The sequence below is a fragment of the Arachis stenosperma genome, chromosome 1, assembly GCF_014773155.1.
Source record: "Arachis stenosperma cultivar V10309 chromosome 1, arast.V10309.gnm1.PFL2, whole genome shotgun sequence".
NCBI classification, from domain to species: Eukaryota; Viridiplantae; Streptophyta; class Magnoliopsida; order Fabales; family Fabaceae; genus Arachis; species Arachis stenosperma.
The window spans coordinates 51,422,072-51,494,160 of NC_080377.1; the positions used below are offsets into that span (position 1 = coordinate 51,422,072).

General features: G+C 36.7%; 1 protein-coding gene across 1 annotated transcript; it reads left to right on the forward strand.

The window, feature by feature from the left end:
• The first annotated feature begins 35,108 nt into the window (after positions 1 to 35,108).
• Positions 35,109 to 35,528, forward strand: LOC130979628 (uncharacterized). Its single transcript, XM_057903108.1, has one exon. It carries the CDS (start codon positions 35,109 to 35,111, stop codon positions 35,526 to 35,528), a length of 420 nt encoding a protein of 139 aa, XP_057759091.1.
• Positions 35,529 to 72,089: the final 36,561 nt, after the last annotated feature.

A 72,089-nucleotide genomic window follows, 5' to 3' on the forward strand; every position in this document is an offset into this window, starting at 1 on the left:
GTGGAAGCTTTTGTCTTCCCTTTCCTCTTTCTAGAGGCTTCTCCGGTCTTAGGTGCCATAAATGGTTATGGAAAAACAAAAAAGCTATGCTTTTACCACACCAAACTTAGAATGTTGCTCGCCCTCGAGCAAAAGAAGAAAGAATAGATGAAGAAGAAGAAGAGATGGAGGAGAGGGAGAGTGGTGTAGGTTTCGGCCAAGGGGGAGAAGAGAGAGTGGTGTTATGTGAAAATGAAGAAGGATGGAGGGGTTTATGGTTCGGTCATGTAGGGTAGGTTTGGGTGGGAAAGAGATTTTGGGAAGAGTGTTATGAAAAAGTGTGAGAGAGAGGGAGAAGGTAAGTGGAGATCCTGTGAGGTCCACAGATCCTGAGGTGATCCTGTGAGGTCCACAGATCCTGAGGTGTCAAGGATTTCTCATCCCTGCACCCTTTAGGCGTGTAAAACGCCCTCTCTATGCAATCTTGGCGTTTAACGCCAAATTGATGCTTGTTTCTGGCATGAAACGCCCAGATGTAGTTTGTTTCTGGCGTTTAACGCCAGCCTGATGCTTGTTTTTGGCGTTAAACGCCAGCTTGGTGCTTGTTTCTGGCGTTCAACACCAGCTTTCCTCAGGGTGCAATTCTGGCGTTTAAACGCCAGACTGCTGCTTGTTTCTAGCGTTCAACGCCAGCTTCATACTCTGTTCTGGCGTTGAACGCCAGCCAGATGCTCCTTACTGGCCTTTAAATGCCAGTAAGCTCTTTCTCTAGGGTGTGCTTTTTCTTCTGTTGTTTTTAATTCTGTTTTTAATTTTTGCAATTGTTTTGTGACTACACATGATCATAAACCTAATAAAACATAAATTAACAATAGAAATATAGATAAATAAAAATTGGGTTGCCTCCCAATAAGCACTTCTTTAATGTCAATAGCTTGACAGTGAGCTCTCATGGAGCTTCACAGATCATCAGAGCATTGTTGGGACCTCCTAACACCAAACTTAGAGTTTGAATGTGGGGGTTCAACACCAAACTTAGAGTTTGGTTGTGGCCTCCCAACACCAAACTTAGAGTTTGATTGTGGGTGCTTTGTTTGACTCTGTATTGAGAGAAACTTATCGTGCCTCTTTTCCATGTTTACAGAAGGATAACCTTGAGCTTTAAACACAAGGTAGTCCCCATTCAATTGAAGGACTAGCTCCCTCTGTCAACATCAATTACAGCTCCTGCTGTGGCTAGAAAGGGCCTTCAAAGAATGATGGATTCATTCTCATCCTTCCCAATGTCTAAGATTATGAAATCAGCAGGGATGTAAAGGCCTTTAACCTTTACCAACATGTTCTCTACCAATCCATAAGCTTGTTTTATTGACTTGTCTGCCATCTCTAATGAGCTTCTTTCAGCTTGTACCTCAAAGATCCCCAGCTTCTCCATTACATAGAGTGGCATAAGATTTATACCTGACCCCAGGTCACACAGAGCCTTCTTAAAGGTCATGGTGCCTATGGTATAGGATAACAAGAATTTACCAGGATCTTGTTTCTTTTGAGGTAGAGTTTGCTGAACACATGTATCTAGTTCACTAATGAGCAAGGAAGGTTCACCTTCCCAAGTCTCATTACCAAACAACTTGGCATTCAGCTTCATGATGGCTCCTAGATATTGAGAAACTTGCTCTTCAGTTACATCTTCATCCTCTTCAAAGGAAGAATAGTTCTCAGAGCTTTTGAATGGTAAAAAAAAGTTCAATGGAATCTCTATGGTCTTTAGGTGAGCCTCAGATTCCTTAGGTTCCTCAGTTTGGAACTCCTTTTTGTTCAGAGGACATCCCAGGAGGTCTTCCTCACTGGGATTCATGTCTTTCTCATTCTCTTTGGATTCGACCATTGTGATTATGTCAATGGCCTTGCACTCTCTTTTTAGATTCTCTTCTGTATTGCTTGGGAGAGCACTAGGAGGAGTTTCATTGATTTTCTTACTCAGCTGACCCACTTGTGCCTCTAAATTTCTAATGGAGGATCTTGTTTCACTCAAGAAACTTAAAGTGGCCTTAGATAGATCAGAGACTATGTTTGCTAAGCTAGAGGGGCTCTGCTCAGCATTCTCTGTCTGTTGCTGAGAAGATGATGGAAAAGGCTTGCTATTGCTAAGCCTGTTTCTTCCACCATTATTAAAGCCTTGTTAGGGCCTTTGTTGATCCTTCCATGAGAAATTTGGATGATTTCTCCATGAAGAATTATAGGTATTCCCATAGGGTTCACCCATGTAATTCAACTCTGCCATTGCAGGGTTCTCAGGATCATAAGCTTTTTCTTCAGAAGATGCCTCTTTAGTATTGTTGGATTCATTTTGCCATCCATTTATACTCTGAGAAATCATGTTGACTTGCTAAGTCAACATTTTGTTCTGAGCCAATATGGTATTCAGAGCATCAATTTCAAGAACTCCCCTCTTCTGAGGCGTCCCATTACTCACAGGATTCTTCTCAGAGGTGTACATGAATTGGTTATTTGCAACCATGTCAATGAGTTCCTGAGCTTCTGCAGGCGTTTTCTTTAGGTGAATGGATCCACCTGCAGAGTGGTCCAATGACATCTTAGACAATTCAGACAGACCATCATAGAACATATCCAGGATGGTCTATTCTGAAAGCATTTCAGAAAGACACTTTTTGGTCAGTTGCTTGTATCTCTCCCAAGCTTCATAGAGGGATTCACCTTCTTTCTGTCTGAAGGTTTGAACATCTACTCTAATCTTACTCAGCTTTTGAGGAGGAAAGAACTTGGCCAAGAAGGCCATGACCAGCTTATCCCAAGAGTTCAACTTATCTTTAGGTTGAGAGTCCAACCATACTCTAGCTCTATCTCTTACAGCAAAAGGGAAAAGTATAAGCCTGTAGACCTCGGGATCAACCCCATTGGTCTTAACAGTATCACAGATATGCAAGAATTCAGTTAAGAACTGAAAAGAATCTTCAGATGGAAGTCCATGAAACTTGCAGTTCTGTTACATCAGAGAAACTAACTGAGGCTTTAGCTCAAAGTTGTTTGCTCCAATGGCAGGGATTGAGATGCTTCTTCCATGTAGGTTGGAATTTGGTGCAATAAAGTCACCAAGCATCTTCCTTGCATTGTTGTTGTTATTATTTTCGGCTGCCATATTCTTTTTCTGTTCAAAAATTTTAGTTAGGTCCTCTTTAAAGTACTGTGCTTTAGCCGCTCTTAGCTTCCTCTTAACAAGAATGTCTTTTTCCTTGTTCCTGCTCATATGAAAGAGAAGAAAACAAAGAAAGAAGAGGAATCCTCTATGTCACAGTATATGGATTCCTTTATGTGAGAAGAAAAAGAGGAGAATAGAGGAAAGAGAAGAAAAAATTCAAACATAGAAGAGAAGAGAGGGTTCGAATTTTTGAGATGAAGAGAAGTGTTAGTAGATGAATAAATAAATAGAAGAAGATGAGAGGGAAAAATTCGAATATTATTTTTGAAAAAAGGTTAGTGATTTTCGAAAATTAAAAGAAGAAATAAAATTAAAATTTGAAACAATTAGTTAATTAAAATAATTTTGAAAAAGAGTGAGGAATTTTCGAAAATTAGAGAGAGAAAAGTAGTTAGATAGTTTTGAAAAAGATAAGAAACAAACAAAAAGTCAATTAGTTAGTTGAAAAAGATTTGAAAATCAATTTTGAAAGGATAAGTTAGAAAAGATTTTTGAAATTGATTTTGAAAAAGATATGATTTAAAAAAAAAGATATTTTGAAAAGATATTGTTGAAAAAGATATTTTGGAAAATATTTGATTTTTTAAAATTAAAATTGATTACTTGACTAACAAGAAACTAAAAGATATGATTCTAGAATTCAAAGATTGAACCTTTCTTAACAAGAAAATAACAAACTTCAAATTTTTGAATCAATCACATTAATTGTTAGTAAAGTTTTCAAAAATTATGAAATTAAGAAAAAGATTTTGAAAATAAATTTAAAAATTTTGAAAATATTAAAAAATGAAAAAGATTTGATTTTTGAAAAAGTTTTGAAAAGATAAGATTTTTAAAATTGAAATCTTGACTTGACTAACAAGAAACAACTTATTTTAAAGTTTTTTTGACTAAGTCAACCCAAAGATTTCGAAATTTTGAGTAAAATAAGGAAAAAATAATTTTTTGATTTTTTGAATTTTTAATGATGAGAGAGAAAAACACAAAAATGATTCACAATATGAAAATTATGAATCAAAACACATGATGCATGCAAGAACACTATGAATGTCAAGATGAACACCAAGAACACTTTGAAGATCAAGATGAACATCAAGAACTTATTTTTGAAAAATTTTCAAGAAAAGAAAAATATGCAAGACACCAAACTTAGAAATTTTTCATGTTTAGATACTATGAATGCAAAAATCATATGAAAAACAACAAAAGACACAAAACAAGAAAATATGAAGATCAAACAAGGAGACTTGTCAAGAACAACTTGAAGATCATGAAGAACACATGCATGAATTTTCGAAAAATACAAAAGTTTGTAAAACATGCAATTGACACCAAACTTAAAAATTGACACTAGACTCAAACAAGAAACACAAAAAATATTTTTGATTTTATGATTTTATTAATTTTTTTGTATTTTTTTTTCAAAAATTATATTTAGAAAAACGAAAACAAATAAAAAAAATTTTTTGAAAAGTTTTTGAAAATGTTTTGAAAGGAAAATTACCTAATCTAAGCAACAAGATGAACCGTCAGTTGTCCAAACTCGAACAATCCCCGGCAACGGCGCCAAAAACTTGATAGACAAAATTGTGATTTACACTTTTTATAACTCGAACAATTCTTAGTAATGGCTCCAAAAACTTGGTGCACACTACTATGGTTCACTCACATTCTTCACAACTTCGCACAACTAACCAGCAAGTGCACTGGGTCGTCCAAGTAATAAACCTTACGTGAGTAAGGGTCGATCCCACGGAGATTGTTGGTTTGAAGCAAGCTATGGTCATCTTGTAAATCTCAGTTAGGCGGATTCAAATGGTAATAATGGTTTTTGAATATAAGGATAAATAAACAGAAAATAAAGATAGAGATACTTATGTAATACATTGGTGGGAATTTCAGATGAGTGCATGAAGATGCTGTGTTCCTTCTGAATCTCTGCTTTCCTACTGCTTTAACCCAATCATTCTTACTCCTTTCTATGGTAAGCTGTATGTAGGGCATCACAATTGTCAATGGCTACTTCCCATCCTCTCAGTGAAAATGGTCCAAATGCTCTGTCACAGCACGATTAATCAGCTATCGGTTCTCGATCATATCGGAATAGAATCCATTGATTCTTTTGCGTCTATCACTACGCCCAACAATCGCGAGTTTGAAGCTCGTCACAGTCATTCAATCCCTGAATCCTACTCGGAATACCACAGACAAGGTTTAGACTTTTCAGATTCTCAAGAATGGTCGCCAATAATTCTAGCTTATACCACGAAGATTCTGATTAAGGAATCCAAGAGATACGCGCTCTATCTAAGGTAAAACGGAAGTGGTTGTCAGGCACGCGTTCATAGGTGAGAATGATGATGGGTGTCATGGATCATCACATTCATCATGTTAAAGTACAGCGAATATCTTAGAATAAGAATAAGCAAGAATTGAATAGAAGAACGATAGTAATTGCATTAATTCTCGAGGTACAGCAGAGCTCCACACCTTAATCTATAGTGTGTAGAAACTCCACCGTTGAAAATACATAAGTGATCAAGGTCCAGGCATGGCCAAATGGCCAGCCCCCAAAGTCTAAGAACTAAACGTCCAAAGATAGATACCAAGATGAGAATACAATAGTAAAAAGTCCTATTTATACTTGACTAGCTACTAGGGTTTACAGAAATAATTCTAAGTGTAGAAATCCACTTCTGGGGCCCACTTTGGTGTGTGCTTGGGCTGAGCTTGAGCTTTACACGTGCAGAGGCTTCTCTTGGGGTTAAACGCCAAGTTGTAACGTGTTTTGGCGTTTAACTCTGGTTTGTGACGTGTTTCTGGCGTTTTACACAGAATGCAGCATGGAACTAACGTTGAACGCCAGTTTTCATCGTCTAAACTCAAATAAAATATGAACTATTATATATTGTTGGAAAGCTTTGGATGTCTACTTTCTAACGCCGTTGAGAGCGTGCCATTTGGAGTTCTGTAACTCTAGAAAATATATTTCGAGTGCAGGGAGGTCAGAATACAACAGCATCAGTAGTCCTTTGTCAGCCTGAATCAGAGTTTTGTTCAGGTCCCTCAATTTCAGCCAGAAAATATCTGAAATTACAGAAAAACACAAAAACTAATAGTAAAGTCCAGAAATGTGAATTTTGCATAAAAACTAATAAAAACATCCCTAAAAGTAGCTAGATCCTACTAAAAACTACCTAAAAACAATGCCAAAAAGCGTATAAATTATCCGCTCATCACCAACCTCCGAAATCGGAGCAACCATGCAAACCAATAGGAAAGTCCCTTTAGTGGAGAAAATCCATTCATAGAAGAGATTATGCGGGCTAGGGTTCCCAAAAACTTTAAAAGCTTTGACATGGACCTCTATGATGGAACGACCGACACGAGACACCATATTAATAACTTGAAAAGTTAGATGGATTTGGATAATACGTCCGATGCGACCTATTGCAAAGCTTTTCCGACAACACTAACCAAAGCGGTGATGAATTGGTTTGATACCTTACCACCTAGGTCGGTGACCTATTTCGACGACCTTGCCAGAAAATTTCTCACCCGATTTTCAATTCAGAAAGATAAAGTGATGCACGCTCCTAGTCTCTTAGGGATCAAGCAATAGGTCAGAGAGACTCTCCGAGGTTATATGGAAAAATTCAATAAAGCTTGCTTGAAAATGAAAAATCTACCTACATAAGCTATAATAATGGGGTTAGTCAACGGCCTCAAAGAAGACCCGTTTTCTCAGTCCATATCAAAGTGACACTCGACTTTTCTGTACGAAGTACCGGAGCGAGTAGAAAAGTACATCAACATAGAAGAAAATACTCGACTTAGAGAACAATTTCCAAGACAAAATCCACCTTATCAAGCACGGGATAAGGAGAAAGAAACAAAGAAAAAAGATAAGTACAGCTCGGACAAACCTTGAAGGTATCATAACTATACTCCTTTGCGAGTATCCCTTATTGATATCTAAAGGAAGATCTGCCATACCGAAAAATTTCCACTTCATCGTCCCATCAAGAACAAGAAAGGTGAAAGTCGGATGGAATACTATGAGTATCACAAGCTATATGGACATTCTACTAATGATTGTTATGACTTGAAAAATGTGATAGAAAAGTTGGTAAGAGAAGGTCGGTTAGAGAAATACCTTGTAGAAAGGTCGGACGATCCGAGAAAAAGGAAGAGAGGCGATGAAGACAGGTGGTCAATGAGAGCGGCCACCACAAACTCCTGATAGATATCTTCACATGATAGCTAGAGGATTTGCAAGAGGTGGGGTAACTAAGTCTTCTCGTAGAAGACGTTTGAAAGAAGTCTATCAAGTTGGCAAAGAATTCGAAGTTCTAGACTTGCCCACAATCTCATTCACCAAAGAGGATGCTTAATGAGTGAACCCTGGACATGGCAATCTTGTTGTGATTACAATCATACTTGCCAATGAAAACCTCTATAGAACTCTAGCAGATCAAGGAAGCTCGGCTGCTATATTGTTCAAACTTGCCTTCGACAAGCTCGGTTTAGAAGAGAAAGAGATGACAGCATATCCTGACACTGTTTTTGGGTTAGGAGACACACCCATCTAACCTCTTGGCTTTATCCCGTTACATACCACTTTCGGTAAAGTTGTGAAGTCCAGAACTTTAAGTATAGACTACATCATAGTTGACATAGCATCACCCTACAATGCATTGATAGGTCTGACAACCTTGAACCAACTCGCTGCATTCAGTTCTACTTCTCATCTTTGCATGAAATTCTGACTTCAGAGGAAATCACTACCATAAGAAGAGATCAAAGGTTAGCACTAAAATGTTATAATAAAACCTTGAACCTACATGGAGGCATTAAGGGAAAAGAGGTCAACACCATTGAGCTTGGTGGTGTTTGAGCACGAGAAAAACTAAGGCCACAACGAGGTGGAAAGACCGAAGAAGTATAAATTAGAGATTTGGCCAACTTTGATAAAGAATTAAAACCAGATCTCATAAGCTCCTACAAAAGAACTCCAATCTTTTTGCTTGAAAAGCCTCTGATATGCTCGGGATAGACCCCGATCTCATAAGTCACAAGCTTGCCGTCTTCCTGGGCTCACGACCTGTCCAACAAAAGCAATGAAAGGTCAGCCCTGAAAGGGTACAAGTTGTTGAAGAGCAAGTCCAAGCTTTATTAGAAGCTGGGTTTATAAGGGAGGTAAATTACCCTTTGTGGTTAGCTAATGTGGTCCTTGTAAAGAAACATAACAGAAAATGGAGAATGTGTATCGGCTATACCGATCTCAATAAACCTTGTCCTAAGGACCCATACCGACTTTCCAGCATTGATACCTTGGTAGATTCACCTTCAGGATATCGATACTTGTCCTTTATGGACGCATATTTGGGATACAACCGAATTCTGATATACAAGCCAGACCAAGAGAAGACATCTTTCATCATTCTAAGAGCCAACTATTGTTATGTAGTGATGCCTTTGGATTAAAAAATGTTGGAGCCACATATCAGTGACTGATGAATAAGGTGTTTTCATTTCACCTTAGAAAATTAATGGAAGTGTATGTGGACGACATGCTTGTCAAAATCAAAGAAGACAACAACCTCTTGTCTGACCTAGTAGAGGTATTCAACACAATAAGAAAGCATGGGATGAGACTAAATCCCTCAAAGTGTATATTTTCAGTAGAAGCTGGGAAGTTCTTAGGCTTCATGCTCATCCAAAGGGACATCGATGCCAACCCAGACAAATGCAAAGCAATCTTTGAGATAAAAAGTCTGACGTGCCTCAAAGTAGTCCAGCAATTAAATGGAAAGTTAGCACCCTTGTCCATATTCTTGGTCGTGTCGGCTCTGAAGTCCCTACCCGTGTTTTCAATACTTAGAAAATTGATGTCAATTCAAATGGACTCAGGAATGTGGGCAAGTATTTCAAGATTTCAAAAACTTTCTGAGTCAGCCACCAATCCTTACCAAACCTATTCAAGGGGAAGACCTTATACTTTACTTAGCAGTTGCAAGCAAGGCCACAGCCTCTGCACTTGTCCGAGAAGATAAGAACTCAGTTTTTGGTAAATAGGTTTTTCTGGCTATTTTAAAATTTATTTCTCAAAATTCTGAACCATGGATCAATAAGGAATAGTGAGGCTGGCCTGATAGTAAAAAAATCAAAAATTAAATAAAAAAGGTCATTAATAAGTTCAAAATTGACTTTATGAAGGTAATTAATCTCCCTAAGTCAAGTTTGACTTGTAAATAATAAATATTAGCTTACCATTGGTTTATTTTCCTCACTAGAGACTTTTTGAGCCGGAAATTCATTTTTAGTGACGGTTTTACGTGCGCCGAGAAAAACTCTTGTAATCGAAAACTATGAAACCAGTGGTAAAATAATTTCTTCCTTGGTAATTGTGTTCCAAGATTAATATTAGCCATCCATTCATAATTTATTTCTTTAAGAATAAATCATAGCCATTAATTATTTTACCACACGGTAAAATTTACTCCGAACCAAATTTGAGACTAGTATTTTGTAAACGACTCCTAGAGACCTCAAATCTTCTTACTTGCTATCCAAGTAACTTGTCTCACCTTCTCAACCTCTAGGATGGGACTATCTTAGCCTTTCACCCCCTATCTGCTGTATTTTTAACCTTGAGTAACTAACTACAATTAACTGTGGATAAGCTCTACATACAAGTGCTAACCAAACTTTCTCGTTTTCATGCCCCTTCTTCATTAAAGTCCATCCCATGACCACAAAAAATTCAGCCTCTTTAACCATCATAAATTCAGCAAGACTTGATTTTTTATTTAAGGAGGCATTGGCTACAAAATTCACAAAATACTTTACACATTTTTGCACTCTTTTGACTGAATTCTTGAGAGAGAAAGAGAGAAAATTCTTGCACTTGATCTCTGCATCCTAGCTCCTATTTCTACTCTTCAAGTACTCAATCCATACAAACACAATACTTGATGGATCAAACCCTATTTTAACTCTTTTGACCGAATTCTTAAGAGAGAAAGAGAGAAAATTATGAGTTTGACTTAAAGAATGAAACTTGAACAGCAATCCCAATACTTGGCTGACTTCTTAGCAGAATACACAAAACCACAAGGGAACCCTACAACCTAGAACTTATATATAGATGGATCATCCAACAAAGCTGGAAGTGGGGCAGGAATCATTCTAGAGAATGAAGAATGAACTCGGATAGAGATTTCATTAAAATTTGAGTTTTTGGCCTCCAATAATCAAGTAGAGTATGAAGCCATGCTCGCTAGCTTAAGGCTGGACAAAGAAGTGGAGGCAGTAAAATTGATAGTTTTAAGTGACTCTCAAGTAATAACTTCTCAAGTGAATGGGACTTACCAAGCAAGAGATTCCAACATGAAGAAATACTTAGAAGAAACACTTGAATAATTAACTCAATTCCCAGATGCAGAGGTCTGACACATAACTCGGGAGTCCAATATCCGAGCTGATGCCCTTTTCAAATTGGCCAGTACCAAGCCAAGGGACAATAATAGGAGCTTGATCCATGAAATTCTCCACACACCATCAGTGGCCAAGGAAGTCGATAAATTAGACACATTGGCTATCTCCAATCTAAACTTAGGTTGGATGACCCTTATTATTGAATATCCTAAATTTGATATCATCCCTAAAGAAGAAAGGGAAGTAACGAGGCTCATAAGAGAAGCACAAAACTACACATGGTTGACAACATGTTATATAGAAGAGTAGTATCTACACCTTTATTAAAGTGCATCCCGACCTTCAAGACTAATGTAGTCTTAGAGGAAGTCCACAGTAAAATAAGCCACCTAGGAGCACGGTTACTAGCTAAAAAAGAGATTTGAGCTGACTTCCTTTGGCTAACCTTACAAAGAAAAGCAGCTGACTTTGTCAAAAAAATTTCCACCTGGCCAAAAGCATACTAACTTCCATGTGGCACCTCCAGGAGCGCTCATTATGGTCACTTCACCTTGGCCATTCCCAGAATGGGGCTTATATCTCCTTGGACCATTCCCCAAGCTCCTGGACAGGTAAAATACCTCATAGTAGAATATGATTATTTCACTAAGTGGATCGAGGCAAAACCTCTTATGACTGTTACAGCTTAAAGTAAAAAAATTCTCTAGAAGAACATTGTCACCCAGTTTAGAGTTCCACATTGCATCACCAGGGACAATGGAACTCAGGTTACTGATTCAGCATTTAGAAGTTTGGTGGCAAGCCTCAAAATTAAGAATCAATTTACGTCGGTAGAGCACCCTTAAGCCAATAGACAAGCAAAAGCTACAAATAAAGTCATATTAGCCGGACTAAAGCGCCGATTATAAGATTCAAAGGGAGCATGGGTCAAAGGGCTTCCTCAAGTCTTCTGATCTGGACATATCGGACAACCCCCACTCAACGACGGGAGAATCTCTTTTTTGACTTGTTTATGGCATAGAAGCCATAATCCCTATAGAAGTCAATCAAGAATCTCCAAGGATTAGATTCTACGACGAAGTAGGAAATGCCTGAGTTCAAAAAGAAGAATTAGTGATATACACAAGCGTGGTGGAACTGTTCTTGGTACATCCCGTGGCAGACATGATACCATTAAGATAGTTGACTGTATACAAGATCGTAGAATCAATTAGGTATATGACTCTGCATTTATTTCTATTTACTTGTGCATATATTGTGTGTTCTTCAGACTAATAATATCTCTCTAAATTTTAGGTTTACATTATTGGAGGAGATGGAACTCAGAGGGCTGTAGCTGCAATTTTTGAGGTATATACGATTTCAAAAATAAGACTATTTACTTTAGTAATAAGTCTATACATTGAAAAGATAGAAATAGAACAGAAGTCAAAATAATCCATCCTAGATCAATATATCTATAATTTGACTTTCAAAGATAGTTGGTAAAAAGAAATAGTCTAGTAGATTTATTTTAATCCCTACTCTTCGTTATTGTACCAATTATATTGACAAATTTTAAGATATTAATCTTTAGAATAGTTTTATAGAGCAATATGGTATATTTAATCTATATATTGTAATATTCACGTATAGTAGTTATACATATATGTGAGTTATATTGTGTTGCATAGGCTAATGTTCAGCGGTCTACCCTTCTTGATTTAAATTCATTTGGAAGTCTGAAAACAAAGGTTGTTGTTTCAGAGGTATCGTTCCTCTGTTAAACTCCTCCAGACTCAAGTCTGTATCTTTCTCGTTTTTCATTTATTATATGTTTTTGTTTCATCGATCTGTTGAAGAGTATCCTTGATCAGTGTCTCTTTTTGGTTGAAACAATTTGAATATTTTTGCCTATTATGTTTTTGTGTCATTATTGTGTAAACTTTTTAAAACTTTCTGATGCCATTAGGGTTTTCTTTAAACTGTTTCTTTCATCCATTAGCGAGATTTAGTTTATATGGACATTGATGTTGTGTTGCATTTAATTGGTGGGGCTTAATTGATCTAATTTAACAATGCACATCATTCTGTGTGTCTGTCATGGTAGAAATCCATGGTTTGCTAAAGTAAATAATTTTGATAATATACTTTAAATATTGAAAGCTTAAATCCATTTTCCACTCCCTATTTCTGTCCTGTTGAACAGAGTCTTATAGACATTGAAGATGCCATATTAAGACAGTTTGATGTTAAAGATCTGACAGTTGTTCTAGCAGATTTATCATTTGATGGCCTAGAAAATGTAATAGGTTCTTCTAAGCTATTTGATACACTGTAGAATGTGCTAAGGAGATATAGTAGCCAGCTACTGTCAGATATTGTATGGCATATTTGACACAACTTAGTAAAATATAGAATTTAGATTTACTTTGTCTAATATACTAACTACTATAAACTTGTTGGTTGTGATTATATATGAGATAGTAATTCGTTCTATGTACACATGTAGAACACAATAGATAGATGGCGAGCATACATATTTTCATCCAGTCAGATGTTTGGCAAAATAATCTGTTTCTGAATTTATTCTTGTCAGTGATGTCTGTTAAATGGCGGAGTCATTTAGAGCTTTAAATGAGAAAATCTAAGTCTACATGCTTTGGCGATTGGTAATTGATTTTTTCTCAAAATAATGCAACCAATTTTTCTTTAGATACAAATTCTAATCTATACATATTCATAGTTAAACCCTTCTTGGATTGTATACTTAATTATCATACAAAAAGTATTACTTAATCAAAATTGAAATTGAAGAGAGATAATTTATTAAGGGGAGTAGATTCAACTTAGCCACACATTTATTGAGTTTAAGACATGTATACTAATTCTGAAAAATGTGTATCCGGGTAGTTGTCTCATGTTAAGTATATTCTATTTCACCTTCGGATAGGGATGAAATTAGCTTCCTCCGTATATTTGTGTTTTGGATTTATTTAAATAAACGCTCTTTGCTTGGGGCTTTTTTCATTGAGAACTTGTTCAGAGAGAATACATGTCATGTAAATAAATAATTGTATAACAGGAATAAATTGTGGCGTCTGTTGCGGTATTGCCTTGTTCTCTATTTTCTATAGGTTCAATTGATAACGTTTGTCTAACAAATGAAGTTGCTGTCTTTTGTCTAAATAATGCTATATCATACTTTCATGATCATACTGATTACTTGAAGAGACTTGCTGGCATGATTTTTCTATTACTCTTTGTACTACCACAGGTTGCTTTGTACCTCTTCCCTCACACAGCAAAAGTAATGGTTAATTTGTTGGTTGATTAGCTTTGCTTTGTCACTTCTTGATGATGGTTGCCTTTCATAAATTTATGTTTTGAATTTTATCAAGCATGGGATAAATCAAACATGTATAATGTAGTGTCCTGTCCATTTTTAATAACATAGAATGAAATTATCCTAAGAAGCATGATCCTACTACATGAATGTTATAAGGTAGGGTAATCTATTTTTTCTGGAAACAAAATCTGAAGATTATTTTTTTTAAGAATTCGTTTTCTGTTATTTTAGAAAAATTTTGGAAATAGCAAAAATGGAGGAAATGTAAACAAAAACCAATAGTGTACAATGATTTGTGCATTTACTTATTTGTTATTATGTTCTTTGCTGTTGCTTTTAGGTGTACAATATTCTCTGTTCTAACATGTTTATTTCTTTTGATACAAGGAGGATATGATATGAAGAAAATATTTTGCATAGCAATATGAGATGGGATGAGTCTCATATATATATATATATATATATATATATATATATATATATACTTTAGTTATCTAAATATAATATTTTGATGTGTTATGTATTTTTTGTAAACAGACTTTATCCGATATTACATGTAATGGATAAATTACAATCTATTTTGATTTGTGTTGTTTGGACTAAAAACATATCTAGCATATAATATAACTTTTATGATTTAGATGTCTTGAATTTCTCATTTTTAGATTTATTTTATGATTATCATAAATTTGGGATATGATTATGCTTTAAAAAAATAAATCTCATAAAACGAAATAGGCTATCGTGACCATAGATAAGGCTATGGTCACGGTTTTAAGGAGGGGTGACCATAAAGGCTAAACCGTGACCATAGATAAGGCCTTTGATAAATCCCAACTTAGGATTTATCTTGTGTTGAATTTAGTGAATTTTATCAACTTATCTCACATTTATTCAATGAAATAGTATGATTTTGTGAATTTCTCCTCATTTGCACTTAAGATTAAAAACATACTTTTTAGGCCTTTAATTTGCTAAATTTAATTCACTTTAATTCCACTCGATGCCTTGATGGGTTTGTTTAGTGATTTCAGGGTTAGAAGGCAAGGATTAGATTGAAGAAATGAAGAAAAAGCATGTAAAAATGGAGAATTCATGAAGAAATGAAATTTTGGAAATCAGCCATGTGGTGCGTACGCGTCACCTTGCACGTACGTGTGACCTGGAAAATCGCAATATAGAGTGTACGTGTGACCTTGCGCGTACGCGTGACACGAAGCATGAGACTTCATTAAAGAAAATGTGACTAGCAATTTATGGACTCATTCAAGTCCAGATCCAACTCATTTCTGAAGTATTTGATGCCAAATTCAAAAAAGAACAAAGGGAGGAACAATTAGATTAGGTTAAAAACATATTTTAGGTCATTTTCTAGAGAGAGAATATCCATCTTCTCTCTTGAATTTAGGATTTTTAGTTTAAATTCCTTTTAGATTTAGGTTCTAATTCTTGTTTTGATCTAGTTTCTTTTACTTTTCCTTATTCTATTACCTTAATTTTCTTAGTTTATCTTGTTAATTCTTCATTTATGCCACTTTTTAGTTTATGAACACTATTGTTAATCTCAATTTTCTTTAATGCAATTCCATGTTTTATGTTCTCATAATACTTGTTTGAGTTATTGTTATTATTTTCTTGCATTTGGTAGTAGTAGATTTCATTATTATTGCAATTTATCATGATTTTACTTTTATGCCTTCCAAGTGTTTGATAAAATGCTTGGCTTAGTTTTAAAGTATATTTTGAGCATTGTTGGCTTGAAAAGAGAAGTTTGGTAGTCTTGAGTTAGTAATACCCAAATTGGATTGGTGATCTAGAGTTGTTAGTTAATCTTGTTTCTATTGATGCTACTTATGGATTGGGATTAACTAGGCCTACTTGATCTTCTCCCGATGTTGGAGATAACGTAATAGGCTTAACTCTTGGTAATTATAGTGTTATAATTAATGACTAGGATAGAAAGACCTTGATTATCAATCCTTGCCAGTTTCCATGAATGCCTCTTTAGTATTTGTTATCTTTAGTTGTTTGCTTTACTTTATTGTCATATAAATTCGTGTCTTTTCATATTCAAACCCCCATGAATCTCATAACCAATAGCATGCATACCTCACTGCAATTTCTTTGAGAGAAAACCCGAGATCTAATACTCTCGGTCATTATTAGTTTGCATTGTGACAAACAAAATTAAACTCTAATGTGAGTCGATTGTTCATTTGGAACTATACTTGCAACGAAGCGATTTTTTATTGAGAAGAAATTCCGAACCGACGTTTGGCTTATCATCAATTTTTTGGCGCCGTTGCATGGGAGTTGCAATGTGTGCTTGTTATTGGTTATTGTTCATATGTGAATATTGTGAATAGCTTGCTCTTTGTTTGTTGCTCATTTGAATTAGTAGTTAGGATTTTGTTCTCTTTATTTCTTAATAATTTTTGTTTTGTTCTCTCTATTCACTATGAATTCTCACCATTTTGGCTTTGAGTTTGGTTCTAACTATGTTATAGGAAATGGAAGTTTCAATGAGGGTTTGTATCAAGGATTTGGAAATCAAAGGTGGAAGGAGCCTCAATTATATAGACAATCTTCTTGGCAACAACCTCCTCAGGTTTCTTATGGTTACAATCCAACTCCTAATGCATACCAATCAAATAGATCTGGTACACCTCCTTGTGGTTGTCAACCACAACCACCATATGCATATGAACTCCCTCCTCAATAAAGCCTTCAACAACCTTACTCACAAGCCCCATACTACCATTCACCTCTATATGATCCTAACCCATATCTACCATACCAATAACCATATGAACCATACTTAGAGTCACCACCATTCCAACACCAATACTCCCAAGAATCATCATTTCCATATACACCACCTCAATACTCTCACCAAGATGAACCACCTTCTAACTATGAACCCTTTCTCCCAAAGAATAAACCCTCTTTCTCACCATCATCCTTATTGAATGAAGTTCTCCATCCCTTAATGCAAGAACGAAGAGACCATCACTCTTGTTCATACCCTGGACCGAGCTTAACTGTCCGGGTTGGACGAGGATAAAATGGCTGACCTCTGGTAAGGTTGGTCGTTGCCGACCTATTCCTAAAGAGCTTGGCCAAATCATCATAGAGGCCCAAACAGGCCCAAAGCAGAGGATCGCAGCCTACCTGAAGGCGGCTGGCCGAAAGATAAGTGATCTTACCCACAAAAGATAAGATAAGATAACTAACTTATCTCAAAGAAGGTCACTCCATACTACTATAAATACACTGAGCACCCAGGTATAGCTCATACTCCAATTCTACAAAAAAAAAACCTGCTTAAAGCCCGTGCTGACTTAAGCTTCAGAGTCTCTTGCAGGTACCACCCCCCTCCGGTGATCAAGAACCAGCAACCCCTCAAGCTCCAACAAGTCGGGCAAGGAAGCTCCGGTCACACCAGAAGATCTCGTCCGAGATCGACTTAAATGTTTCAGGTAACCCTCAGAACATTGGCGCAGTTGCCCAGGAACCTGGAAGTCATCTCATCCCCATGGCAAACAACCCTACCAACGACCTGAATTCCATATTGGAATAAGGAACGCCACCCAAAAATATGGATGCCACACCAAGCTCCCCGAAGGACATACACCAACCCAAGGGAGACAAACAACCTCAAAACACAAAAATCTTAGATGCCATCCGTGAATAGCAGGATCGCCTCAAATAACTCGAACAAGAGGCCGAACGTTAGCAAGAGGCTGAGAGAGACCTCTAAAGAGAAACAAGACGGCGTCGAGAGCTGAAGGACAAGCTCCTAAAGCTGGAAGCCGACCTGAAAACTAAGACCACTCGACCCAATCGCGAGGATAGCCCTTACAAGGACCAAGATCCGTCCACAAAAGAGATCATAAAAGCTAAAGTCCCAAAAGACTTCAAAGCCCCCGACATGACCCCGTACAATAGTACGTCTGATCCGAGTCACCATTTTAGCAATTTCAGAAGTCGGATGTACTCACAGATGCCTCAGATGTAATCCGTTGCAAAGCCTTCCCGACCACCTTGAACAAGACGGCAATAAAGTGGTTCGACAGCTTGATGCCAAGCACGCTCCAACCCTGCTAGAGATTAAGCAAGGAGATTGGGAAAGCCTCTACAGTTACATGGAAAGATTGATGCACCACTATTTCGTGGTACATCTTATGCTCAATTGAGTGGATTTCATCCACTATTCTCACACTTATTCATACAATTTGCATGGTTTTATAATTCCTTCCCAATTTTGTTCTATAATTTAAAACTTGCTTCCTAAACCTTTAAATTATGTATTTTTAATTCCCCTTTATACCATTCGATGTTGTGATCTGTGCGTTAAGTGTTTTCAGGCTTTATAGGGCAGGAGTGGCTTGGAGAACGGAAAGGAAGCTTGCAAAAATGGAAGGAATGCAAGGAAACAAAGGAGCTGACCAGCGAGGAGCGATGCGGATGTGCACTTGGCGCGTACGCGCACATTAGCGCACTCACACATCGACGCGCACACGCACATGGCGCGTACGCGCAACAGGCAAAAAGGACAATCGACGCGCACGCGCACCTGGCGCGCCCGCGTGACATGCGCAACGTACAGCAGTTGCAGAAAAACACTGGGGGCGATTTTGGGCCGAGTTTAGACCCATTTTCTGGCCCAGAAACACAGATTAGAGCCAGGGGACAAGCAGAGACTCAACACATATTCTCATTACACATAGTTTTAGTTTTTAGATTGGAATTTTTGAGAGAATTCTACTACTTCCTCAAGGTTTTCCTCACATTCATAGATTTCTTGTTTTGATGCCTTTGATGCTTTTTGATTTGGATATTGAGAGAAGTTACTACCTCCGTTGAAGTTTTCATTATTCGAGTTTGTTTCCTTTTTCCCTTACTCTTTCATATCCTTAATCTTTGTTCAGAGTTACAGTTGGATTATTTTTAAAAATTATTAATGCAAAGAACTATTTTTACCTTTAATCAATTATCAGTTATTATTCAATTTATCATGTCTTCTCTTTATTCCCCTTATATGCCTGTGAATGTAGTATTCATGTCAATGGAGTAGATCCCCAACTTGACTTGGGAGTTGATTAAGAGGAGAACCTTGAGTTGGGAATACTCAAGTGTTAATTTTAATTGGAAATTGTTGGCTGACTCTCTAGTCTCTAACTCTAATCCCTTTTTAGGAGAGGATTAGGACTTAAGGATAGAGTTGATTGGTTGGTTTCTTGACTTTCCTTTGATCAGTAAAGGATAACCAAGTAGAACAACAACCTCTTACCATTACACTTGGGAACATCCAACAAGGATAGAACTTCCGATTAATCTTCTCCCGGTCAAGGCCTTCATTTTGATTATATATATTCTCTCGTTAATTTTCATTACTTTAATTTACAATTATTTACTTTTCTGTTCTTTAACTCTTAAAAATTCTTGAAAAACCTATGATCAATGAAATAGCACTCTTTTGTCAACTCGTTGGGAGACGACCTGGGATTCATACTCCCAGTATTTTATTTCTGAATTGTGACAACCTTTTCCTAAATTGATAAGCGGATTTTAGTCGGTTAAGAACTGTACTTGCAACGCTATTTTCTCTATAAACTCTTAATCGGCTAATTTTTACCACGTCAATTTTTGGCGCCGTTGCCGGGGAGTTGCAACAGTGTGCTAATTTATTGGTTGGAATTTATTTATTTGTATTTTATTTTATTTTATTTTATTACTATGAGTTGTATGTTTCTTTTGTTGAATGACGCGTTCACTACCTGATCCGAGCTTAGCCGTATTTGATCCAGAAATTGAAAGAATTCTTTCACGTATAAGGCGAGCTCGGCGTCGGTTAGCCTCTAAGGTTGGTTAAGTGGTTACTACCAATTCATTAGTCTTATCTGAGGATGAATATGAAGCGTCATTTAAGGTGGAAACAAGCTCCTCTTCTACTGATTCTGTTGATTTACGCGCAGATAACATGGCAGCACCCCGAAGGGTTACTCTCCAGGAAGCAGGAGCTCTGGACTTTATGCTGCCACCATTCCAAGCGCGTTATCCAAATCTGGGTGCAGATATTGAACTGAAGACTGCACTAATCAATCTACTACCGAAGTTTCATGGCTTCCCTGCTCAAGAGCCTTTCAAGCACCTCAGAGATTTTCAGATAGCCTGTTCTACTGTTAGGCGTCTGGGTGAAAACGAGACTTCTATTCTGCTACTCGCCTTCCCATTTTCTCTTGAGAAAAAAGTGAGGGAGTGGTACTACACTCAACCTGAAGTGGTTGTTACTAACTGGGATACGCTCAGGAGAGAGTTCTTAGAAAAATACTTTCCAGCTGAAGTGACTGATAGACTGAGGAAAGAAATCTTCTGCATTATTCAAGGCGACTTAGAGACTCTGTATGAATATTGGGAGCACTTCAGGAATCTCGTAGACGCTTGTCCTCACCACATGATTGACAAGATGGTGTTAATCAGCTACTTCACTCAAGGCATGAAGTCTCAAGACAAGACTACATTAGATGGTGCAAGCAATGGTTCTCTGAAAAAGTACAAGACCGCAGATGAAGCTTGGCAACTAATTACCGATCTATCTGAACTACTCGAAACGCCAGGCATAGGAACAACCATCCCAAGGCTATTGCAGAGGTTTCCTCTAGCAGCGATAGTACTGCTCTCACATAGAGTCTGTGTGAGATGACCAACCTACTGAAGCAGATACACCTGAATCAATAACAACCTCAGCCTCCCCCACCACAACAGAGTCAACAGTTAGTTCCTCAAAGAGTATGCGGAATATGTGCTGATTATACTTGTTACACTGATGAGTGTCCGCAGCTCCAACAAGAAGACAACACCTTGTCAGCTACTTATAATTTATATGACTGCCCGAATCAAGGATACTATCAATAAGGCGGCAACTACAACCAAGGTGGAAACTATAATCAAGGTTTGCATGACAACTCCAACCAGGGTTGGAGAGATAATTCCAACCAGGGATGGAGAGATAATTCCAACCAGGGATGGAGAGATAATTCCAACCAGGGATGGAGAGATAATTCCAACCAAGGATGGAGGGACAACCACAACAGAGGAGGCAGAGACAACAATAGAAATCAAAGGTGGAACAACAAGAACAACAGACAGCAGAACCAAAACCAGCCTTACAAAGCATCTCACCAAAGGCAGCCCCAAGTGCCTCAGAACAACCAACAGCAGGCCCCTCAAATCACTTACCCCCTCCTTCTTCTAATGATGAGATGCTTCGCACTATGACACAAGGACACCAAGACAATCAGAACACAATTAACTCCTCCATAAATGATCTTAGTTCCACAATACAAGCTCTCATCTCTCGGATGGATTCGCTAATTACCTCCAACAATCAACCTTCAAACTCCAGTGTAATTCCTTCTTAACCCTTACCCATCCCTAAAGGTGGCATCAACGCCATTACTTTGAGGTTCGAAACCACACTACAAGAGAGGAGCCATGAGGAGCCAAGCTTAAAGGAAAACATTCAAGTAGAAGATATTGTTTAGGCAGAGGATGCTGAAGAAGAAGAGGAAGTACAAGACATGGTTGAAGAAGAAGCAACTCAACCAAGGAACAACGCATCAAAGGTAGCTGAAGCTACCAGAGACGCCATCCCTATTCCATTTCCGCACCTTGCAAGGAAGTCCAGAAGGTAGATGGAGCTCGATCCCAAAATGGTAGAAATATTCAAAAAGGTTGAGGTAACTGTTCCCATTTTTTATACTATTCAGCAAGTACCTAAATATGCTAAGTTTCTAAAAGATTTGTGCATGCATAAGGACAAAATTAATAGATTAGAAACTATTCCTTTAGGCAATTCCATTTCTGCATTAATGGGTGATATCCCAGAAAAGTATAGTGACCCAGGTCCATGCATGGTTACTTGTACTATTCAGGGTGTACAGTTTTTTTACTGCATGTGTGAGTATTATGCCATTATCTATATATGATGTTTTGAGGCTACCCCCTTGAAAAGGTCAGCAGCATGTTTTGTTTTGGCAGATAAAAGCATTATTTTTGTGGTTGGAATTGCTGAGGACGTGCTGTGAGCATTAAGGGGCTCATATTCCCCATTGACTTCTACATCTTGGAGATGCCCCCTAATGACTCAGGAAAACCATCATCCATCCTGCTTAGAAGGCCATTCCTGAAGACTTCAAAGTTCAAATTAGATGCCTTCTCAGGAACTTATTCTTTTGAGATAGACGGCCGAGCAGTGAGCTTCAATCTGAATGAGGCTTTGAAGCATCCTCTGGAAGACCATTCCATCTTCCAGTGCGACATCATTGATGAGACCGTAGCTGCAGTTCACCAAGAATAAGTAGAAGAGATGCACATGGAGCAAGGTCTAAGTGTGGGGAAACCCTCTGAACACAATGAGGACACTTTGTCATCATCACTAGCTCCAGAAGATCCAATGCCCAGTCAGGAGCAGAGATTGGAGTTAAAGCCCTGATGGGCGGAATTCACTACCCTTTTCCAATAATATTGATGAATCTGCTCTTGGCAAGCGCACCAAAATTATCGTCAAGTATTAACCCACAGTGGAGTGGGATCGTGTCCACAGAGATTGGTAGATTTGAGTAATTTTAATCAATTGGTGAATTAGTCAAGCTCAATAGAATAAATTGTAAGTGCAGAATTATAAATGGCAGAAACATAAATGGCAAAGGAATAAAAGAAAGTAATAAAATGAAGAAATGGAAATAACAGGAATGTAAAGGGGAATGGGATTTTGCAGAATGTAAGTAAAGTTGTAAAAGAATGGGAGAGATAAGAATGGGAGAATTCATTGAGATCAGGAGATATTGTCTCTTTGGATTAAATCCAGCTCATATCCTCTTCAATCATGCAACTCATTGACCTCTTGGCAATCATGATTGATTGAGCCCCAATCGCTTGGTGACTCAATCTCTCAGATCTTGATCAATAGCCAATTCCTTGGTCTAATTGCTCATGAAGAGAGATATGCTTGGTCCCTGATTATACCACACATCATCATAGGTCCAAGTAGAGGGAGGATTGTATGTCACCATATCCAAACACCAAAACCCAGATTCTACTCAAGTGAGAGAAGGGATTTCTAGCATGGTTTCATGTTTCCTTTTCCAAGGTTCTCATGAAACCCATTTTTCATTCAATCTCTTTTCCAAGTTAATTGAACACTAAGCATGAAAATCGAAATTCCTTCTAGCAAATCAAAGAGAAGATGAAGAGAATAAGAAATTCACTATCATTAATCCATCAAGTATAATAGAGCTCCCTCTCTCAATGAGAGAGAATTTAGCTACTCATAGCTCAGAGAGAAAGTACCAAAGATGGAAGAGATGAAGTGTGAAAAGTAAAAAGTGAAATCCAAAACTAAACTCTGTGACTTGCTAATCCTTTCCCAATACTTCCAAGGGTATTTATAATACTCCTAGATGTAGAAAATAAAGGAAAATTACAAAAGTGAAAAGAAAATTACAATTTAGAGGGAAAAGAAACTCAACAAACGTGATCTTCCAGCTGGCGTGAGACTGGCGCTTCTCTGGCGTGTCACGCTCCTTCTATTTCTAATTTGGCGTGCCACGCCTCTCCATTCAAGTGGCACGCCATACTCTATTTAACCCATGGCGTGCCACGCCTTTGAGCCAAAGTGGCACGCCCAGGACATTTTAAATGGCTAAGTAACCTGGCGTGCCACACCTTCGACACCAGGTGGCACGCCCAAGGTCATCTTCCTCATCTCCATGCTTTTGCAAATTTGTACCGGCGTGGCACACCCAGGGTCTGGCGTGCCACGCCCTTCTTAAAGCTTCACCCTCTTGCTGGCGTGCCATGCCTCGTCATCCAAGTGCAACGCCTGAGTTCATTGGCTCCTCTTCTTCCTCTCTAGAAAATACTACCAGTGTGCCACGCCATGAGATTGGCGTGTCACGCCCTTCATTTGCTTCATCTTTTTGCTGGTGTGCCACGCTTCATCTCCCAAGTGGCATGCCTGAGTTCACTGGCCCTTTAATTCCTCCTCTGAAAAATACTACCATCATGCCACGCCATGAGACTAGCGTGTCACGCCCTTCATTTGCCATGGTCCCAGAGGTTGGCATGCCACGCCTAGATGTTCAAGTGGCACGGTAAAGTGGGATGATTGAGCTGGCGTGCCACACCTTCGATACCAAGTGGCACGCCCAGCTTTATTTGGCCTCCTTAGGTGCTGGCGTGCCACACCTCATTACTCAAGCGGCACGCTTTAGTGGGACTTCTTGAGCTGGCATGCCATGCCTTCGATACCAAGTGGCACGCCCAGCTTTTGCATTGTCTCCTTGTTCACTGGCGTGCCACGCCTTGTTGCTCAAGTGGCATGCCCATTCAATTGTGGGTCTTATAGGCTTGGCGTGCCACGCCTTGGTCCTCAAGTGGCACGCCCAAGTGACCTCTGGGGCTGGCGTGCCATGCTTTCGACACAAAGTGGCACGCCATAGTGATGGTTCTTCTTGTAACGAATTGGCGTGCCACGCCCTGCTTCTGGCGTGCTACGCCACTTTGATGGTCTTCATTTTTGCTCTTTGGAATGTTGTACCAGCGTGCCACGCCAATACAATTTTGTGGCATTTGTTCCAAGTGGCACGCCTGTTTCACACGTCCCACTTGTTTTGTTGTTTTCTTTCCCATTTTTGATGTCTTCTCCACTTAAAATCCAGCACAAACTCATTTCAAAGCAATGTACTATGATATTCATCAATTAAGGCATGAATTGCATTGATCAAATGAGATTATGCCTCTTTTATGGTCCTTTTTATGCAAGAAAAAGGGTAGATGATGTAAGTCATCACGACCCTTCAATCCCACCTCAAGTATGCTTACCTTGAGGATAATCAGAAGCTCCCAGTTATCATTGCAAAGGAACTCACATCCCAACAGGAGGAGCAGTTGCTTAGTGCGTTGAGAAGACACAAGAAACCAATTGGGTAGAGCTTGGCAAATATAGTAGGCATCAGCCCTTAAGTTTGTGAGCACAGAATATTTTTAGAAGAGGGAGCAATGCCTATCCGTCAACTCCAAAGAAGGCTGAATCCCACCATCCTAGAGGTTGTCAAGAAGGAAGTGATCAGACTGCTTGAAGCTAATATCATCTATCCAATCTCGGATAGCGAATGGGTCAGCCCAGTACAAGTGGTGCCCAAGAAGTCTGGAGTCATTATAGTAAAGAATGAGCAAGGAGAGCTCATAGCAACTAGAGTGCAGAATTCCTGGAGGGTGTGCATTGACTACAGGCGCCTTAACCAGGCCACTCGTAAAGATCACTACCCTCTGCCATTCATTGATCAAATGCTGGATCGCCTGTCAGGTAAATCGCATTACTGCTTTTTAGATGGTTACACAGGCTATTTTCAGATTCATATAGCTCCTGAAAATCAGAAAAAAACTACTTCTACAAGTTCCTTTGGACCATATGCTTACAAGAGCATGCCTTTTGGCTTTTGCAATGCACCAGCTATTTTCCAAAGGCGCATGATGAGTCTTTTCTTTGATCTTATTGAGAGTTGTATGGAAGTTTTCATGGATGATTTTAGCGTATATGGTGATTCATTTAGCCTTTGCTTGGATAGTTTATCTAGAGTATTAGATATGTATGTTAGTTCAAACCTTGTTTTGAATTTTGAAAAGTCTCATTTTATGGTCAAACAAGGTATTATTCTAGGACATGTTGTCTCTAACACTCGTATTTCTGTAGATCCAGCAAAGGTAGATGTCATTTCTAGTTTACCTTACTCCTCCTCCGTGAGGGAAGTCCGTTCGTTCCTTGGCCATGCAAGTTTCTACCGGAGATTCATCAAGGACTTTAGTAAGGTAGCATTACCTTTATCCAGACTGCTGCAGAAGGATGTTGAGTTTGAGCTGAGTGCTGACTGTACGAAAGCATTTGATAAGCTGAAGATCGCCTTGACTCAAGCTCTAAATGTGAGAGGACTAGACTGGAGCCAGCCCTTTGAGATTACGTATGATGCCTCCAACCATGCTGTAGGAGCCGCGCTGGCCCAGCGCGCAGGTAAGGATCCTTTTGTAATTGCATATGCTTCAATACCATGAGGGTGATGATATAAATCATCTTGTGGTTCTAGATCATATCTCATGTGAATTGCTTCATCATTTATCATTTTTTGGTAATACTCCCAGCCACCATAATAACTTGAATCATTTTGTGGTGGTCGAAAATATCCCATATGATTCTCTTGCTCATCTTGTGCTTCTGAAGCATATCTTCATTGATTGGAGTGCTCAGAATTTGCATTTTCTTGGTGATATTCCCAGCCACCATTAGAATAATCAATTGGTGATGGTGGGTAAAATCCCATAAAATTTGTTTGATCACAAGATGAGTTGAACTCCATTTGAATTTTGTAAAACACAATACCAATGAAAATTAAAATTCATGTCTCAGATGAGATTTGCTTAGTGAGGCAAAAACACAAACACCTTGCTATCAGCTTAAAATAGAAAACAAAAACAGAGAAAATGCTTAATCTAGACTTCTCACCCACTTAATCATTATTGATCTAAATCAATCCCCGGTAACGGCGCCAAAAACTTGATGAGGTAAAAATTAGATTTCCACACAAACTCACCGACAAGTGTACCGGGTCGCATCAAGTAGTAATAACTCACAAGAGTGAGGTCGATCCCACAGGGATTGATGGATCAAGCAACTTTAGTGGGTGATTAGTCTAGTCAAGCTAACATTGGTGAATTGGGTGAAATTGAGCAACAGAATATAAATGACAAGGAATTTAAAGTGCAGAATGTAAATTAGTAGAAGCTTAAAGGGAAAGAAAAGTAAATTGTATCAAATGTAAAAGGGAATTGGGTGCAGGGAAATTAAAGAAAGCAATAGATCAAGCAATCGAAAAGAACTTAAGAACAAGTGACTGGAAATTTAAGTTGCGGGAAGAATAAAGGAATTTGGGTGCTGGGAATTAAAACAGAACTAAAAGATGTGAAGTGCAGTAAACTAAAGAGCTCTCAGATGAGAAAATCCAGAAACAGATCAATTCAGTACCAAAATAGAAATGTAGAAGTGTAGAAGAATTAAAACAGCAAGAGAACTTAGATCACTCATGAAATTCTAAAAGAGAAATTTACAATTGTCGAAGAGAGAAAATGAAATAGAAAGCAAAACTCTGATTTGATCTCCAATTCTTCAAATTCAAAAAGGAAAATTAAAAGAGAGCTCTCTATTTTACTCCTACTCCTACTGCTCTCTATTAGAGCCAGCCTCCTTTCTAAAATGGAATATATGCCTTTTTATATGCTTTTACAAAATAAAATTGAAATTAAAAACAAATTATAATTAAATGAAATTCCTATTCTAACTTTCTCTTGTGCCTTTGAGTGATGATAATGGGCTTTGCTTGCTTTGGATTTGAAGAAGAATGGATCCAAGATGGCTTGGATCAATTATCATGGACCAAAGTGCATTTGATCAGCTCCCAGGGTAGTGCTCCACTTGGTTGTGTGAGCATAGCGCTCACTTTCTCTTGGTGAAGCATGCTCACTAGTGTAGCGCTCACTAAGTAAGCATTGTGCTCAATAATTGAGCTCTATGTCTTGTGTTGATGTGCGCTTCCCCCTTCGAGCCTTGGTGAACCCCTTTTTGCATGATGCGCTCCCTTATTTCCTAAGTTAGTTGAGAAGTTTAGGTTAATTAAGGATTCAGATTTCAGTTCACTTAACCAAATACAATCCTAACTTGACCTTGACCCCATTACAATCCTTAAAAGACCTCTTGATATGTGTATTTGTACATTAATTCTTTGTTGATTGTTAGATGAAGAGCAAGTCTTAGAAATCAAGGTTAGTAGAGAATTGAGAGAATCGAACCTTAAACACTTGAGTAATTAGAGTGTATACACTTCCAGTGAGGGTTTGAAGCTCGATTCCCTATTCCCGACTTTCACGAGCAATTTTCTTTTGCAAGTCTATTTGTACTTTATTTTTATGATTTGAATTAGTGAAATCCAGTTCATATTTGTTCTTGGAAAGTTTATCTAGTTTTAACCAATTGGGTAGAAACATTTTGCATGTAGTTGCACTCATACAGATAGGTTGCATCTCATACTGTCTACCATTCTTCTTCACTCTTATTGCCTCTCTTGAGCTTAGCATGAGGACATGCTAATATTTAAGTGTGGAGAGATTTGATGCACCACTATTTCATGGTACATCTTGTGCTTAATTGACTGGATTTTATCCACTAATCTCATACTTATTCATTGAATTCGCATGTTTTACATTTTCCTTCCTGATTTTGTGCTATGATTAAAAAAATGTTTCTTTGGTCTTAATTCTACTATGTTTAATCCTCTCTTATTACCATTCGATGCCTTGATATGTGTGTTAAGTGTTTTCAGAGATCACAGGGTAGGAATGGCTTAGAGGATGGAAAGGAAGCATGCAAAAATGGAAGGAATACAAGAAGCTGAAGGAACTGCAAAGCTGTCAGCCCTGACCTCTTTGCACTCAAAACGGTCATAATTTCAGCTACAAAAGTCCAAATGAGGCGGTTCTAGTTGTGTTGGAAAGTTAACATTTGGAGCTTCATAATGATATATAATTTGCCATAGCTGACTTGGCGTTCATGGAAGCGCACGCGCACATTGGCCAAAAGTCCATCGGCGCGCACGCGCACCTGGCGCGTAAGCGTGACATGCGCGACGTACTGTCACTGCAGAAATTGCTGGGGGCGATTTCTGGGCTATTTTTGACCTAGTTTTTGGCCCAGAAAACATAGATTAGAAGCTACAGAGTGGGGGAATCAATCCATTCAATCCTACACTTTTCATTCACACAATTTTTAGGTTTAGATGTAGGTTCTAGAGAGAGAGGCCCTCTCCTCTCTCTTAGGTTTTAGGATTAGGATTTTTCTTCTACTTTTAATTCTTCTAGTACTCTAGTTTATAGATTTTCCCTTGTTGATTATTTGATGTTGCTACTTGGTTTGTGAATTCTCATGTTTAATTTGATTTCTCTATTTAATGCAATTTGAGGTATTTCATATTTATGATTTTAATTTAGCTTTTTATACTCTTAGCTTTGGTTGAGTAATTAGAGACACTTGAGTTGTCAAACTCCTTTGTTGATTGATAATTGTTGTGTTTGCTAGTTAATTTGAATTCCAATAACTCTAGTCTTTCCATGGAAATTGCTAGGACTTGAGGAATCAAATTGATTTATCCACTTGACATACCTTCATAGTTAGAGGTTGACTAAGTGGGAGCAATGAACAATTCTCATCATAATTAATAAGGATAACTAGGATAGAATTTCCAGTTCTCATACCTTGCGAAGAGCTTTTCTAGTTGTTAGTTTATTCCTTTTGCCATTTAAAAATCTTACTTCCTATCCAAAAACCCAAAAACCCAAAACACACTTTTCCATAACCAATTATAAGCACACTTCCCTACAATTCCTTGAGAGACGACCTGAGGTTTAAATACTTCGGTTATCAATTTTACTAGGGGTTTGTTACTTGTGACAACCAAATCTTTTGTACGAAAGGATTCCTTGTCGGTCTAGAAGCTATACTTTCAACGAGAACATATTTGTGAATTCTGGACCACGCAAGAATTCCGTTCGTCAAAATGTTAGTATTCTTGCTTCTTATCTTAAAAACCCCAAAAAATACAATTCCATAACCAATAACAACCACACTTCCCTGCAATTCCTTGAGAGACGACCCGAGGTTTAAATACTTCGGTTATTAATTTTTCTTTGGTTTGCTTTAGTGACAAACAAGTTTTTGTACGAAAGGATTCTTGTTGGTTTAGAAGCTATACTTTCAACGAGACTCTATTTGTGAAATTCTAAACCGTCAAAAATCCATTCGTCAATGTCCTAGATGAAAACTTCAATTAAATAAAATCTAATGCAATTGAGCAACAATTAACCAGACTAGCTTTCCAATACTTGTATGCACATGCTAAGTTCTTCTTTAATTCCTTGTTTGTTTATGATTCATGATACCTTACTGCTTTAAAACTCACAGAATTCAAGTTGGTAGTCATGATGTCATAGCAAAATGTTACAAATCAAAATTTAAGCTATGCCTATTCATACCACACATGTATACAGGGAAGATAAAGATAATCATGCTCTTTTCAGTGCTGGAAATAAGTAAGAGGAGAAAGAAGCGTTACCACCTTGTGGTTCATCTTCCTTATTGTTGTCCTTTTCCTTATATTCCTCCTCTTCCCATACTAAACTCATGTTTGCTCATCCTCAAGCAACAATTAGAACAGTGGTGATGGGGCTAAGAAGGATCATGAGTGTCTCACACAATGAAATGTTAGTAGTACATGTGTTTAAGCAAGTAAAATAATAATCAAGGCACAGGAAACAGAGACATTATGATTACAAACATAAGAGGGTATGCATGATACATTGCTTAAAAATATAAGTGGCACACCAAACTTAGTGTGACACTTTCTCTTGGAATTAATGCAAGAATCAGTAAAGATTGGAAGCAAAGTTTGTTGCATAGCAACACCAAACTTAGAATGCAATCACATGTCCATTTTATTTGAACTAAGACTAAATGAAACTGTTATATGTTAAATATAATCACCAAGCCAAGAATCTGTCATGAATAAGGATCTCTTGGTGATGTATTAACAAAAACAGTTAATAAAAGAAACATTGAAAACAAGAAAATGACTAAAACAAAGAGAAAACTAAAATTGTCTAACTAAAAGAAAGATAACACTACAAAGGGTCTTATGATTATGCAGACAAGTGGTGTTGCTGAATGAATTGCATAGAAAAATAAGTGGCACACCAAACTTAGAATCTTAGTGTGTCACTTCCATGTAGAATTGATGCAATCATCCAAATGGATTGAAAACAAATTATTGCAGGGCAACACCAAACTTAGAATGTAACCATATACCAATTTATTGAAATTTAAACAAAGCAGGCAGAGAAAATAACAAAGCAAAGGAATGAAATGTTACCTAAGATTGGGTTGCCTCCCAACAAGCGCTCTTTTAGTGTAATTAGCTTGACATGTTATTCTTCACTTTCTTCCTCTTCTTCCAGTTTGTTAAGAGGAATGACCTCAAGGGGGAAGAAGATTCAGCTATTGTCGCCTGTCTTAGTCTTTCCTCAGCAAGCTTTCTTTTGTTAATGGCTTGATTGAGCTTGCTTGCTGGATCAGGGGTAAGATTAGTGCTCTTGTTAGTTTCCTTCACTTCTTTGGATTCAAGACTTGGTTGCTGTGTGATTATTGGAGTTTTATCTTCATCAAAAGCCTTTTGAATTGGTGGTTCAATGAGCCCTTCATCTATGTAATTCTTTGCTTCACTTGAGTATGAGTTTTCTTGATTGTCTTCCTCACTTTCTTGTTCCTTCACTTCCTCCTTTGCACTCAACATTTGACTTAATAGCTCTTTCATGGAGGAGGTCTGTTGTTCTTCCCAAGATTTCTTCATCTCCTTTTCATATCCTTCAATCACATATTCAAGTGTTGAGAGTTTTTGGTTCAGGGAAATTTGTGGAGGTTGTGAGTTTTTATGTTCCTTTGTCATCTCAAGTGGCTTCTGTATGTATGGAGGTTTAGGTTCAAAGATTTCCACCACCTCTTCCTTCTTTACTGAAAATTCACTTGACATAGTAGCCTCTTCCTCTTGCTCTTCTACTTCCTCCTTCACATCCACCCAGTGGTTCTCATCTTCCTTGCTTAGCAATTCTTTGTTTCTCCTTATTTACTCCAAATATCCATCCATCTTATTGCAGAGGGTTTCTTGTTCTTTCCAAGAGTCTATGAATGTTTGTAGGTATTGTTCAAATGCTAGCTCAAGGGATGAAGTTTGAGAGAAATTTTGTGGGTATGGATGTGTTGTGGTGATGTTTTGATGGGCATGGAATGAATTTTGTGAATTGTGGAATGCATTTTGTGGTTGGTATGGATCGTGGACTGAGTTGTATGGTTCTTGGAGAAAACTTTGTGTTGAGGCAAAATCAAGTGATGGAGGATTATCATATGAGAAACTGGGAGGTGAGGTTGGACAATTTTGCATGAATGAATTGAAGGTTTGCTCAAGTGATGATGGCTCTCGATTAATGGAGTATGACACGTTGAGTGCTTTCTGATTTTGATCCTCTCAATCACAACTTGAAGAATTGTGGAACTCATCACAGTATGGATCATCTTGTTGCATTGGGGGATAATCTTGCATGAATTTATTGAAAGTACACTCTAGTGAAGATGTATCTTGGTGAACACAGTATGGATCACTAAGATCTCTTTAATTTTGACTTTCCCAGCCACAATATGAGTAATTGTTAGACTCATCACAATTTGGATCATATTGTGTTTCTGGAAAGTGTCCCATTTCAATTGATTGTTCACACTCTTGTTGACATGTCCAGATACCATGAGGGTGTTAATATAAATCATCTTGTGGTTCTAGATCATATCTCATGTGAATTACTTCATCATTTATCATTTCTTGGTGATACTTCCAGCCACCATAATGACTTAAATCATTTTGTGGTGGTGAAAAATATCCCATATGATTCTCTTGCTCATCTTGTAGTTCTGAAGCGTATCTCCATTGATTGGAGTGCTCAGAATTTGCATTTTCTTGGTGATATTCCCAGCCACCATTAGAATAATCAATTGGGGATGGTGGGTAATATCCCATAAAACTTGTTTGATCACAAGATGAGTTGAACTCCATTTGAATTTTGTAAAACACAACACAAATGAAAATTGAAATTCATGTCTCAGATGAGATTTGCTTAGTGAGGCAAAAACACAAACACCTTGCTATCAGCTTAAAACAGAAAACAAAAACAAAAAAATGCTTAATCTAGACTTCTCACCCACTTAATCATTATTGATCTAAATCAATCCCCGGCAACGGCGCCAAAAACTTGATGAGATGAAAATTAGATTTCCACACAAACTCACCGACAAGTGTACCGAGTCGCATCAAGTAGTAATAACTCACAAGAGTGAGGTCGATCCCACAGGGATTGATGGATCAAGCAACTTTAGTGGGTGATTAGTCTAGTCAAGCTAACATTGGTGAATTGGATTAAATTGAGCAACAGAATATAAATGACAAGAAATTTAAAGTGCAGAATGTAAATTAGCATAGGCTTAAAGGACAAGAAAAGTAAATTGCATCAAATGTAAAAGGGAATTGGGTACAGGGAAATTAAAGAAAATAATAGATCAAGCAATCGAAAAGAACTTAAGAACAAGTGATTGGAAATTTAAATTGCAGGAAGAATAAAGGGATTTGGGTGCTGGGAATTAAAACAGAACTGAAAGATGTGAAGTGCAGTAAACTAAAGGGCTCTCAGATGAGGAAATCCATAAACAAATCAATTCAGTACCAAAACAGAAATGTAGAAGTGCAGAAGAATTAAAACGGCAAGAGAACTTAGATCACTCATGAAATTCTAAAAGAGAAATTGACAATTGTAGAAGAGAGAAAATGAAACAGAAAGCAAAACTCAGATTTGATCTCCATTTCTTCAAATTCAAAAAGGAAAATTAAAAGAGAGCTCTTTATTCTACTCCTACTCCTAGTGCTCTCTATTAGAGCCAGCCTCCTTTCTAAAATGAAACATATGCCTTTTTATAGGCTTTTACAAAACGAAATTAAAATTAAAAACAAATTACAATTAAATGAAATTCCTATTCTAACTATATCTTGTGCCTTTGAGTGATGATAATGGGCTTCGCTTGCTTTGGATTTGAAGAATGGATCCAAGATGGCTTGGTTCAATTATCATGGACCAAGGTGCATTTGATCAGCTCCCAGGGTAGTGCTCCGCTTGGTTGTGTGAGCATAGCGCTCACTTTCTCTTGGTGAAGCATGCTCACTAGTGTAGCGCTCACTAGGTGAGCATTGTGCTCAATAATTGAGCTCTATGTCTTGTGTTGATGTGCGCTTCCCCCTTCGAGCCTTGGTGAACCCCTTTTTGCATGATGCGCTCCCTTATTTCCTTGGTTGAGAGGCACGATAATGCTCACTTCAAGTGAGCATAGTGCTCACTTCTTTGAGCTCTATTAGAGCGCTCTTTGATTCCCTTTCCGAACATTGGCCAGCGCATGTTTGGTGCCTTGGTGAGTGCTTTTAGGCCTTAAAGATGCCTATCACTTGTGCTTCAATTTTCTGCCACATATAGATTGTTATATATCGTTGGAAAGCTCTGAATGTCAACTTTCCAATGCAACTGAAAGCGCATCAATTGAACATTTGTAGCTCAAGTTATGGGCCTTTGAAGAAGGCATGGTCATGCTGTCACAAGGCTTAAAGAAAAGCCCGAAAATGCTCACTTTAGTGAGCACAATGCTCACTTAGTGAGCGCTAGTCTTGCTTTTTGTTGAGCGCTGGCCTTGTGCTCCGTCATAGTCATGGGCCACGCTTTTAAAAGTGTGTTCTAAGGTTCCAAGGCGTGCTCAATCTTCAAAGCATGCCCAAAATTCCTCTTTTCTTTTTTTTAGCTTATTTTGTGCTTTTTTTGCTTCTTTTTCTTCTTATTTCCAACAAAGTTTATAAAATCAAAAGATCAAAGAAATATACCATTTAAGCACAAAAGAATGCAATATTTAAGCACTAATAATCAATTTCTTGTATGAAAAAGCATAGAAAAACATGACATGAAGACATGTCATCACCCAGCAGCTTATGCTATCCTGTGAAATTTTTTATGTTTGGAGCATTGACTTCATGGGTCCATTCCAAACTCTAATGGTTTCTCATACATATTTTTAGCTGTAGATTATGTTTCTAAGCGGGTGAAAGCAATTCCTACCCGTAATGATGATTCTAACACTGTTGTCTCTTTTGTCAGAAATTATATTATTTGTCGCTTTGCATCACCACGAGCAATCGTGAGTGATCAAGGCACTCACTTTTGTAATTGGAGATTAATAGGCCTACTGAAGAAACATGGCATCCTTCACAAGATAGCAACAGCTTACCATCCCCAGATCAATGGGCAAGCCGAGGTGTCTAACAGAGAGATAAAGCGCATATTGCAGAAGATAGTCAAACCTCATCGGAAGTAGAACACAAGGCCTTCTGAGCGGTAAAAGAATGCAACATGGGATTTGAGAAGGCCGGAGCTGAAAGAAAGCTGCAACTACAAGAATTAGAGAACCTTCGCGTAAAAGCAAATGATAACTCCAGGCTATACAAAGAGAAGATGAAGGTTGTGCATGACAAGCACATCAAAAGGAGAGAGTTCAGACCTGGGGAATTAGTTCTCCTTTACAACTCCAGACTGAGGCTCATGTCAAGCAAGCTGAGATCAAGATGGGAAGTTCTCTATAGAGTAGAGAAGGCAGAGCCATACGGAGTCTTTCACCTGAGTCGTCCTTCAAGCTCCAAATTCATCAAGGTCAATGGACATCGCTTAAAGATGTACCATGGTGAGAAGATGAAGAACAACAAGGAGCTAGAGATCTTTCTCTTGGAGATCCACCAACAGCAGAAAACTGAGCTGGTGGACCGTCCAACTTAAGGACGTTAAAGAAAAGTGCTAGGTGGGAGACAACCCACCATGATACAATTTTTCAATTTTATTCTTCGCTTTATTTTATTTTAATTCTCTCAGTATCCATTCATTATTTCTGCACAATCAGCTGCATACTGCATTCTGCATAAAAAAGGGGGGACCGACGCGCTAGCGCCTAGTGTGCATCCGCGTCCTTCGTGGATGTGAAATGGGTTAGATTGAAAAGAGAGTTGCGCGGGAGTGGCTCAGGAGGCATGCCCAACACACAAGCTCACCCACGCGTACGCGTACTTGACGCGTACGTGCCCCTCTCGGTTTGGGCGACCCACACAGAAGCGTGGATGGCGCGCATGCGTGCCTATAATGATCGGCGTAAATGAGTGTTTTGGCCGAAAGTTGTGCTGGCTTCACGCTGGGTTCGTGCTAGAAGCACAAATTGACCCACGCGTACGCGTCCCTGACACGTACGCATCCTTTTCCCCACTTTGCTATCCACGCGTGCGCGTACATGCCGCGCACGCGTCGATGGAAATTTTTCCCCACTGCGAAAGTTACAGTGAGTTGCGCGTGCACGGTGATAGCCTCGCGCTAGAGGCACCGCCTTGGTCACGCGCAGGCGTACTAGACGCATCTGCATCCCTCCTCTTTTTTGCGACTCGCGCGAACGCACGTAGTGCGTGTCCGCGGCGATTGCGCCACATCACTCACACAGTGCGCCGCCCAGTTTTCATTCTCTCTCCCTCCCAAATCCTAATTCTCTCTTTCCCAATCCTAATTTCTTTCTTCTTCTTCTTCTTTTTCTATCTTTTCTATCTTCTTCTTCTTCTTCTCCTCTTACTTCTTTCTCACTCACATCCTCCATTATCTCTCTTTTTTCATCTTCTTCTCAAGATTCTTTCTTTCTACTCTACTTCCTTCCTTCTTATTATTTTTCCTATTCTTTTTGCATTCTTTTAATTAGTGTTAGAAATTTAATTGGGTGATTGTTTCTTCTATAATGCTTGTGGACATATTAGAGAGTGATTTGACAATTCATATCAATTTTTGGATTGCTTTCATGTTGGGTTTCATACTTTCCCTAACATATTTTACATGCATACCAAGTGTTTGTGCAAAAGCCCATATGACATTATGAATTCTTAATTCTTCTATTCTTCTACTCTACTACCTGTTTTTCACAAAACCCTTGCTATTTTTTATTGATTGAATATAATTGTCAATACAAACGTGGTTGTTAGTTTGTTACATTTGATAATCAAATTAAGCAATTAATGCCTGATCTATGCTACTCATGCCTTTGCCGGCATGCTAATAAACATCTTGCATCTACTTGTCTTCATTTTTCATACTATATTTCCATTGATGTCCTAATTACATGGAATCGCGACCATGTGTTTATGTCATTCTTCTTTACCTTGGCATGGATTATCACTTGTACCTCCCTCCTCCTTGCTCTAACCCTTTGATTATCACTTGTATATTTCCTCCTCCCGGTTCTAGCTACTTGATTTCATGTCCCTTTCTTTTCTCCCTTTTCAGGATGGCCACCAGAAAGGGTAAAGAGAAAGCCTCTAATAAGCCACCGGCGAGAAAAGGAACGAAAAGAGCACCAGCGGAGGAACCACCCTCAACATCAGTCAAGCCATCAACAAAGCGGGTCAAGAAGATTATCAAGGTCGATGAAACCAAAAAGCCTTTCCAGCGAAGGACACTGTGCGGTTCACTAACCGCTACTGTGAGCAGATGTTCCCCATCCTGGCTGAGCGAAATTACCACAATGAGCACCTACTCATCCTCCCTACCAACATTGTTGATCTTGTAGATCCCCGCATTGAGCACAGACAATGGGGATTCTTACGGAGGCAGCCAAGGTAGGTCAACCTTTCATGGGTAGTTAAATTCTACTCCAATTTTCACGTGCCAAACCTGCAGCTGTCTATGTCCGTCAGAAGTAAGTCCCTGTATCTGAAGGGGCCATTCAGCGAGTTTTAGATCTTTTCCCTGCTCCAGAAGGATTGGACGCATACCAAGAAGCCTCTCTCAAGCGCCAAACATACCAATTTGACTGGGACGATGTTCTCAGAGTTATAGCACACCCTGGCAGCAGATGGATCTATGGATACCATCGATCCCGACCTAAAGGGCATATTGGCTTCAGCAATTACCTTGGAGGCTCATGTGTGGGCACAGATTATGTCCCACTAAATCTTTTTGAGCACTCACGAGTCCTCCCTTACTACAGACATGGCTGTTCTCATCTGGTGTATCCTTACAGACCAGCCCCTCAACTTACCAAGACACCTCTGGCAAGCCATGGGACACGTACAGATTATGGGCAACCTACCTTTTCCTGCCTTAGTTTCAGATCTAGTCTCAGCAGCCGGAGTCTCCTACAGAGCTGGGGACACCAAGGCCATGATTCCACGAGATGATCAGAAAGTCCCCAACGGAAAGTACATCAGACCCCCAGCAGCCACTATCAGCCGGACTGTAGACCCGGCTGGAGATATTCCTTCTCCTTCCACATCACAAGCACCTTCAACTAATCAACTACTCCTTCAGATACTTCAGAGGTTGGACCGATTAGACCGGCAAGCAAAGCGAATGGAGCGCTGTAACAATCACTGATTTACATACGTCAAGAAGCTGATTGTTAGCAACCACCCACTTGAAGAAAAACCTGACACTCCGGACTCTACTTCACCCACCAGCACCGGGAGCCATGATGACCCCGACTGTGGAGATGCTGTTACCACCCCCCCTTTGTTCCTGACTGATGGCACCGAGGATGGTGCTAAGCTTTAAGCATGGGGAGGTCGGTCAGTACCTGACTTCCAGAGGTAATTACTTTTTCTTAACACTAATAGGTTAGTTTTCTGTTGTTAGATAGTATAAATTGCATAGTAATAAGTGTTTGCATGCATGTTCTATTTGGTTGAAAAATAATAAGTTTCCTTTCAAGACCCTCTTTTTGACAATTTCACTAATTCAAATTAAAAATTCTATGTTAAACTTGTCTGAAGATTGTAATTTGGAACATGGTCAGAGCAAGAACACACAACCTGTGAGATTTTGAGCTTAGTTATATGGTTACATTATTTAACCATTATTTTTATTCTTGTGTGTTTTCTCTCCTCTATGATTGTAATCTATGGTTTGTTCCATTCTATATGTCCATTGTTTAATGTATTCATGCATATGTATGATTGAGGCCATCATTTGTTATTAGCTCACTATCCCAAATGGCCTACCACTCTATTTACCTTTGTTTACCACTTTGAGCCTTTTAATCTCTATTTGTTCTATATATTACCACATCACTAACCTTAAGCAGAAAAACAATTAATTACCGAAATTGAATCTTTGGTTAGCTTAAGATAGAGATTGTGTATCAACTAAGTGTGGGGAATTGTGGGGAACCTGGGTTAATAGGGAGGTGTTGTGTTTTCACTTTATTTAAATATAGGGAATTTGGGTGCCTACTCATATGAAACCAAAAAAACCATATGCATTGAAATGTTATGTTTATTTCTAAATTTATATAATATTTTCAAATTTAGGGAATGAAAGCACCCCAACGTTAAGTTCAATAAAAAGATCAATGCATGTGAGATAAAATAGAAGAACATTTCAATACATGAGTAGGTGAAAAACACAAAAGTGAAACTATGGATAGTTATGCATGATTTTATAAGCATAGGGAATGTGTGTGCGTTAGGTGAAAACTTAGGTTAATCAAGAATTCAATTCTTAGCTCACTTGGCCATACATGTATCCTCACCCTTATCTAAGCCCCATTACAACCTTGAAAAAAACCTCATGATATTTGCATGTATGCACTAAATATTTGTTAATTAGTTAGATGAAGAACACATTTTAGAACGCATGAATAGAGGAGACTAGAGTGGATTACCCTATACACTTAAGTGATTAGAGTGCATATACACTTCTAGTGAGGGTTTGATGCTTGACTCTATGTTTCCTACTTTCATGAGCTATCTTCTCACAAGTCTACTTATCTTTTATTGTGTGATTTGAGTTAGTGAAATCTAATTTTATTTGTCTTAGAAGACTTGTTCATTTCCTTAACCAAGTAGGTATAGACATTTCATCATATAGTTGCATTTCTATATAGGTTGCACTTCATGAGTCTTACCTCTCCCCCATTCATTCCCTTGATCTCCTTGAGCTTAGTATGAGGACATGCTAATATTTAAGTGTGGGGATTTAATGCACCACTATTTCGTGGTACATCTTATGCTCAATTGAGTGGATTTTATCCACTATTCTCACACTTATTCATACAATTTGCATGGTTTTACAATTTCTTCCCAATTTAGTTCTATAATTGAAAACTTGCTTACTAAGCCTTTAAATGATGTATTTTTAATTCCCCTTTATACCATTCGATGTCGTGATCTGTGCGTTAAGTGTTTTCAGGCTTTATAGGGTAGGAGTGGCTTGGAGAACGGAAATGAAGCTTGCAAAAATGGAAGGAATGCAAGGAAACAAAGGAGCTGACCAGCGAGGAGTGACGCGGATGCGCACTTGGCACGCAGGTGCACATTAACGCACTCACACATTGACGCGCACGTACACCTGGCGCGTACGCGCAATAAGCAAAGAGCACAATCGCCACGCACGCACACCTGGCGTGCACGCGTGACATGCGCGACGTACAGCAGTTGCAGAAAAACGCTGGGGGCAATTTCGGGCCGAGTTTGGACCTATTTTCGGCCCAGAAACACAGACTAGAGCTAGGGGACAAGTAGAGACTCAACACATATTCTCATTACGCATAGCTTTAGTTTTTAGATTGGAATATTAGAGAGAATTCTACTACTTCCTTTAGGTTTTCCTCACATTCATAGATTTCTAGTTTTGATGCTTTTTTATTTGGATATTGAGAGAAGTTACTACCTCCGTTGAAGTTTCCATTATTCTATTTTGTTTCCTTTTTTCCTTACTCTTTCATATCCTTAGTCTTTGTTTAGAGTTATGGTGCACGAAATTGTGATCATCAATGGCGCCATCAACATGGTACGCTCAATTGCAATCTCAACTCTTTATCACAACTTTGCACAACTAACCAGCAAGTGCACTGGGTCGTCCAAGTAATAAACCTTACGTGAGTAAGGGTCGATCCCACGGAGATTGTTGGTATGAAGCAAGCTATGGTCATCTTGTAAATCTCAGTCAGGCGGATTCAAATGGTTATGGAGGAATAATGATTAAAAGATAAATAAAACATAAAATAAAGATAGAGATACTTATGTAATTCATTGGTGAGAGCTTCAAATAAGCGTATGGAGATGCTTTGTCCCTTCCGTCTCTCTGCTTTTCTACTGTCTTCATCCAATCCTTCTTACTCCTTTCCATGGCAAGCTGTATGTTGGGCATCACCGTTGTCAATGGCTACAGTCCCATCCTCTCAGTGAAAATGTTCAACGCGCTCTGTCACAGCACGGCTAATCAGCTGTCGGTTCTCGATCATGTCGGAATAGAATCTAGTGATTCTTTTGCATCTGTCACTAACGCCCCACAATCGCGAGTTTGAAGCTCGTCACAGTCATTCAATCCTTGAATCCTACTCAGAATACCAAAGACAAGGTTTAGACCTTCCGGATTCTCTTGAATGCCGCCATCAATTCTAGCTTATACCGCGAAGATTCTGATTAAGAAATCCAAGAGATAAACATTCAAGACTTGTTTGCTTGTAGAACGGAAGTGGTTGTCAGGCACGCGTTCATAAGTGAGAATGATGATGAGCGTCACATAATCATCACATTCATCATGTTCTTGGGTGCGAATGAATATCTTAGAATAAGAATAAGCTGAATTGAATAGAAGAACAATAGTAATTACATTGATACTCGAGGTACAGCAGAGCTCCACACCTTAATCTATGGTGTGTAAAAACTCCACCGTTGAAAATACATAAGAACAAGGTCTAGGCATGGCTGAATGCCCAGCCTCCCAAAGAGGGTTCAATCATAAAAACATGATCAAAAGGCTCCTAATACAATAGCAAAAGGTCCTATTTGTAGAGAACTAGTAGCTTAGGGTTTACAAAGATGAATAAATGACATAAAAATCCACTTCCGGGCCCACTTGGTGTGTGCTTGGGCTGAGCATTGAAGCTTTCATGTGTAGAGACTTTTCTTGGAGTTAAACGCCAGCTTTTGTGCCAGTTTGGGCGTTTAACTCCCATTCTTGTGCCAGTTCCGGCGTTTAACGCCGGGCAGTTTTGAGCTGATTTGGAACGCCGGTTTGGGCCATCAAATCTCGGGCAAAGTATGGACTATTATACATTGCTGGAAAGCCCAGGATGTCTACTTTCCAACGCAGTTGAGAGCGCGCCAATTGGGATTCTGTAGCTCCAGAAAATCCACTTCGAGTGCAGGGAGGTCAGAATCCAACAGCATCTGCAGTCCTTTTCAGCCTCTGAATCAGATTTTTGCTCAGGTCCCTCAATTTCAGCCAGAAAATACCTGAAATCACAGAAAAACATACAAACTCATAGTAAAGTCCAGAAAGGTGAATTTTAACTAAAAACTAATAAAAATATAATAAAAACTAACTAAAACATACTAAAAACAATGCCAAAAAGCGTATAAATTATCCGCTCATCAAGTTACAATTGGATTATTTTTAGAATTTATTAATGAAAAAACTATTTTTACCTTTAATCAATTGTCAGTTATTATTCAATTTATCATGTCTTTTCTTTATTCCCCTTATATGCCGGTGAACGTAGTATTCATGTCAATGGAGTAGATTCCCAACTTGACTTGGGGGTTGATTAAGAGGAGAACCTTGAGTTGGGAATACTCAAGTGTTAATTTTAATTGGAAGTTGTTGGCTAAATTTCTAGTCTCTAACTCTAATCCCTTCTTAGGAAAGGATTAGGACTTGAGGATAGAGTTGATTGGTTGGTTTCTTGACTTTCCTTTGATCAGTAAAGGATAACCAAGTAGAACAACAACCTCTTACCATTACACTTGGGAACATCCAACAAGGATAGAACTTTCGATTAATCTTCTCCCGGTCAAGGTCTTCATTTTGATTATATAAATTCTCTCGTTAATTTTTATTACTTTAATTTACAATTATTTACTTTTCTGTTCTTCAACTCTTAAAAATTCTTGAGAAACCTTTGATCAGTGAAATAGCACTCTTTTGTCAACTCGTTGGGATATGACCTGGGATTCATACTCCCAAAATTTTATTTCTAAATTTTATGACAACCCTTTTCTAAATTGATAAGCGGATTTTAGTCAGTTAAGAACTGTACTTGCAACCCTGTTTTCTCTATAAACTCTTAATCGGCCAATTTCCGCCACGTCAAAGATTCAATAAAACGTTCCTGGACATACAAAATCTTCCAACAGAAGCAGCTATCATGAGTCTCATCAATGGCCTACAAGAAGGACCCTTTAGTCACTCCATATCCAAAAAGCATCCAACATCTCTCAACGATGTTCAAGAACGGGCAGAAAAATACATTAATATGAAGGAGAACTCCCGATTAGGAGAAACCTCAAAGACCGGATTCTCCTACCCGCCTCGGGACAAGGATAAAGAGTCCAGGAAGAAAGAAGACCAACCCACTGAGAAACCCATAAAGTACCACAACTACACCTCTCTTCGGGTGTCTCTTGTGGACGTTTACTGGGAGATATGCAACACTGAGAAGATCCCACCGCCTCTCCCGATTAAACATAAGAGAGGAGGAAGTCGGACAGAGTAATGCAAATACCACCGAATTTACGAGCATCCTACCAATGAGTGCTACGACCTAAAGAATGTCACAGAAAAATTGGCACGAGAAGGGCGATTAGATCGGTTCTTAGCCAATAGAGCAGATGAACTGAAAAAGAGAAGAAGGGATGAAAAGGTTGGACGAGCTGAACGTCCCCATCACACCCCTGAGAGACATGTTCACATGATAAATGGAGGATTCACAGGAGGAGGGATCTCAAAGTCATCCCGCAAAAGACACCTTAAAGAGGTGTATCATGTCGAAGAAGGGGACAGGTCACCCAATCTCTCCACTATTACCTTCACTCAAGAAGACACCACAGGCATCATCTTGGGGCATAATGACCCCGTGGTCATTACCATCATACTCGTCAACGCCAATCTCCACCGAACGTTGGTAGACCAAGGAAGCTCCGCAGATATCCTGTTCAAATCCGCCTTCGACAAGCTCGGCCTACAAGAGAAAGAGCTCAGAGTATATCCAAATAGCTTGTTCGGACTCGGAGACACCCGAATCCAACCACTTGGGTACATCCCACTGCACACAATATTTGGAAAAGGAACACAGTGTAGAACGCTGAGCATAGATTACATCGTAGTCGATGTGAACTCCGCATACAACGCCCTTATAGGTCGGACAATGTTAAATTAGCTCGCCGCGGTGGTCTCGATTCCACACCTATGCATGAAGTTCCCAACTACAGACGGGATCGCTACCATAAAGGAGGACCAAAAACTCACACGACGCTGTTACAAGGAAAGTATGAACCTCAAACGCAACCCCAGAAGAAAGGAAACCAATACTATAGAACTCGGGGGAATCCGAGCTCACGAGGAAATCCGCCCTCAACCGGAAGGTAAGACCGAAGAAGTTCAAATCAGAGACACTCGAGACAAAACAACAAACATAGGGGTGAATCTACAAAGGGACCTAAAGGAGCTGCTAACAAAGCTCCTAAGGGATAATTTCGACCTCTTTGCATGGAAGGCTGCCGACATGCGCAGTATTGATCCCGGACTAATGTGTCATAAGTTAGCCCTATATCCTGGGTCTTGGCCAGTGCATCAGAAGCGTAGGAAGCTCGGCCCAGAGAGGTCGCAAGCCGTAGAGGAGCAGGTACAAGCCTTGTTAGAGGCAGGGTTTATAAAGGAGGTAAAGTACCCATTATGGCTAGCCAATGTAGTATTGTTCAAGAAGTCAAATGGGAAGTGGCGGATGTGCACTGATTACACCAACCTCAACAAAGCCTGCCCAAAAGATCCCTACCCACTCCCGAACATAGACACACTAGTCGACGCTTCATCAGGGTATAAGTACCTCTCCTTCATGGATCAAATCCCAATGTATCAACCCGACCAGGAGAAACCTCATTCTTAACCCCAAGATCAAACTACTGCTACATAGTCATGCCATTCGGACTCATGAACGCAGGGGCTACATACCAGAGACTGATGAACAAAGTTTTCGCCAATCACATTGGAAAGCTGATGGAGGTTTATGTAGATGACATGCTAGTGTACACTGACACCCCGGGCACCTCTATAGAGTGGAGCCTTTACGTGGATGGCTCCTCAAACAAAATCGGGAGTGGCACAGGCGTAATTTTAGAGAGTGATCAAGGAATCCAAAATTGAGCTCTCTTTAAAGTTCGAATTCCCTGCCTCAAATAACCAAGCTGAATACAAGGCCCTACTGGCTGGTTTGAGGCTGGCTAGAGAGGTGGGAGCTCAACGGCTTACCGTCTTCAGTGACTCACAAGTAATCACCTCGCAAATAGAAGGAAGCTATCAGGCTAAGGACCCCACCATGAAGAAATATCTAGACAAAACCAAAGAACAGCTCAGACAATTTAGGGGATATGAGGTCCGACATATACCTCGGGAACAAAATGCCCGAGCTGATGCCCTTTCAAAACTAGCCAGCATCAAACCAGAGGGAAATAATAGAAGTTTCATCCAAGAAACACTACAAAACCTATCAATCTCGGAGGAAGAGAAGATCCTAACCATATCAGGTCAGGACCAAGGGTGGATAACCCCCATAGTCAGCTATCTCAAGTCTGAAACACTCCCCGCAGATAAAAAGAAGGCAAAAAGGCTAGTATGAGAAGCGCAGTACTACACCATAGTGCACGACGTCCTATATATGAGAGGAATCTCTACACCCCTCCTAAAATGCATCCCAACCTCCACTATGAGGGAAGTTCTTGAGGAAGTCCACGGTGGCATGTGTGGCAACCACCTCGGGGTGCGAGCTCTTTCAAAAAAGGTACTCCGAGCTGGCTTTTACTGGCCGACCTTGGAAAAGAAAGCAACAGAGTTTGTCAAAACATGCCCCCATGTCAGTAGCACACCAAATTTCACATTGCACTACCCGAAGAACTCATTTGTGTCACTTCACCCTAGCCATTCGCAAAGTGGGGGCTCGACCTCCTCGGACCGTTCCCTCAGGGATCAGGACAAGTCAAGTTCCTCATCGTAGGAATAGACTATTTCACAAAATGGATCGAGGTTGAACCTTTAGCCACTGCCACCACTCAAAGAAGTCAGAAGTTCCTGTACAGAAATATTGTCACAAGGTTTGAAGTCCCATACTCCATTACCACCGACAATGGCACTCAGTTCACCGACACGGGCTTCAGAAACATGGTAGCCGATTTGAAAATCAAGCACCAGTTCACCTCTGAGAGCACCCACAAGACAATGGACAGGCGGAAGCCGCCAACAAAATCATACTAAACGGGTTAAAATGGAGACTACAGGACGCCAAGGGAGCTTGGGCCAAAGAGCTCCCGCAAGTTCTATGAGCATACCAGACAACACCACACTCTACCACTGGAGAATCACCATTTCAACTTGCTTACGGAATGGAGGCAATAATTCCCGTGGAAGTAGAAGGAGGATCCTCTAGAGTGATCCTCTACAACGAAGACACCAACTCGCAAGCTCAAAGGGAAGAGCTCGACCTACTTCTAGAAATCCGAGAAAGAGTTCAGATCAGAGAGGAAGCCCTAAAGCGTCAGACAGCTCTAAGGTATAATCGGAAGGTAATCCAGCGAAGTTTCGTCACCAACAATCTCATCTTAATCCAAAATGATATCAGAACAGGTCAGTCAGGAGAAGGGAAGCTAGCAGCTAACTAGAAAGGGCCATACCGAGTTATAAAAGTACTAGAAAAAGGCTATTATAAGGTGTCCGACCTCGAAGGGCAAGAGCTACCAAGGTCATGGCATGCCTATAACCTAAGAAGGTACTATAGCTAGAAAATAGTAAAGATCTTTGGTCAAGGCGTACTCTTTTTCCTAAAATGGTTTTTTAATGAGGCGCCAGACCGAGATCTAAAAAACTGCTCGACCTAGAAGGGTAAGCACTCACATGTACACACTTTTATTTATGTTTTTATCTCATTATTATTTGAATGAAAGTTGTCAATTCCCTAGAAAGTTTCCTACTAAGACGCATTAATCTACGCTCATAAAACGCAAAAATTCATCGTCCAAATACAAAGAGGTTGGCAAGGTGAAGCGATAGAAGCAAGTTAATGCAAAAAGTTATAAAAAGTAACCTAGAAAAAGTGACCTGACGATGTCTAACTAAAAATGGGATTACTAAAAATAACTTAAGAAGGCCCGACAGAGAAGTCGGACCAATGAAAGAATCACTGAAAAGGGACAAAAACATCTCGCAAAGGCCAAAGAAAGGTTAAAAAACCAAGGCAGAAGTGCTTAGCTGAAAGGCACAAAGTCTTGAAAAAAGACATTACTTAAAAAGCAAAAGCACAAGTCAAAACAGCGCTAAAAAGTTATCCAAACAAACTATAAAGAAAAGGTTCCCCATCGGAACATACACTACCTAAAAAGTTGTTGGAATATGACTAAAAGCCCGGATAGCGAAGGCATATAGGTCGACACCAAAAAGGCACAACCCAAAGAAACAAAAGGAGAACAAGCAAAAGTCCCAAAGGTTGAAAAACCTAGAGCCGAAGCACCTAGGGCTACGAAACTATATACTACTAAAAAGGATAATCTCAAAACAAGGATAAAAAAAAGTCGTCCAAACAAACTAAGAAGGTTTTATACCCAAGAAATTGTTTGGAATTCGACTAAAGAAACCCGGACGACAAGTTGCGAAGGTTCAAGGGATGTCAAACCAAGGAAACCCAAAGCATCTATATAAAGGTTGAAGAGCAACCCCCTCCAAACAAAGGTTGAAAAACAACCTCCAAATACAAGCATATCAAAGTCAATGTATGATCCAAACACAAATTAAAGCATTAAAGACTCAAAGGCTACCTAAAACGGCAACCCAAGAGTTTAAAGTGTTTGTTTTTTGAAATAAAAGTTGTTAGAAAGCAATTAAGTCTCCAAAAGTCATCCACAGAAACTTACAAAAAACTAACAAAAGTTCAACAAGTCCACAGGTCGGACTGTACCAAATACATAATCAAAACAAATATATAATAAGGAATCATAAAGGATCCGAAGTCGCATCAACAGCTGCATCCTGAGGAGAATGAGGGATAATCGAGATAGGGACGGCTCCAACAACCCCATCCGGGCCAGTCAGGATCTCTAGGTCATGCTCGAGGGGAACCACCTCGGCAAAAGGAATTGTATAAGCTGAAGCTGTAGAAGCCTTGGTTAGTGGCGCAAGAGGAGGACCCCTCATCATCATCATCTGGAGCAGGCACAATCTTGTCATCCTCCACCACCTTTTCCATACTAAAAAGGGAGAGGTCAGCGTCAGGAGCAAGAACTCGGACCTGAGCTTTCAAAATTTCATACATATCAGTCATACTGCTCACCATATGGCCTTGAAGCTTGGCGTAATCGTCCTGAGCAGATTTAAGCCTCTCCCTCATTTTCAACAGCTCGGCATAAGTCCGAGTATAGCTCTCCTTAGCTTTCTTGGCCATCTCCTTGGCCAGGTTAGCAGCCGCCTTCGCTGAAGTAGCTCTAGACTTCTCTTTCTCAATATCAAGCTCAAGTTTAGCCACCCTGGCATCCAACTCATCTTTCAAAGCCTTAATCCTATCATACTTAGACTTAGCATCCTCCATAAAGGCTTTAGTAGCACGAACCAGGGACTCCTAGACAACTCAGGATAAGGCCGCACCAAGATTGGCCATCCGAATACTATTGCTTGTTATAAAGTTAAGGTGTTGAAGGATCGACACATCGTCAGTCGAAACCTGGCCATAAGGAGCAATCAACTCTATGGCAAAGGCCACACCATCAAACTCTTTGTCGTCCAGATTATAAGTCCCAACAGTCTTTTGCCTTTTTTGAGGGGGACCAGCAGTATGGGAGGAAGCAGCACCAGAAGTCGTTTGAAGAGGGTCAGAGGGAACTGTCCAAACTCGTGGGGTCGCGATGATCTTCTTCGGACCCTGAGACTCAGCTGCCGGTTTCTTGGGAGGCAACTGGTCTGAAGAGCCCTCCTCTGAAGCTTTCCTTGACAAGTTCTGGGCAGCTACAACCTTTTCTGTCTTACGAAACATTTTCATTGAATCAAAAGGAAAGGACAAAACACCACAAATAGTAAAAGAAAAAACCATTTCTATCAAAAAAGAGGTCTAATACTACCTAGTTCGGACCAGAGAAGGGAAGGATCTCCTAGAAACCTCTTAGTATCCAACTGTGGAGGCTCCCCCCAGTGCTCCTCTAGAACACCCACGAAAGCCTGTTCTACTTCATCTAAACTTTCCCAAGGATACTTAAGGACTACATGATCTTTTTGCCACTATAAAGGAAAGGTCGGTTCCTTATTTTCATCCAAAAAGAAAGGCTGAGCACCTTCAACAGCTCAGACTTTGAAATAGAAGTTCTTAAAGTCAAGAAAAGATTCATCAAAGGGATGCTCTTCCCGACCTAAGGGAGGGAAGCTAACCCTCACCTCAGGGTCAGATGACACCAATTCATAATTCTTCTTATCCTCCCTACTACTACAGATCCTATGTGTTCCGAGGGTTACCTGAAACTGAAGGTCGATCTCGGACGAGATCTTCTGGTAGGATCAGAACTGTTATGTCTGACTTGCTGGATCTAGGGATGCTACTGATCCTTGGTCACTGGAGGGTGGTGGTACCTGCAAGAGACTCTGATGCTTAAGTTAGCACGGGCTTTAAGCAGATTTTTTGTAGAGTTAGAGTATGAGTTATATATGGGTGCTCCAGTGTATTTATAGTGGCGTAGAGTGACCTTCATTGAGATAAGTTAGTTATCTTATCTTATCTTTTGGATGAGATCACTTATCTTTTGACCAGCCACCTTTAAGTGGGTTGTGGTCCTCTATTTTAGGCCTGGTTGGGCCTCTATGGTGATTTACCCGAGCTCTTTGGGAAGACGTCGGTGTCAAACAGCCTTAGAAGAGGTCGGCCACTTTGTCCTCATCCAACCCGGACCATACAGCTCGGTCCAGGGTATGAACAGTGTCCCTGCTTGAGCTTCGATCTTCCCTTTGAGGTCATGTTTTGAGACTTCGATCCCTTTGAGGAAGTCATGTTCAAGCATCTGTCCAGTCTACTTCTTCTTCTGTCAGTTTTGTGTCATTAAATGATGTTTAAAAAATGCGAAGCATTTTTGCCTTTCGCTCCTTTATTGCTGCGTTCATTTCTCGAGAGCGTTGTTTCCTTTGGGGGTATATAAGTGCCTTTAAAGCCTATTAATTGGACTTTTATCCCTTTGGCCGTTTCTTCTTCCCTCTTTTCTTATTTTGAATTTTATCACTCTTTGTTTGTTCTTCGTCTTTTGCTCTTCTCCAACAAAAAAGAGTTTCCCTTCTTTGGTTCTTGCTCTTTGATTCTTGCTCTAAGCTTCTTACTTTCTTTGATCTTTCGACGCGCTCGTTGGTGTGGATCGTTCGTGTGTCTACTATGCCTTCATCACGATCACTCCCTCTTCATCGCAGGTTGGTACTTTTCCTTTTCGTCTTAATAGTCGCTTTTCTTTGTGTTTTGCTGGTGCATGCTTTCTCGTCGCATAATGTTTGAACTTTGCTGGGCTTCTTTTTTGAAAAAGTTTAAGGCTTTCTCTAATAATTGCATGTCTTCAAAGTTGTAATCTTTTTCGTCTCCGTTGCTTTATTTTGGGGGAATGTAGGTGCTTAGGTAGGCTATTTTCAATTGCGCTTTTTCCCTTTTGAGCGAAAACAAGATTAGAATAGAATTGAGAGAATCAACTCTATACACTTGAGCGATTAGAAAGTATACACATCCGGTGAGGGGTTCGATTGCTCAATTTTATGGTTCCACCTGTGATTATCTCTTATCTTGCAAGTTTGTAAATTCTTTTCAATAACTCTAATCAATTGTTGGATTTTGACTTAGGTGTGATTGCTTTAGCACTTATGTTCATATATGTATTCTTGGGAATTGATTTATTTTAACCAAGTAGTTGCATGCATGTAGATAGAGTGCATATAGATAGTTTGCATTGAATAAATATTGATACCCCTTTCTTGTATCTTTCTTAAGTTTAGCATGAGGACATGCTATTATTTAAGTGTAGGGAGGTTGATAAACCCCCAATTTTAGGGTTTACTCAATGAAATAGCATGGTTTTGTGAATTTCTCCTAATTTGCACTTAAGATTATAAACATGCTTTTTAGGCCCTTAATTTACTAAATTTAATTTACTTTAATTCCACTCGATGCCTTGATGGGTTTGTTTAGTGATTTCAGGCTTAGGAGCCAAGGATTGGATTGAAGAAATGAAGAAAAAGCATGTAAAAATGGAGAATTAATGAAGAAATGAAGTTTTGGAAATCTACCATGAGGTGCGTACGCGTGACCTTGAAAATCTCAATATGGCACATACGTGTGACCTTGCGTGTACGCGTGACACGAAGCACGTGACTTCATTAAAGAAAAGAAAACATGGCTGGCAATTTCTGGACTCATTCAAGCCCAGATCCAACTCATTTCTAAAGTATTTGAGGCCAAATTCAAGAAGGAACAAAGGGGAGAGAAATTAGGTTAGGTTAAAAATATGTTTTAGGTCAATTTCTAGATAGAGAAGCTCCCTCTTCTCTTTAGAATTTAGGATTTTTAGTTTAAATTCCTCTTAGATTTAGGTTCTAATTCTTGTTTTGATCTAGTTTCTTTTACTTTTCCTTATTCTATTGCCTTAATTTTCTAGTTTATCTTGTTAATTCTTCATTTGTGCCACTTTTTAGTTTATGAACTATTGTTAATCTTAATTTTCTTTAATGCAATTTGATGTTTTATGTTCTCTTAATGCTTGTTTGAGTTATTGTTGTTATTTTCTTACATTTGGTAGTAGTAGATTTTATTATTATTGCAATTTATCATGCTTTTACTTTTATGCCTTCCAAATATTTGATAAAATGCTTGGCTTAGTTTTAGAGTAGATTTTGAGCATTCTTAGCTTGGAAAGAGAAGTTTGGTAGTCTTGAGTTAGTGATACCCAAATTGGATTGGTGATCTAGAGTTGTTAGTTAATCTTATTTTCATTGATGCTATTTATGGATTGGGATTAACTAGGCCTACTTGATCTTCTCCCGATGTTTGAAATAACATAATAAGCTTAACTCTTGGTAATTATTATGTTATAAATAATGACTAGGATAGAAGACCTTGATTCTCAATCCTTGCCATGAATGCCTCTTTAGTATTTGTTATCTTTAGTTGTTTGCTTTACTACCCATGAATCTCATAACCAATAACATGCATACCTCACTGCAATTCCTTTGAGAGATGACCTGAGATCTAATACTCTCGGTTATTATTGGTTTGCATTGTGACAAACAAAATTAAACTCTGATGTGAGTCGATTGTTAGTTTGGAACTATACTTGCAACAAAGCGATTCTTTTATTGAGAAGAGATTTAGAACTGACATTTGGCTTATCGTCAACTTTAGTCACGATTTTAAGGTAGGGTGACCATAGAGGCTATGGTCACGGCGAAAAACCGTGACCATAGATAAGGCTATGGTCATGGTTTTAAGGTGGGGTGACCATAGAGGCTATGGACACGGTTTTAAGGTAGGATGATGATAGAGGCTATGGTCACGTGGAAAAACCGTGACCATAGATAAGGCTATGGTCACGGTTTTAAGGTGGGATGACCATAGAGACTATGGTCACAGTAAAAAACCATAGCCATAGATAAGGCTATGGTCACAGTTTTAAGTGGGTGACCATATAGGCTATGGTCACGATTTTAATAAAGGGTGACCATATAGCAACCTCTGGTCACAGTTTTTACGCGTGACCATAGATTAACTTATGGCCACGATAAAAAAAAAACGTGGCTTAAAGTACCAGGATTTGAACACTACAACCGTAACCATAAATAAAAAAACCGTGACCATAAGTAGGACCACGGTAAAATAGGCCACAGTGAAAAAACTGTGACCATAGGTCAAAAACCGTGTCCATAGATCTATAGTCATCCTTTTCACTAACTATGGTCACGGTTTCACTAACTATGGTCACGATTTTTCACTGTGACCATAGACCTTTTTTGTTGTGTAATAATCAAGGTTACGAGAACCGGATCGGTCAATAAACCGGTAAGGTCACTGGTTTAATGGTTTACTGGTTCGACAGGGGTTCAACCGGTTTAATTAAAATTATTAAAAAACTTATATAGTTTTAAATATATAAATTCAATAATTTCTAACTTAATAAAATTAAAAATTTCACAATTTTAAATGATAAATTATTCATAATTTAATATTAGAAGTTCACAAACAACCAAATAATTGTTATTAGTATACATTACAAAGAATATCACATCTTAATTGTTATTAGTATCTATTACAAAGAATATAATAAAAATCAAACAGTTGCAAAAAAGGCTAACCAAAGAATTGTTTAGATTAGCATTCTTTCAATGTACTGTTCTTGCAACCAAATATGACACCACCAAGTTGATTCTTCCTTAGATTTCGACAGAATGGAAAATTGTCCTCTTATTCTGGTGGGCAACAGGCTGTGTTTTCCTACTAGGAGGAGAAAAGATTTTTTTCACTAACAAGAATCAATGGCATAATCAAGTGCACAAAAGATATGTATCATTCAAATGAGCAAAGGTTCAAACACCTTCAGTGCATTATGTAAGTGTAAGTTATCGATTATCAATAATCATCTGGTGGCTGTTGACCACTTTGTGATTGTTCCATCTTTAACATACAACCAAAAAAAATCATGAACAAAATTAACTCAGGAAAAAATATTGAACAGAATCATTCAGCAACTCACAACTCACATTCAATAAACGACTAAATTCAAAATCCAAATCCAAATCCAAATTCAGAGAATCTAGAAACAGAAAACCTAATAAAAACAATCCAAACTTAACCTCCAAACTAAATTCAAAACCACATGAGCAGCAATCCAACTCAGAACACAATTCCAATTTAGAAGCCAGAATCTTAGAAATTGAAACTGAAGAAGCAGTGGCTTAATTATTACCAGAGACAGGGCGAAGGAGGAACGGCGGTGGCAGAGTAAGCTTGGAAGAGGATCATTTTGCGACGGCGAGTCCCCGAGCAGTGATTTCACGGCGAGGCTCTGGGCAGAGATTCACAGAGGAGAGATGCACTTGAAAAGGATTGAGTAACCGTTTGCGTGACATAAAGGAGAAGAGGATCGACGACGAGGACAACGACGGCACCCTCTGTCACTGCCAACGACAACGATCACAGAGGCGGGCTTTACGACGAGCACAAAGACGGTGAACACAAGAGTGGCGGCGGCTGGGGGTGACTATGGTTGGTGGGGCTTCGCGACGAGCAGAGACAGTGAGGAAGAGAAGAGTAGCGGCAGCTGGGGGGCTGACGGTGGCTGGGGGGACTGACGGTGGCTAGTGGGGCGGTGGGTGGGAGCTGATGGTGGCGGCGGTGTTCTCTCTCAAAGGTAATTAGGGATTTGGTTGGAATGTGAGGGTGAGACAGAAGGGAGAGGGTCGGGTGTTTTGGGGGGTGGGGTTTTTACGTTTTTTTTTTTTTTTGAGAGAACCGGTCTTTTGACCCGGCCAGTTCACCGGTTAACCACCGGTTCGACCTGTTTTTAAACCGATTTTTTGCAACGCGGTTTTGCATGTCAACCGGACCGGCTATAAGACCGGTTCCCGATTAATCTGGTCGAACCGGCCGGTCCGGTCCGGTTTTCAGAACCATAGTAATAATAGAAAATTTTAAATAGTTTACTTTAATAAATACACAACAAATGCATTAAAAATTTCAAAACAAATGCATGAATTTATGTTTATTTAAATTAAATTTTTTAACAATTAAAATTTTTGAATTAAATAATTTTAAATATTCAGATGAGTTATGATTTTAGTTAAAAAAATTTTAATATGGTAATATATTATACTAATTTTTATCTTTTAAATCAATCCAAATTGTATTATAAAATACGATCTTATCTTATTTGCATAAGAAGCAAGATATGATCGTATATCTCGTTTGTACTGTCAATGAGATATGTTTAAATAATTTTTTAAATTTATCTTGTGAGTAAATAAGATCAATGCATAAAATTTTAAAAATGCTATTCATACATTAAAATTATTCACTAATGTATTTGTATATAAATATATATCTAATTTAATTTATTTTTAATGTGTATTTATATTCTAATATATATTTTATACTGATAGCTAATTTTAGTGATTAATTTTGATGTATACATAGCATAATCCATACAATTTTATACGTATCTCGTTGGTAGTATAAATAATATACATTCATTACTATTTTGTTTTCTGTGCTAACCAAATATGTAACAAAACAGAAAAAGAAAATTATATGGTACAGATCTAAATCTGTACAGATTTAAAGATATAATGATGTGGCAAAATCTAAACCACACATCTTAAAGCTACACTTTTCACTCAAAACAGTAACTCTTCACAAAGAAAAGCGTCACCTAATGGAAAAAAGTAAATTAGAAGATTTAAGAGAAGAAATAATTAAGTTATCAAAATTAATAGATCAAAAATTAATGATTTTAACTAATGTTAATTGTAATGACACCGAATTCTTAAAATCAATACAAAATAATTTTTCTTAAAATCTTTATTTTACTATAAGTTTTATTGAAGGACTTCAAAAACCTGAAAAAACTTATTTTTCACATGGAATTTCTAAAAAATGTTACCATGGAAATAATTCCCCACATCTTTATCATACCTTCAACCCACAATTAAATTCTATAGTAGATATGCTTGAAGAAATATTAGTATGCATAAAATTTCAAAGGGATAAGGAAAAAGAGAATCCCAAAGAAGAAAAATTTCAAAATATAATCAACATAACAGATCTAAAAGTAAAACCACCATTGAAATTATGAATATTGAAGAAAAATTAGAAGAAGTTACAATGCTTTTTAAACAATTAAAGATGGCTCAAGAAAATAATATTATGGAACATGGTTTTCAAATAGAAGAAGAGTTAGTTAATTCTGAAAATATAGAAAATGAAGAACACATTCTAGATTATTCAAGTGACGAAGAACCAGCAATTCCAATACAAGTAAAAAATGAAGCTGGAACATCTAAGGATAATCAATCTCAATTTAAATGGGAAACAGGTTTTGATAATTATTCTTTCAAAAAAGGGTTTATAAATAAAGATTCAAAATATACAAAAATACCATCAAAATACGTTCCTAAAATCCAGGAAATGGAAGGAGAAAGAATGCTTGACTTAGACTGTAAAAAGAATGAAAAGGAAATTTTCGAAAATTGGTTGAATTCCTTTTTATTAGAAGCCTTTACTAATCCAAAACTTAGTGAATTGTCTAGAAGAGATATTTGGAATTACATAGGGTTTCATACTAAAGGAACTATAAGAGATTATATGACATCAATAGAGAACCAAATAATAGAAGAATTAGCAACAAAAACAACAGCTTATGATAAAATATTATATATAATGATGATTCTATATAAAGAATTTTTTGAAAAAAATATTATAGATCATAGACAAAAAGTCTATAATAAAGAATATCAAGAAGCAAAAAACCATCTAGCTAATATTCAGATATATGATATATGTAATGTAGAGTCTTATATATGTGAATATAGAATACATTATTACAAATTAAAAGAAGAAGATAAAAATCATTATCTTAGTATGTATATAACAAAACTTCCATATCCTGCTAATGAATTTATAATGGGAAGATTTATAAGAGAAATAAATAGAGGGACAATTGAAAATAATTTTGGTGGAGCAACCTCTGCAATAAGAGAGGAAATAAAAGAATGTTGTATGCAAGAAGCGACTCAAAAAAGATTTGCAAATATAATTAGAATTTGCTGTCAGGATAATGAAGAAATACCCCAAAAATATGGTCTTAATAAAAATTTTCAAAGAAAAAGAAAATATCAATTTAGAAAAAGAAAATACTATCCAAACTGGAGAAAAAAGAGGTACTTTAGAAAAAGAGATAACAATAAAAACAAAAACAAAAAAATGACTATATCCCGAATAAAAAAGAAAATTGCAAGTGTTGGTATTGCCAAGAAGAAGGATACTATGCGAATGAATGTCCCAAAAAGAAGGATAAAAAAGATCTTACTAAGCAAATAGAAATTGCTAAGACTTGTTTCATGGAACCATTAGAGGAATCTGATGATAACTTAGACTATATTTTTGAATATGTCTCAGAAACAGACTCAGAGATTGAGTAATAATGTTACATTTATTACTATAAAAATAACAGAAAAGTTTATAAATGCTTTCATAGATTCTGGAGCAACACAATGCTTTGCTAGTTCAAATATAAAACTCGATTGGAAAAAATTAAAGAAACCATTAAGAGTCAGAATAGCTGACAAATCAATACATAAAATTGACCAAAAAGTAGAGATGGCTGAAATTTTTATTCAAAATTATAGGTTCATTGTTCCATCTATATATATGTTAGATTCTGGAATGGATTTTATTATAGGAAATAACTTTTTAAAGCTATATCATCCATTCATTCAAGAATTAACATATATAGTTTTAAAAGCTCCATACGATTCTTCAATAAATCAAAAATCAAAACGTATAAAAATACCGACTACTACTATAGATAAGATCTTAAAATTTAAAATATTTTCTATATTAGAGACATGTTATTTAAATTTATACTTTCAGATAAATATTCCAAAAAATAATCTTGAAATAAAGATAGAAGAACTTTTGGATAAAATTTGTGCTGAAAATCCTTTAGATATTAAAAATACAAATAACGAATTAGTAAGCATTAAATTAAAAGATCCTACAAAAGAAATAAATGTTCCAAATAAAATTCCTTATTCCGCAAGAGATAGAGAAAAGTTCTCATTAGAATGTAGAGATCTTTTGGAAAAAGGAATTATAAGATTAAGTAAAAGTCCTCATGCGGCTCCAGCCTTTTACGTCGAAAACAATAATGAAATTAAAAGGGGAAAACGAAGGATGGTTATTAACTATAAGAAAATGAATGAAGCAAATATTGGTGATGCTCATAAACTTCCAAGAAAAGATTCTATTTTAGAAAAAATCAAAGGAGCAACGTGGTTTTCATCTCTTGATGCAAAATCAGGATATTGGCAACTTCGTTTAGACGAAGAAACAAAGAAATTAACTGCTTTTACTTGCCCAACAAAAGAATCAACAAGTGTGTTGCTCTATGAATGGAATGTATTACCATTCGGATTAAAACAAGCCCCAGGTATTTGGTGCACGAATTTATAATCCGCACAACTAACCAGCAAGTGCACTGGGTCGTCCAAGTAATACCTTACGTGAGTAAGGGTCGATCCCACGAAGATTATTGGTTTGAAGCAATCAATGTTTATTTTATTAATCTTAGTCAGGAGGCCAATAGGATTATAAGTGAAATTACGAGATTTGATTATAAAAATAAAAGAGAATAACAGCGTTACTTGTTATGCAGTAATGAGAAACATGTTGGAGTTTTGGAGATGCTTTGTCCTTCGAACTTCAACTCTTCCTTAAAATCCTTCAACACACGAAAAGTCCCTTCCATGGCAAGCTCTATGTAGGGTGTCACCGTTGTCAATGGCTACCTCCCATCCTCTCAGTGAAAACGTTCCTATGCTCTGTCACAGCACGGCTAATCATCTGTCGGTTCTCAATCGGGTTGGAATAGAATCCATTGATTCTTTTGCGTCTGTCACTAACGCCCAGCCTTCAGGAGTTTGAAGCTCGTCACAGTCATTCAATCCCAGAATCCTACTCGGAATACCACAGACAAGGTTTAGACCTTCCGGATTCTCATGAATGCCGCCATCAATCCGGCTTATACCACGAAGATTCTGCGTAATGAATCTAAGAGATACTCATTCAGTCTGATGTAGAACGGAGGTGATTGTCAGGCACACGTTCATGGTTTGGGGAAGGTGATGAGTGTCACGGATCATCACCTTCTCCATAATTAAGCGCGAATGAACATCTTAGATAAAAACAAGCGTGTTTGAATGGAAAATAACGGAATTGTATTAATTCATCGAGACGCTGCAGAGCTCCTCACCCCCAACAATGGAGTTTAGAGACTCATGCCGTCAAAAAGTATGTAATTCAGATCTGAAAATTGTCATGAGGTACAAGATAAGTCTCTAAAAGTTGTTTAAATAGTAAACTAGTAACCTAGGTTTACAGAAAATGAGTAAACTAAGATAATTGGTGCAGAAATCCACTTCTGGGGCCCACTTGGTGTGTGCTGGGGCTGAGACTAAAGCTATCCACGAGTAGAGGCCTTTCTTGGCGTTAAACTCCAGGTTATGACGTGTTTTGGGCATTTAACTCCGGATCATGACGTTTTTCTGGCGTTTAACTCCAGACAGCAGCATGAACTTGTCGTTTAACGCCAAGTTAAGTCGTCTATCTTCGCGCAAAGTATGGACTATTATACATTGCTGGAAAGCCCTGGATGTCTACTTTCCAACGCCGTTGAGAGCGCGCCAATTGGACTTCTGTAGCTCCAGAAAATCCATTTCGAGTGCAGGGAGGTCAGGATCCAACAACATCAGCAGTCCTTTTTCAGCCTAAGTCAGATTTTTGCTCAGCTTCCTCAATTTCAGCCAGAAAATACCTGAAATCACAGAAAAATACACACACTCATAGTAAAGTCCAAAAATATGATTTTTGCCTAAAAACTACTAATATTCTCCTAAAAACTAACTAAAACATGCTAAAATCTACATGAAATTACCCCCAAAAAGCGTATAAAATATCCACTCATCAGTATTTATCAAAGATTTATGGAAGAAAATCTAAAAGAATTAAATGAATTTGTTTTAGTATACATTGATGATATACTAATTTTTACAAAACAGGATAAAGAAGATCATCTTCAAAAATTATTAATTGTTTTAGAAAGATGTAAAGAAAAAGGATTAGTTCTTAGCAAAAAGAAAGCAAGAATAGCAAAACAAGAAATAGAGTTTCTTGGATTAATTCTATCCACTCAAGGAAAGCTAAAACTTCAGCCAAATGTCCTAGAAAAGGTAAATTTATTTCCTAATAAAATAGAAGATAGAAAACAATTACAAAGATTTTTAGGGTGTATAAATTATATTTCTGATCAAGGATTTTTAAAGAATATAACAGAATACACTAAAAGCTTATTTCCAAAAATAAGTACTAAAAAAGAATGAAAATGGGATGAAAAAGACAGTATGCAAATTCAAAGGATTAAAGAATTATGTGAAAAACTTCCAGAACTTTATATTCCAGAAGAAAATGACTACTTAATAGTAGAAACAGATGCTTCAGACATAACCTGGTAAGGATGTCTAAAAGCTAAGAAAGCTATAAAAAGTTTGGAACAAGAAAAAGAATCACTAGATTCTAAATATTCCCCAAAGGAATTATTTTGCAGGTATATTTCAGGGACTTTTACTCCAACAGAACAGAGATATACCACTCATGAAAAGAAAACTCTAGCAGCAATTAAATCTCTTAAGAAATAGAAAATTGATTTACTACCCAGAGAGTTTACATTAAGGACAGATTCAAGTTACCTAACAGGTTTCATACGATATAATTTAAAAGTTGATTATAATCATGGACGATTGGTAAGATGGCAATTATTTTTGTTACAATATCCAATAAAAATTGAATATATTAAGGGTGACAAAAATGTTATTGCAGATACATTAACAAGAGAATAGAGTTCGTCTACAACGCATTAGATCAAGAAATTCAAAAATATGAGCAAGAACTCGAAAAATGCAAGCATTGCCAGCAACTAAGGACACAGATCCAATCTCTCAAGAAGGCCATTGAAGCAATGAAATCCACACAACAAGCAAAACCATCAGAGTTTAGCCAGCTAAGCATGGTGGACAAATCAGGTGAAGAAAAAATTTTGGAAAATAAAACAATTGCAGAAATCATTAAAAAATCCACCCAAGATAAAAAATATTATGTAATTTATAATGGCCCCATGAAAGGAGTATATGATGCCTGGGAAAAAGCAGCACCATTCACACACCAGTCAAGGATAATTCATAAAGGAGGATTTTCAACACTAGAAGAGGCAAAGGAATCCTTCAGGGAATATGAAGCTCTTCATCCAGAACAAACTCTAAAAAGAGCAGATAAAGCTCCGATTCAAGCCCAGAGAACAGGAATAATAAGAAATATTCCTACAAGAGCTGAAATCAAGGAAAAGAAAAGGGTCTATAGATCAAATCTCAGAGAAACCCTTAACATAGTCCTAAATTGGACTGAAGAAAAAAGGGCAAATTTGGGATATTATCCTATTGCCAAAGAACAGCTAACAAAGCTGGTTATATTTCCAGATGCTTCCCCATTGGACACATATCAATTTTTCCAGTATGGATTAATTGATACAATTTTAATTTTTAATGATCTAAAAATTATTAGTGAGTTTCCTGCAGGATTCGTTGATGCAGTAAAGAGATTTAAAAATATGATTGACAATGTAAATCCAAGGGATATATCCCTAAAATTTACGAATAGTCAACCTATTTTTAATGAAGAAGAAGAATGCCTGGTTCCAGCACACCAAGTAATATTCATGTCCGTCTTCCCAGGAAATTTTCAACCAATTGATCAAGTTCAAGATTTAACAATCTACAGTCATGAAGGTAGACTAGCCAGCACACTAGCAAGGGTCTTCGAAAGAACTCAAAAGATAACAAGGGAATCTCACACAAGAATCAATTATAAAAGCAGAAATATCTGCTTGTGTCCAGCAAAAGAAATGAAATTGAAGAAAGAGAGATGAGACTCTTGGTAGAGTTTGAATCTGCATTCTACAATCTATCTGGACTCTTAGAAAAACTCCCTGAAGGGATAAAAAGGAATCTCTGCTATTTGATAAAAAACAGAGAAGACCACAAGTGCCAGCTGTGTGTCTCAGAAATATCTGAAGAAAGCAATAATGAAATGGGATCCACCCACATGATAAAAGAAGAGGACAGCTCATCCACCCACATAAAAGAAGAGGACAGCGCATCTGAAGCATCTCTCGAAATTATTGCATAATGACGTAAGCGCTTAGGTCATAGAGCACCATCAATGTAGCTGGTGCAAGATAATAAACAATGACGTAAGCAATGACGTCATAAGAAGGGTAAGGATGGGAATTGTCCATCAGACCCAACCATTATAAATAGATTGCTTAGGCAATTGTAGAAGGCATCAGACAATAGAAAGCAGGAGGCTAAGAGTACTCATATGCTAGGAGAGCAAGAAGGAAGCTGCCGAGGCGATTCTATAGTCTGAAGAAGAATTCCCTTAGGAAAAATCAATTCTAAACTCCCCTCTGGAGTTAGTATCTACAATCTCCCCTCTGGAGATAAAAACATCTTATGTAAATATTCTAAATAAAGGAAGTTTTTCTCCAGAAAGGTACGCCTTTATCCTAATCTCATAGTTATGAATTATTTAGAAAGTTTAGAATTAACGGAAGAATCTGATTATTATAAATTATCTGCCTTATTAGATGATGAAAAACAGGCTGTTCTAAAAACAGAATTAAATCTCAAATCAAATGAAAATTTTAATAAACAAAATCTTTTAAAAGAAGTTTTTAATAGAAAAAATATAATATACTATGGAAAAATTCAACTTGAAGCCCCTATAAAGATAAAATCCACCAATGGAGAACTTGAAATAGCTTTGATAAATGATGAAGAATTGAGTAAACAGATTGAGAAAATTGAGGATCAACAAAAAAGATCTAAAATTGGATGGATTCATATTAGTACTATACAAGTCTTAATCAAATCTACGTATATGAAAGGAATTAATTCACCAATAAGCTTAGCAATCTGTGACAAAAGAATTACTGATGACCCAATAGATCAAATAATTGGAATTGTTTATGGAAACTTGGCAAACGTAAATGTTAAATTCAATGCCCATCTTGGATATGCTATACCTTTATCAACTGAAAATCTTGGAAGATCTATAAGTTTGGCTTATAAATTTCACAGAAAGAATCTAATAGAACAAGACGATGAACCCTTTTCAATTACATATGCAATAAATTATGCTTTAACAAATAGCCATCATAGTATAATCTTTAAAAACAGAGAAAGAATTTATGTTGATGAATTATTTCAGAAAATTGTAAAGACAGAAATACCAAAATATAAAGCTATTGAAAATCCAGTTCTTTTACTAAAAGAACCATCAGGGAAATTAGTTTCATCGAATTTTCAAATAAGAGAATCCAAAATTAATAGCCCGTTAAGTTTATCTAAGTTAAAGATTAAAGAAGAAAATTCTGAAATAAAAGAATTAACAAAAAAGGTCGAAAAATTAAATGAAACCCTAAACACTAAGTTATGACAATAAATAAAGAAAAAATATATGTAACCTATCAAGACAAGAAACAAGAGCTCTTTGAAAGAGAAAATCGGTTAAATTATTTACAGTTTTCTAAAATAAATCAAAGAGCATTCAAAATTCTAAAAATAATCTATGACAAATTGAAAGGAGAAGTTGAAGAATTAGAAAAATTAATAGAATCTCTAGAAAATAGTGATGAATCGATGATAGAATTTGCAGAAATTCTAAGATAAAAAATGAAGTATACAAAGATTGAAAGACCAGAAAACAAAATAATAAGAAAAAGGGCGAAAAAATTAAAAAGTAAAATAAAGGAGTATAAAAGGGAATTAAATAATCTTCAGTTCGAAATTAATGACCTTATAATAAAAAGGATAGAAATAAGAACAAATATAAACAAGTTGGAACTAAACTTAAAAAAATTATAAATGCCTGGAAAACCATATTATGACTTAAAAGAATTAAAGCTGTTGAAAGAAAAAATAGAGAATGAAGTTGAAAAATTAAAAAGATATTTAGAAACAACAGAAAGTGTAGAAATAAAAGAAGTTTTTGAGGATTTGAAAAATTATATTAAAGAAAAAGACAAACAGATAAAAGATTTTATATACAATAATCCATGCAAAAAAGAATATTATAAACTAAAACAAGATTGAAAAACTATAAAAATGAAATCAGAATTAGTAATAGTCGAAATAGTCAATACTTTTGATTATGAAATTGTAAACTATAAAGTACCACCAACCAAATCTATACAAATTATAAACTTATTCGAAGCAAAATATGAAAAGTTAATGGAAATTTTGAAAAAGAAATTACAACTAAAAATTGGTATCAGAGCCAAGTTAACGATTAAGGGTAACACTTTTTCTTTAAGTAACACTTTTAGTGATACACTTTTAAATCAATAAAAAACAAAAATCTGTAAATCTGTACCAAAACACATCTGTATACTAGATAGACCCAACAGAAAAATGTAAATATTCATAAATACTATATTTATTTTATTTATAGGAATTCCATAATCCGCACATGCGTCCCGCTTCAATCTGAACGAAGTGGGTTGATAATTCAATCTGCAATAATTATTTATAAAATAGGATCGAATTTGGGTGTTGAATACCACGAACAAATAAAGATTTAAACCCAAATTTTTTTCTCCCACAAATATTTAATAATATTAAGCTAATAATTTAATTTGTTAATAAGTTTAATTTTGATGCATTGATAATGTAAAATGTTTTATAAAATCGTATAACTACATTCGTTCTTTTAAATAACTATTCACACAATTAATATAAAAAATAATTATTTTTATTAATATGAAATTATCTAATTAAATTGTACGTATATAATTATTTTATATTGATAATGTATTAAAATTAAATTTTTTATAATTAATACATAAATAATATTTAATATTAAAAAATATAAAATAATTAAATATTATATTTAATTAAAATAAAATTTATTTTTACAAATTGAATTAAGATGTTTCAAATGTGAATAAGATTCGAAGTAAAAAATTATACTCACAGAAATATTATAAATTAAAGTAGAACTTAAATCCTACTCTATAATTCCATCTTTTTCCATTTCTTGACAAACCAACTAAAAATGATGGTATGTTTTTAAAATAGTTATGTTATATATACATTAAAATTAATTATTAATATAAAATATATATTAGAATATAAATATTTATTAAAAATAAATTAAATTATATATATATTTATATATAAATACATTATTGATTGATTTAAGTGACTGATTTTAATTAATGTATAAAAAATATTTTTTTTAAATATATTTATATATTTTAAACATGTTGACCAATTTTTTCCACCAAAAGAAAAAGAATGGTATATAGTGTATAAAGGGGCCCACTTGAAATCGCTATCGGCTAGCAAGCATGTGGCACTTTTTAGCCAGGGATCCGACCGTTATGACGCAAATTACGCCGTTGCCATCAGCGAATCGGTGGAGAGAGACAGAAAGAAGGGCCCAAACATTGAGCACCTTCAAATTTAATATACAATCATATCATCATATAAAATTAATAAGGACCAATCGTAATGCTTGTTGGCTTGTTGCTCTATAGAAGCGGAGCATTGAAATGCTGCTAGCTAGTTATACAGTGCCAGCAACGGCTAATCGGCTATTCCCTCAAACCAGAAAGTGGATTATATATCAAATACCACAAATGTTTTGTTTTATTTTGTGATTTTGATTTTTGAAAGTTGTACAATATGAGCAATAAATTTCAACCATGTTACATGAGAAATTAATCACCAATCAACTACTCATCTTATGGTTATATTTTATAATAAAAAGAGAAATAAAAGTACAAAAATATAATAATTATTAATTTTTTGTAGTTTTACAAAAATAATTATTTTTTATAGTTGATCACCTTGTCTAAACATGATCCAAATCTGTCTTTATTATAGATATAGATTTTATATGTTGATCTTGATAAAAAAAAAAAGTCTACAAATCAATGAACTATTTAAATATTTTTATAATATTAGTAATTTAATAGTATATTTATTCTAATTGTCAGAACTGAACTGGTAACCGAATTGGTTAAAGTATTGATTTACTGATTTAATAGTTTAACTGATGAGTTATTGGGTATAATCAACAAATTATAATCAACAAGTTATAATCAATAAGTTATAATCTAGTTATTATTAAATAAGTATATAAAATTTTAGTATTTTTTCATATTAAAATTTTTTTAATTTTATTTTTATATTAAAGTAAATATTTTTATTTTAATGACTAATTAATTAGTTTATATTTATTATATTGTTATATACTATATGTATTTATTGAAAAATAATATTAATAAATATCATATAATCATAAAAAATAATTATATTGTAATTAATAAAAATATTTGATATTTTTATTTATACATATTTAATTATATTTATATTAATAATTATGAATAATAAAAATATAATTAATTTAAATATAAGTGAGTATAGAATTAAAATAATATCTAAAAAAATTATTATACGTTTTTACTATATAATTAATAATTAACATTTAAAATAATAAGGAACAACATAGCTTAGTAACAAGGAGAGCATATAGGAACAAAGAAGACTCAGGTTCAAACTATATCTTCATCATTTTTAGAATTTTCTCTCGAACGGTTCGATTAAACCGGTTTTCACCGATTTTGAACAACTTTCACTGACTTTGACTTATCGGTTTTGATCGATTCTATTCCTTAACCGGTTCAAAAATTGGACCGGACTGATTCTTACCATTATGATATTTAGGATACCCGAATCAGTAATGATTTATAAAACTACATATTAAACAAATAATTTTATTTCACTTAAAAGAACAATTATTCTTTACATACAAGTCCTTTTTTTATACAAGTCTATACAAGTCATTTATATTCACGCGCGCACATTTTTTTCGTGCCATTACTGCACATTCTTTTACTTCTTCTTCTTCTTCTTCGTTATCGTCGTCACCAACACCACATCTTCCTCCCGTTCCTCTTCCTCCTTTTTTTATTAGAATTTATTCTCCTCCTTCCTTTTGCTCCTTCTCCTCTATCATTAGTTATCTCGTTGTTGAAGATAATGAATAATTTAAGTTCAGATTGTCAATTGAACCAGAACAAAATTGATTATTATTTTCTTTTTTTTATTGGAACTTATTCTCCTCCTTCCTTTTCTCATTCTCCTCTATCATCAGTTATCTCGTTGTTGAGGATAATGAATAATTCAAGTTCAGATTGTCAATTGAACCAGAACAAAACTGATTATTATTTTGAATCCAATCAAGTGGCTAAGGTGTGGTTCGATTTTAGTTAATTTTTTCGTTAGTAGTTTATGATTCTGTAGGTGAATAATGTTTCAACGTTGATGGTTTGAAATGAATGTAATGTAAAAGTTCTATATTAAAGAAAATAATTTTCTATATTTGCAGCAAATTTCAGTGTAACACAAAGATATTTGAGTGTATTGTTTAAGAATTTTCGGTGTATGTGTACTGATAAGTTCTGAATAATTCAAAATTCTTTTTCTGCCTCCTTCTCATCTTCTGCTGCTTCTTCTTCTTCTTTTTCATCATCATCATCATCATCATCATCATCATCATCATCATCTTCTTCTTCTTCTTCTTCTTCTTCTTTTATCTTCTCAAGTTTCTTCTTGTTTTACTCTTTTAACAAGAATAAAAACAAAAAAATCAAACAAAGAAGAAGAAGAAACACATAATGGTACAAAATTACTTGGAAGATGATGAACTTACATTCACTCAACTAAAATAAAGAAAGAAATAAGGAAAAAAGAAGAAGAAAAAAATACAACATTAGAGAAAATATTTTTCTGTATTTGCAGCGAATTTGGGTGTATCACGAAGATATTTGAGTGTATTATTTAAGAATTTTTGGTGTATGTGTGCTGATAAGTTCTCCATAATTTAAAACTCTTCCTCTTCCTTCTCCTCATCTTCTGCTGCTTCTTCTTTTTTCATCATCATCACCATCTTCTTCTTCTTTTTCTTATTCATCTTTTCTTTTTTATTTTACCTTCGCAAGTTTCTTCTTATTTTACTCTTTTAACAAGAATAAAAACAAAAAAAATCAAACAAAAAAGAAGAAACACATAATGCTACAAAATTACTTGGAAGATGATGAACTTATATTCATTCAACTAAAAGAAAGAAAGAAATAAGAAAAAACAGAAGAAGAAAAAAAATGCAGCATTAGAAGAAATATTTTTCTGTATTTGCAACAAATTTGGGTGTAACACGAAAATATTTGGGTGTAATACGAAGATATTCGAGTGTATTGTTTAAGAATTTTTGGTGTATGTGTGCTGATAAGTTCTGAATAATTCAAAACTCTTTCTCTTCCTCCTCCTCATCTTCTGGTGCTTCTTTTTTTTCATCTTCTTATTTCATATTCTCAGGATTCTTCTTAGAAGGAAAAAATCAAACAAAGAAGAAAAAAATACATAATGTTACAAAATCAATAGATAAAGAAGGAGAAAAAAAATACAGCAACAACAATAGTAATAAAAAAATAGCGACGAAGATAAAACACGCAAAGAAAAAAGAGGAGAAACGCAAAGAAGAAAGAAAAGAGGAAGAGGAGGAGGAGGTATAAATTTCTTTATAAAATTATCTAATTATATCTATTTTTAAATGGTATTTTTGTATAATAAATATAAAAAATAACAAAAATATTATTTATACATTAAAATTAGTCATCATGTACATATGTATTTTTATACATATACAAAAATAACGCACCTCGCTTACTTAACAAATTTTTTATGTGCAATAAAACTCCCAACACATCCACACCTTTCCCTCATCAAAAACCCAGGTCTTCAATCACATCTTTGTGCACTTTTTTCTTTGTGTGCGCGCTTCTTTCTCTATCCTGACTGTTTCTTGCAGTGTTTCATTTTCTGTGCTATGTATTTTTTTCTTTTCTTAACAGCTTTTTTCGTTTCTTACTCTGATTTAATTATCATTATCTTATTAATGCATTAATTTAATTTTCTCATAATTCTTTTTATTCTAGGGTTTTAAATTTTTATCGTGCAATTCGCAGCTTGATGCGTGAGCATCTTATATCTTTTTTTAATTGTTTTTATACTATTTTTAGTTAGATTTTAGTAATTTTTATTATATTTTAGTGCAAAATTCACCTTAAGATACTACTTTGAATTTTTATAGTGTTTTTATGGTTTTAGGTGAAATTCGGAGTAGTTTAGAGAAGTCTGGAGTAAAAAACGAAAAAAGCTGTTACTCCCCCTTGGGCGTTGAACACTCAACCTGGCGTTCAACGCCAGCAAGAGGGCTAGAGTCAGAAGTGCATACTCCCTTCTGGGCGTTCAATGCCCAATTCTAGCGTTGAACGCCAGCTTGCTGTCCGAGCCACTCACCTATTGCGCCTCCAAGTGGATTTAGCACCTCTTAGGCTTATCTTATTTTATCTTTGTAATTCTTAATTTAAAATAATATGTTTTAGGTTTGCATTTATTTAGTATTTAAGGAGGAGATCACTTATGTTTAAGATATCTTCTTCCTTCCACACTTTTTAGAACTCTGTTTTCTTTCTAAGGTTATGAGTAACTAAACCTCCTAGTTAAGGTTAGGAGCTCTATTTATTTCTATAAGTTAAGATTATTATTCTTCTATTTTAATCTATGTCAGATTCAATTCTTAGGTGTTGTTTTCGTTCTTAATCTTATGAATCTAGGTGGAACAAGAGTATGACTCTTATTCTACATGAGCTCTTGTGATTCTCGAGAGAGCTATCTCGCTTGAGGTACAGCTTAAAAACACTCCTCCTAAACTGCGAATTACTTAGATTAATTAGGATATGTGACATAAAATCCCGTTTGCTTTGGGTAATTGAGGTTTTTGTGGCGCTAAACTAGTTTTCTGAACTTCACCCTCTGATCTGAACGAATTAACCTTGTCTGTGGCGTTTTAGTAGGATTAGAGGAAGATTAAATCGCTAAGAGATTAGGGTTTAATCACTTATGGTTTACCATAGAATGAATCATCCATTGTTAAAATAGTTGGTAAGAAGTCTTAATTCAGAAAGATAAATATCTCCGAGACCTTAACTGTTTTCTCATCACTATTTTACTCCAATTCTGTTTATTTGCTTTATTTACTTGCTTTTTACTACTTATGTGTTTTACACTAACAATCATCTTTTACTGTTTACCTGACTAAGTCCAGCAAGATAACTATTGCTTGCTCAATCCAAAAATTCTCGTGGGATCAACCCTCACTCACCTGAGGTATTACTTAGACGATCCGGTGCACTTGTCGGTAAAGTTGTGCGAGTTCTAATTTCGCGCACTAAGTTTTTGGCACCGTTGCCGGGGATTGTTCGTGATTGACGACTACCAGTTGTTTTGTTGCTTAAATCAGGTATTGTTATTTGTTTTTGTTTAAGTTATTTTTCTTTTTAATCTTCGAGTTTGATCTTGTTTGCTTTCTCGAGTTTTTTATTTCTATTTTGTTTATCTTTTCTTTTTATTTTCGAATTTTCGTTATAATTTAATTTCAAATTCTAAGTTTGGTGTCCTTCGGTATTTCTTTTTTCTTTCCATAATTTTCGAATTTTATTTTAGTTGTTTTAATTTTCATTCAAATTCTAAGTTTGGTTTCTTTTAATATTTCTTTTTTTCTTTCTTTGATTTTCGAATTTTATTTTGTTTGTTCTCTTTAAATTTTGATTATTATCTCATTTATCTTTCCCTTATTTTCAAATTTCTTTGTTTTAGTTATCTTATTTTCATTTAATTTCAAATTTTAAGTTTGGTGTCCCATTAGTGATTATCTTTTTAGTTTAATTAATTTTGTTTCTAAATTTTCGAATCTAATCTTATTTATCTTTTCCTTGATTTTCGAATTTTATTTTTGTTATCTCATCTTTATCTTTCTTTTTTCAAATCATATCTAGTTTATTTTTCTTGATTTACGATCGTTATTTCATTTATCTTCTCCTTGATTTTCGAATTTTGTGTTAGTTCTTTTAATTTAATTTCAAATTTTTAAATTTGGTGTTTCTTTAGTTTTTCTTTCTCTTTCTTTTTGAATTTCAAAAATTTTTAAAACTTTTTCTTTCTAAATTTTCGAAATTTTTTAAATTAAATCTTCCAACTCTATTTTCATATTTTTAGTTAATTGTTTACTTTATCTTGTTTTATTCAATTTTTAAGTTAGTGTTTCTTTATTTTTTCTTCTTCTTTCCTTTTGAAATTCGAAAACTATAGAACCCTTCCTTTCTAATTTTCAAAAAATCTTTAGGCTAAATCTGCCATCTTTATTTTCAAATCTTTGTGTTAATTATTTACTTTATCTTACTTTATTTCTTTATTAGGATACCTCACTGGGAGTCCTCTATACTCTGACATAGAGACTCCCACCTTTTCTTTGTTTCTTGTTGCTTGTGAGCAGAAATAGGGATAAAGAACCCCTTCTTGATCCTGATCCTAAACCTGAGAAGACCTTAAGGTGGCGTTTACAACAAGCTAAAGCTTGCAAAACCGGAGAGAATCTCACGGAAACTTTTGAGAAGGAAACCGAAGAGGCCAATATGGCTGGAGGAAATCCAAATGCTGAGGAGCACGCCAAGAAGTGCTTGGCTCATACACTGCATCTACCGCTGACTTCTATGGTTGCAACATATCAGTACCTGCCATTTGTGCCAACAATTTCGAGCTCAAGCCTCAACTGGTCACTCTGGTGCAACAGAATTATCAGTTTCATAGACTCCTATAGGAGGACCCCAACAAGTTCATATATAAATTTTTGCATATTTGTGATAATGTTAAGACGAATGGGGTGAACCCTGAGGTTTACAAGCTCATGCTCTTTCCTTTTACTGTAAAGGACAAAGTTAAGCTATGGCTGGATTCTCAGCCTAAGGAGAGTGATGATTGGATTTTTGACGGTTTAGAATTTCACAAATGAATTCTCGTTGCAAGTATAGTTTCTAAACCAACAATAATCCTTTCATACAAAAGATTGTTTGTCACAAGTAACAAACCCCTATAATTAATAACCGAAGTATTCAAACCTCGGGTCGTTCTCCCTAGGAATTACAATAAAGTGTCTTGTTATTGGTTTGAGTTGTTTTGGGGTTTTGATAAGAGGCATGAAAGTAAATGGCAATGAAAATAAACTAACAACTATAAAAGGCTCTTGGCAAGGTATGAAAATTAGAAGTCCTATCCTAGTTATCCTTCTCAATTGTGATGAGAATTATTCATTGCTACCACTTAGTTAACCCTTACTAAATAAAGGAAAGTCAAGTGAATGAATTGACTTGAGCCACAAGTTCTAGCCAACTCCCAAGGAAAGACTAGCTTTAGTGCACTCCAAACCAATTATCAATCTCTCCAATTATCAATCAACAAAAGAATTAGATAACTCAAGTGTCACTAATTACTCTACCTAGGCCAATAGGAACAAAATCTACACTAAAACTAAAAGAGAGTAAACAT

What these genes read in the sequence shown, in the direction of transcription:
- LOC130979628 (XM_057903108.1), top strand. Translation starts at nt 35,109, where the DNA reads ATGGGATTTGAGAAGGCCGGAGCTGAAAGAAAGCTGCAACTACAAGAA.